The sequence below is a fragment of the Hemiscyllium ocellatum genome, chromosome 31 (genome assembly GCF_020745735.1).
Source record: "Hemiscyllium ocellatum isolate sHemOce1 chromosome 31, sHemOce1.pat.X.cur, whole genome shotgun sequence".
Classification (NCBI taxonomy): Eukaryota; Metazoa; Chordata; class Chondrichthyes; order Orectolobiformes; family Hemiscylliidae; genus Hemiscyllium; species Hemiscyllium ocellatum.
This window is the reverse complement of record NC_083431.1, coordinates 44,699,016-44,771,104: the sequence shown is the minus strand read 5'-3', so window position 1 is coordinate 44,771,104 and position 72,089 is coordinate 44,699,016. Positions and strand designations below refer to the sequence as shown.

The following is a 72,089-nucleotide window of genomic DNA, read 5'->3' as shown; positions in this document are numbered from 1 at the left end:
AACAACTTTATTTCTTAAAGTATAGCAGAGAATAATTAACTAACAACTATTTACAATTCCTTCCTCTAACCTATCTTTTACTTTCCCTTCTACAATAGATAAAACCCCCAATTAAGATTTACCAAAAATTCAAATTTCAAAACCAGCCAGTGGTCGAATCTTCTTTTTATATCTTCATCTGTAGATTTGCTCTCCAGGTCAGTGTTGATGTTTTTCCTCTGTGCAAACTCCTTCTCGAGACAGGTACCTTTCAGAGAGTTCAGACGAACAGCCCACATCTGTTAGTCTTTTGGTAGTTCTCTCCCAACTGTTCAATTTTTTTCCCGGTCTTACACCCCCAAAGCATCAAATTGTGTCTTTGGCTTTTAATATTGTCAATATACTAAATTCAAACTTGATTGTAGGCTGGTTTTTTGGGGGGGTTTAATTTAAACTGTTTGGCCAAATTTGAACTTGTTTTTGTCTCCAGGCAACCAATCACCCGAGCTGCTGGACCACATGTTACATTGTATCTTGTTCAGAACACTTGGTGTTGTCAGATTGTTCTGCTGCCTTTAACTCTCTTAAAGGTACAGTACACACATTTTCATAACAGTGCTCAATTATATGATGAACAGCTGGTCTTGAGTATGATCATTAGAGTAAAAAGTGAGGTCTGAAGATGCTGGAGATCAGAGCTGAAAATGTGTTGCTGGTAAAAGCATAGCAGGTTAGGCAGCATCCAAGGAACAGGAAATTCGACGTTTCGGGCCAGAGCCCTTCATCAGGAAGGGCTCTGGCCCGAAACGTCGAATTTCCTGTTCCTTGGATGCTGCCTAACCTGCTGTGCTTTTACCAGCAACACATTTTCAGCTATGATCATTAGACATTGCTTGAGTATTTCACACATGTGAAATAAACTATGCATATCAAGACCATATCTTGTGGGGTTTAACAATCATTAATCCACCAATGTTTAGAGAAAGTTTGTTAGAGGAACTTCATCAAGAGCACACAAGGTTAGTCCCAAGTAGCCAGAAACTATTTTGCTATCGAAGAATGCATAGAGATATTGAGGAGCTGTTAAAAAAGTGTCATTCTCAGAACTGGAAACAATCCAACTAAGGTTCACTCCATTGACAAGGATTAGGTTTATTGTTACACGTATATAGAATTTCAGTGAAAGTGTTTTTCATGTGTTAAACGTAAAGTGTCACCATGCTCTGGCGCCACCTTGAAACACTGAATATAGTGCACAATTTTACAGCAGTGGAGTTCATATTTCTCTCTTCTCTTTGGTCCTCCTCTGCTAGTCCTCCAGATGCTGCTTGACATCGGCCAGGATCTCTGTAAAATACTCCGAGGCCTCGGTTATGGGCCTGCCTCCACCATCACAACCATCGTATCCGCGAGCTGGGGCCATGGGCCTGTTCTCAAACCCCTGTTCCCTAACTAATGCTCCCCCAGACACTGTCGCTGGCAATTGGTCACCGGTGTTCTGCCTCTGGGCTCCTCCACCACTGATGCTGCAGACTACAACCAGCCATAGTCCTGGGGCTCCGCAGGACCTTGCCTCAACATGGCTGAGCTAGTGACTGGGCCCAAGAGTCGCTGAGCCAACAGAAAACCCACAGGTTTGAGTGATCAAACGCAAGTAAATTGTGGGAATGAATACTTGTCAATTCTTTAAAGTGGAGATCTAAGACTACCTTAGCTACAGCAAGTGGATAGTTGAGGTTTTAAGAAGCTGGTTTGAAGGCAGGCAGATTGGTACTCAGAAAAGCCCCAGAGTGTATCTCACTCAAGAACAGTTTTCTGTGCTGGTAAATGATGACAATGACAGTTCCTCTAGGGAGTGCAGCCAAAGCCCAGCTGCTCAATAGGAGAGCAGAAAAAGGGAGAACAATGTCAATAGGATATGACTCCAGGATGGTGTGTTGCCTTCCTGGGGCAACAATCAGATGTCACTGCAGGGCTATAGGGCATCTTGAAGGGGCATCACTATCAGAGATTGGGATTCACAATGGGACAAACAACATAGGTAGAAAGAATAATGATGTCCTGTATCAAGAATTTGAGGAGCTAGGTAGCAGATTAAAAAGCAGAACCTAGGAGGTTGTAATCCTGGCGCAATGTGCTAGTGAGTATAGGCATAGGCAATTAGAACTAGATGAATGTGCAGCTACAGAGGTTGTAGAATCATTGGATCCCTACAGTGTGGAAACAGGCCATTCGGCCCAACAAGTCCACCCGACCCTCTGAACTGCAACCCACCCAGACCCATTCCCATACCCTATTATTCTACATTTATCCTTGACTAACGCACCTAACCTAAACGTCCTTGAACACTATGGGCAATTTAGCATGGCCAGTTCACCTAACCAGCACATCTTTGGATTGTGGGAGGAAATGTGCAAACTCCAGACAGTCACCCAAGGCTGGAATCGAACCTAGGTCCCTGGCGCTGTGAGGCAGCAGTGCTAACCACTGAGCCACTGTGCCACCCTTAGTTGGTGCAAGAGGAAGGGGCTAAGATTCATGGATTACTGCTTCTTTATTTAGGGCGGGATGTTCAAATTTGACAGTTTACACCTGCGGGGAGGTTTGCTAGCGTCATTAGTAGGGGTTTAAGCCAAATGGGATGGCATGCAAATGGAGGTATACAGAAGTACGGGATGATGCACAGACAAGTATTGAAGAACCAAGTCAATCATGAAGTCAATGAAAATATAATTAAGACACAAGGAACTGTAGTAAGATTGGTATTTATTTTAATGGAAAGGATCTTGTGAATAAGGCAGATGAGTTAAAAGTACTGATTGACACATAGGGATATGGCATCCGTGCTGTCATGGAGACATGGTTTGTGTGGGGAGACAGGATTGGCAGCTCAATGTTCTGGGGAAAAGAATCTTCAGGCAAGATAGGAGGAGATGCAAAAGTGTTGAAATATTAGTCAAAGAGTCAATTACTGCAGTAAGAAGCAACAATATCTTAAACAGTCATATGGGTAGTACTTAAAAGGGAGGCAATCATTTTGTTGGGAGTGAACTGTAGACCTCCAGTCAGGGAGAGATAAAAGTGCAGATACTTAAGTTTCAAATAAATTAAAAAATAATAGAGTAATAATAGTAGGGATTTCAACCTCCCCAGTTTTAACTGGGATGGATAAAGTTTGAAAGGCTTAGATGGGCTAGGATTCTTAAAGTTATCCAGAAGATTTTTTTAAGCAGTACTAAGGAAGCCCTACAATAAACGGGGTGATGCTAGACATAATTTTAGGGAACAAAGCTGGGCAAGTGGTAGAATGTCATTTGACGGGATAGCATTTTTTATGATAGTGACATTAATACAGGAAGATTTAAGGTAATAATGGCAAAGGACAAAGATGAACAGGAAATAAAGCTTTTGAATTTAGGCAGGGTGATTTTAATAAGACAAGATCTGGCTAAAGGGGACTGGGAGTAGCTATTTTCAGGGAAATCCACATCACAGTAATGGTGAGTCATTTGAAATGGTAATAGTGAGTGAAGGGCGAGCATGTCAAAGGTGAAGGGTGGGGTCAACAACTTCAGAGAACCCTGGATGTCAAGGGACATACAGGATTGGATAAAGAAAAAGTTTCACTCAGAAGCTGAGATATCACAACAGCCGATGCCCAGGAGGTGGATAGAAAGTGCAAAAGGGGTTACATAACAAATTAGGAAATTAAAGAAGGGTCATGAAAAAACACTGACAGATAACAAATCCAAAGGGGTTTTGTAAGTATATTAGAATCAGGATAATAAGCAGGGAAATATCGGCTCATTACGAACAAAGTAGCAATGTGTATAGAGCCTGAGGACACAGATGATATTTTAAAGGAAAATTTTGCATCTGTATTTACTATAGAGAAGGATTATGTATACATTGAAATCAGGGAGGGGAACTGTAATACACTTAAGCAAATTATATTGAGATGGAAGAGGTATTAGCAGTTTTAGTCAGTTTGAATGTGGTTAAGTCTCCAGGCTCAGATGAGATATATCCAGAGCTGTTGTGGGAGGCAACTTATGAGATTGGAGGGCTATGTAAGTATATTCAAGGCTGAGATAGACAAACTTTTGATCAGCAAGGGAATCAAGAGTTACTGAGAAAGACTGGGAAATGAAGTTGAAGATTATTAAATCAGTCATGATCCCAATGAATGGTGGAAATTCAATAGGGTGTATGACCTCCTTCTGCTCCTTCATCATTAACCATTTCCCTCTTCACGGATACTGCCTGACTGCTAGGTAATCACTGCAATTTCTGTCACTACTTTGTAATTTGCATCTGAGATTTGTTTTCTCTTTTACACCTTTTATGTATGGTATGATAGATTACTGGGACATTCAAAAATGCCTTTGATAAAACTTATAGAAAATTGCTCAGTAGAAAATCAACAGAATTGAAGATAATACCTAGGCACCAACAAAATGAAAAGGAAGACATAGCAGGTATTCATTAAAACAGTCACATCAGGATGGGAGTGGGAGTAAGGTTTACAGTTCTCCTTGTAGAAACAAAATAAAATTAAAGTAAATGGCGCACGTCCGTGATTAACACTGATATGATTTTTTAATTAAATAGCTAACATATTATGATCATTCCAATATTGACTGTTTTGTTTCTAGCGAGTAAAACTATAGAGTAAAAATCACCAAGCTACAAAGTTAAAATCAATACCAGAAGAACAGTATCTGTATTCTTTCACATACCAGTATTTTTTGCAATTCATAGTCAATTTTGCATGACCGCTCATGGTGACCAGGTTTATATTCTTTTAAGAGATCGTGTCTCATTTGAACCACATCTGCTAAGTAAAGCCTCAGGTCAGACTTTGTATTGTTCAGTGAAGGAAATATAGACTGAATGCACTTGTAATTTTAGTTTGCAGGCCACTTTTTAATCAATGTGTTCACAGATGTGTGGAGTTTGCACGTTCTCCCCGTGTCTGCGTGGGTTTCCTCCGGGTGCTCCAGTTTCCTCCCACAGTCCAAAGATGTGCGGGTCAGGTGAATTGGCCATGCTAAATTGCCCGTAGTGTTAGGTAAGGGGTAAATGTAGGGGTATGGGTGGGTTGCGCTTCGGCGGGTCGGTGTGGACTTGTTGGGCCGAAGGGCCTGTTTCCGCACTGTAAGTAATCTAATCTAAAGATGTTAATACACACCTCTGGAACAGGTGAGACTTGAACCTGATCTCTTGGCCCGAGGCAGGGACACTACCATTGCATCCATCATATTTCATATCATGCATGGAAATATGTGTGGTTAAAAAAGTATGTTCAAAAGAAATAAAGCCAATAATTTCTCACACAAATAAAATATTTTCCGCCCCAGGGAAGTAGTTTTTAACTGGTTTTAAAAAATCAGTGTTGGGGAGGCTATGATGGAGTTTAAAAATTTCAAGTCAGAGTCTGATTCGGAATTAACTTGAGGAACAGCTAGAGTATAACTAACACGAAGGGGCAGTAATTATCATTTGTTGGCCTTAAAGCAACTACAGATAACATATCAGCAATGGCGGACCCCAATTTACAAACATCTGACTTATGAATGCTTCTACTTACAATGGGCTCACACAAGATACTAGTAATTTTAAGGATCCAACATGTGAAGATTTGTTCATACTTCCCACTGGAGAAAAGGAGAGACAACGTTAGTCCAGATGTACACGACGTAGGTTAACTGTACACTACTGTATATAACTTTTCAAAGTGTTGCTATTTGTTACAATACAGTAGTTATCAAACAATGTACATGATACCTGTGCTGATAGTACAAAGAAATGCAAAACCATCACAAAGGAGAGGAGAGTTGACATACTCAAGTGATCTGAAAAAGGAGAGACACTGCCGAACATTGGGAAAGAATTAGACCATACTCATTCGGCAGTTGGAACTATTTTAAAAAGACAGTGTGTTCATTCTGGAACGTGTGAAGGGCTCTGTGCTGAAGGAGGTTACAATAAAGCAATGGAGTAGATTAATTATAGAAATGGAAAAACAGTTGTTTGGCTTGAGGATCATTGTTGAAAAGTGTTGTGTCGAAAAAGCACAGCCTGCTCCTGGTCCATGGATGCTGCCTGACCTGCAGCGCTTTTCCAACTCTGACCTCCAGCATCTGCACATCTCACTTTCTCCTTGAGGATCACTGTTGTATACTGGTTAGCCTGCAGCTCACTTAAGAGAGCCAAAAATCTGCATGCAGACCTAAAGTCTGAGCATGGTAGTGAAAATGAAGATTTAATCACAAGGCAAGGTTGGTTAAATGGATTTAAAAGGGCAAATTTACAAAACATAAGTCACTAGTTCTGATCATGATGCAGTGAGTGAATTTCTGGATGTGATGGCTGAAATAATTAGAGGGGCATGGGTATAGTGCTGAACAGATTTCAACATTGATGAGACGGAGCTGTTTTGGAAGATTACGTTCTAATGTACATTGGAAAAGAGAAGTCTATGCCAGAGCATAAAGCTGAAAAGTTAGCTTGACCCCTTTGCTTGGTGGTGATTGCAAGCTCTAGCCCGTGCTATGCTGAAAATCCTATGGTTTTCAAGGGAACCTAGAAGACAGGGTAATTCAAGATGGAGGATGGGGAAAAAATTATGGCTGTAAGAGCTGCTCTTTTTTTTGAGGTGTTTTAAGTGTTGGAAGTCATTTCTTTGAATTCCAGGAGCAGTAATTACTGTTTCATAAGCTGTTGCATTTTTTTTTTACCCCAAAGTTCTAAAACAATCAAAACAACAGCATTTTAAAAAAAAGAGGAAGAGAACAAAGGTAGAGACCACATGGTCAGTGACAGAGAAAGAAACCTACACTACTGTCTGACACAGCAGTGAATCTAAACAGCTATTGCCTTTGCTGTTTTGAGTTCAAGTACTTCTGGACATTGGGGTGCATCTAAGAAAAATTAACAAACAACAAGATTCACAGCTGACCTTAAAGGAACCTGTGTGGGAGAGTTCACAGCACAGGAACAGAAAGGTGCATAATTTTTAAGTGTAACCTTGCTTTTTTTAAAAAATAGTGAGTAGAGTAGGTTCTTTTTGGTTATATATTTCATTGAGAGCTGACTCTTGATTAAAATATAAAACATAGGTACTAATTTAGCCAGGAGCAGTGATTTTTAGAGCAGTAAGACTATGCTATTTTCTGAAGATTGTTAACGTACAAGGATGGTCTTTAGCAGAGTGATGTGCTCTTCATGTTGGATGTGGGGGATTATGGAGTTTCCATGTTACTGATGATTATGGCTGGAGTAAGTGTGTTTGGGTGTGAGTCCTATTAGATCACATGAATCGGTTGGAATGGCAGTTAGAGGCAATGAGGAATTTCCAGGAGCTGGAGGGTGTGATGGATGGCAGTTATAGAAGAGAAAAACCACAGATACAGTCAGGTAGATGGGTTACCGCCAGGAAAAATAGGAGCGGGAGGCGGGCAGTGCAGGACTCACCTGTGGCTATCTCCATCTCAAACAAGCATGCAGTTTTGGAAAACGTATGGTGTGATGAACTCTCAGGGAAATGCAACATGAATAGCCAAGTTTCTGGTACAGAGACTGGCTCTAATGTAACAAAAGGTTTGTCAGGTTCCAATTGATTAACTGTGATAGGGGACTCTATATTCTGAGGCAGAGTCAGATGTTTCTGCAGCTGACAGCGAGAAATTAGAATGGTGTGTTCCACCCTCATGGTGGGATCAAGGATATCTCAGAGAGAGTGCAGAATATTCTCAAAGGGGAGTGAGCAGGAGGTCGTTGTATACATTGGAACAAATGACATATGAAGGAAAAAGGATAAGATTCTGAAGAGAGAATATAGGAAGCTAGGCAGGAATTTAAAAAGGAGGTTCTTGAAGATGGTGATATCTGGATTACTCCCAGTATGATGAGCTAGTGAGGGTTAAGAATAGGACGCTAGAGCAGATGAATGAGTGGCTGAGGAGCTGGTGCGGGGGAAAAGGGTTCACATTTTTGGAGATTTGGAATCTCTTCTGGGGTAGAAATGACCTGTGTAAGAAGGATGGATTACACCCAAATTAGAATGAGACTGATATATTGGCAGGGAAATTTGCTAGAGCTGCTTGGGAGAATTTAAACTAGTGAGTGTATGGGCACAGGGGTTGGTAGTTGGACCTGGGGAGATAGTGAGGAAACAGATCAGTCTGAGACTGGTACAGTTGGGAAAGGGAGCACGTCAAACAGTCAGGAACAAAAACTGAGGTAAATTCAACTTAATTTATTTCAATGCAAGAGGCCTAACAGGGTAAGCAGATGAACTCAGGGCATGGTTAGGAGAATGGGCCTGGGATATCAAAGCAATTACAGAGATATGGCTCAGGGATGGTCAGCACTCACAGCTTAATGTTCTAGCATACAAATGCTATAAAGGATAGAAAGCGGAGCAAGGGAGGAGGGAAGTGGCATTTTCGATAAGGGATAACATTACATCTGTACTTTGGGAGAATATTCCTGAGAATACATCCATGCAAGTCACTTTGATGGAGTTGAGAAATAAAAAAGTGATGATTACCATATTGGGATTGTACTGTAGACACCCCAATAGTGGAAATTGAGAAACAAATTTATAAGATTTCAGTTATATCTAAGAATAGGGTAGTAATCATAGAAGCTCTTCAGCCATGTTCTCTCTTCCTCCCTCTACAAGGATTTCAGTGACTCCCTCTCTCACTGCACACCCCAGGTCATCTCCTCTGCCCAAAAGCTCTTCAGCCACGTCAACTGGGACACCTGGACCAACCATCCTAACCACCCCGTGGCTCAACACCAACTCCCCCTCCCACTCCACCAAGGACATGCAGGTCCTTGGACTCTTCCATCGCCAGACCATAGCAACACGACGGCTGGAGGAAGAGCACCTCATCTTCCGCCTAGGAACCCTCCATCCACAAGGGATGAACTCAGATTTCTCCAGTCTCCTCATTTTCCCTCCCCCCCACCTTGTCTCAGTCCCAACCCTCGAATTCAGCACCACCTTCAATCTTCTTCCTGACCTCTCCACCCCCATCTCCACCGTGGCCTATCACCCTCACCTTAACATCCTTCCACCTATCGTATTTCCAATGCCCCTCTCCCAAGTCCCTCCTCCCTACCTTTTATCTTAGCCTGCTTGGCACACTTTCCTCATTCCTGAAGGGCTCATGCCCGAAACATCAATTCTCCTGCTTTTTGGATGCTGCCTGACCTGCTGCGCTTTTCCAGCAACACATTTTCAGCTAGTAATCATAGAATCCCTATAGTGTGGAAACAGGACCATTTGGCCCAACAAGTCCATACTGACCCTCTGAAGAGTATCCCACCCAGACCCATTCCCCTGCCTTTATTGCTCTACATTTCCTCTGACTAATGCATCTAGCCTACACATCCCTGAACACTATGGGCAATCTAGTATGGCCAATTTATCTAACCTGCACATCGTTGGACTATTAGAGGAAACTGGAGCACCTGGCGGAAACCCATGCAATCACTGGGAGAATGTGCAAACTCTACACAGTCACCCAAGGCTGGAATTGAACCAGTGTCCCTAGGATATAGCAGTGCTAACCACTGAGCCACTGTAATGATAGGGGATTTTAACTTTCCAAAGTCTGGGACTGCCATAGTGTTTCAGGTTTAGATGGAGAGGAATTTGCTAAGTGTGTACAAGAAAGTTGTCAGTATGTGGATGTACCTACTAGAGTAGGTGCAAAGCTTGACCTACTCCTGGGAAATAAGGCTGGACAAGTGGGGCACTTTGGGGCTAGCAACCATAGTTCTACTTGTTTTAAAATAATGATGGAAAAGTATAGACTGGATCTAAAGGTTGAAGTTCTAAATTGGAGGAAGGCTAATTTTGACAGTAATATGCAAGAACTTTCAAAAGTTAATTGGTTGTGAATATTTGCAGGTAAAACGACAGCTGGAAAATGACAACCTTTCAGAAATGAGATAATGAGAGTCCAGAGACAGTATGTTCCTGTTGGAGTGAAAGGCAAGACCAGTAGGTGTAGGAAATGCTGGATGATTAGAGAAATGGAGGTTTTGGTTAAGAAAAGAAGGAAGTATATGTCAGGTAAAGACAGCAGACATTGACTGAATGTTTAGTGTGTGAATGCAGTAGGAATATACTTGAAAGAGAAATCAGGAAGGCAGAAAGGGGTGAGAGAATTTTGGCAAATACGGTTAAGGAGGACCCAAAAGGATTTTATAAATACATTAAAGATAAAAGTGTAACTAGAAAGAGAATAAGACCTCGCAAAGAGCAGCAAGGCAGACTATGTGTGGAACTGCAGATAATGGAGGAACTTATTAAACAAATATTTTGCATCAGTGTTTACTGGGGAGAAGGACATGAAAGATACAGAATGTGGTGACATCTTGAAATCTGTCCATATTACAGAGGTGGTGGTGGTGCTGAATGTCTCGGAACACACAAAAGTGGATAATTCCCAGGACCTGACGAGGTGCATCCTAGAACTTTGTGGGAAACTAAGGTGGTGATTTCTGGGCCCCTTGCTGAGATATTTGTATCAATTGTCACAGGTGATTACTTTTTCAAAAAACTCAATGAAGAGGATTGACGAAGGCAGAGCGGTTGATGTGATCAATACGTGCTTCAGAAAGGCCTTCGACAAGGCTCCTCATGGTAGACTGGCTAGCAAGGTTAGATCTCATAGAATATAGGAAGAACTAACCATCTGAATACAGAACTGGCTTGAACATAGAAAACAGAGGGTGATGGTAGAAGGTTGCTTTTCAGGCTGGAGGCCTGTGATCAGAGGTGTGCCACAAGGATCTGTGCTGGGTCCACTGCTTTTTGTCAGTTATATAAATGATTTGAATGTGAAGAGTTAGTGAGTTTGCAGATGACACTAAAATTGGATGTGTAGTGGACAGTGAAGTTACCGAAGAGTACAACTGGATCTTGATCAGATGGGCGAAAGGATTGTGGGGGGGGGGGGGGGGGGGGGGGGGGTAGATGGAGTTTTAAATAAATAGGAGGTGCTGTATTTTGTAAAGGTAAATCAGGGCAGGACTTCTACACTTAATGGTAAGGTCCTGAGGAGTGTTGCTGAACAAAGAGACCTTGGAATGCAGGTGCACAGTTCCTTGAAAGTGGAGTCTCAGGTAGATAGGATAGTGAAGATGGTGTTTGGTATGCTTGCCTTTTTTGGTCAGAGTATTGAGTATAGGAATTGGGTGGTAAAAACAATGACTGCAGATACTGGAAACTATATTCTAGATTAGAGTGGTGCTGGAAAAGCACAGCAGTTCAGGCAGCATTCGCGGAGCAGGAAAATCGACGTTTCGGGCAAAAGCCCTTCATCAGGAATAGAGGTCCTGATGAACTGCTTTTGCCTGAACGTCAATTTTCCTGGTCCGCAGATGCTGCCTGAACTGCTGTGCTTTTCCAGCACCACTCTAATCTAGAATATAGGAATTGGGAAGTCATCCTGTGGCTGTACTGGACAGTATTTAGGCCACATTTGGAATATTGTGTGCAATTCTGGAAGGATGCTGTGAAAATTGAAAGGGTTCAGAAAAGATTTACAAGGACGTTGCCAGTTGGAGGATTTGAGCTATAGGGAGAGGCTGAATCAGTTGGAGCTGTTGTCCCTGGAGTGTTGGAGGCTGAGGGCTGACCTTGCAGAGATTTATAAAATTATAAGGGGCATGGATAGGGTAAATAGACAAGGTCTTTTTTCTGGGGTGGGCGAGAACTAGAGGGCATTCATTTAGGTTGAAGGGAGAAAGATTTAAAAGGAACCTTTTTCCCCCCAACAGAAAGGGAGTGAGTGTATGGAATGAGCTGCCAGAGGAAGTGGTGGGGGTGGATAGGCACATGAATAGAAAGGATTGAAGGATATAGGCCAAGAGCTGGCAAATGGAAGAGATTAATTTAGAGTATCTGGTCAGCATGGATGAGTTGGACCGAAAGGTCTGTTTCCATACTGTACATCTCTTTGATTCTATATAGAAACTCAATAAAAATGACATGGAGCCTCTCGAGGTCTGGTTCTGGCTCTGGCATCATTTTGTACCTAAGGTAACCAGATACTGTGTCTCTAAGAAACTGCCAAGATTTTACTAATCCTAAGTAATGCTCCTAGACATTCTGCATTTCTGGTCATTTTCATCCCAACATTAAGATTGTGTACTTGCCACCCAGAACAATATCCATACTTCAACCTATGGATTAGGGTGTCAGTGTGTCCTTTAAAGTCTACCACCACCATTGGACATTTTTCCAAGTCATTATGGCAACAAAGGAGATTAAAACAAATGAAACAAATTGTTAGAAGTCTTATATTTACCATGATTTGGAGATGCCAGTGTTTGTACACCCCAGTCCAAGTTAAAAATCACAACACCAGGTTATATTCCAACAGGTTTAGGGAAGCACACTAGCTTTCTGAGCGACAATCCTTCATCAGGTGATTGTCGAGCCCTCCACAATCACCTGCTGAAGGAGCATCGCTCTGAAAGCTAGTGTACTTCCAATTAAACCTGTTGGACTATAATCTGGTGTTGTGTGATTTTTAACTTTATATTTACCAAGCAGTAAAGAACAATTCAGAGACAATGAGATGAAGGTAAGGCAAACCAATGGGAATGGTATCTGGAAAAAAACTTTGCCCTCAGTTTATTAATGGTTTTTGAAGATTTTTGAAGAAACTATTATGTGGATCTTAGGTAGACAAGCAGGAGGCTGGAAGAACACAGCAAGCCAGGCAGCATCAAGAGGTAGAAAAGTCAATGTTTCGGGTGTAACCCTTCTTCAGGGCTGGGGGTGAGTGAAAGGGGAGCTGTAGATAAAAGGGGTGGCGGTAGGGGAAGAGTTTGGGTGGGTAGAGGGGCAGGATGGTGAGGGAGGCATAGATGAACACAGGTAGAGGGTACGACCTGGTTGGTCGATGGGATGAATGAATCCAGTTGGTAGCTGCAAGGAAGGGTCGATTAGAGGAATGGAAGGGAGGGGAAAGGGCTGAAAAGAGAGTCAGGGGATGGGAAGGGAGGTTATTTGAAATTGGAGAACTCAACTTAAATCCTCCAGGTTGTAGGCTTCCCAGGTGGAAGATGTGCTCTTGCAGCCTCCTCCTGGTCTACTTCAGATTTCAACATCTGCAGTTTTTTTTGTCTCTAACTAAAGTGGTGGATCTTAGCAATCACCTTGAGTTCGATATTGTTGTTGATGATATTCAAGATTTGTTCAAATTCCAAGCACAAGAGGTGAATAAGTACTGAGGACCTGATGGAATTGGAACACTACATGATTGTAGATGAAGAGAGGAAGCAATTTCCTAACACTAATGATTCATAACCAAACAAACAATTAGCATACACTTGCAGGCTCATGGGAATCTTTCCTTGAAATATTTTTCAAGAAGTTTGAAAGGTAGCCAGACTGGTCCCTTCAACTTCAGCAACACCCTCACCAGCATCACCTTTTTCACAGTTGTTTCCCAAATTAGCTCTTCTCCACCTCTCTAGGGATAGCCTTTCTGGCATATGAGCCAGCATCAATGTTCAAAATAAATTTAAATAAAACCTTTTTAAAAAATAAGTTGTGTTGCGTGGTATGTGACATTAAATATTATGCACTAAGTCTTATGGGTACAGTAGTTTATACACATCTACAAAAGTAGAAAAATGTTGATCTGATATATTCTGACTCGCATACATTCAATTTATGATTCAGAAATGTAAACCATTTGTACATCAGTGACTGTATAATGTAACGAATTATACATTATATATTGTAAATACTTCTATGTCTATTACACAGTCTACTCTCTAACTTCACCATGAGCAGCATTGGAAGTATCTGGTTGGTATTTATTACATTGGCTCAATGACTCTTTGAACTTGTCCATCATCTTCAAAAGGCACATTTCTAATTCAGGAGCAATTCCGAATCTTGAGATAAAACATTATTTTGAGTAAAAGACTAGAGAGCTATTATAGCATCATTCAGTTGCAGTGAAAGTCAAGATAGCTGCAAATTTGGACTCTGGACATTCAGTTGTTTGCTTCCTTGCTGAAACTTTATGTTCTTTTCCAAATAACAACGATGTTTTTGTCTGTCACTGCTACAAGGTAATTACATTCTGGGTCCGTGGTTACATTATTTATCAATGTTCCTTCAATTGTTTCCCCTTGTGATTTCATGGCTGGCCACTTGAGAATCTGCATATACACAAGAATGTGAACCAAGTGAGCAAATCAACAAACTACCAAGGAGCATCAAGTAACGTTCCATTGCACATGGCAGATAAACATAGATGAACAGAAAAAGAATTTAAAACTGCTTAAAATCAGTTAGCTTTAAAGAAAAACACACAAATTAATTTTGCATTAATGTTATAGCAGTTATGCACTTTGGTAAGAAGAATAGAAGAGTAGATTATTTTCTAAATGGGGAAAGGCTTCAGAAATCTGAAGCACAAAAGGACTTGGGAGCCCTAGTTCAGGACTCTAAATAATATGCAGGTTCAGCAGGTAATTAGGAAGTCAACTACAATGTTAATATTCATTTCAAGAGGGCTGGAATACAAGAACACAGATGTACTACTGAGGCTGTATAAGGCTTTGGTCACACAGCATTTGGAATATTGAGAGCAGTTTTGGGCCTGTATTAAAGGAAGGATATGATGGAGTTGGAGGGATTCCAGAGAGTTTGCAACAATGATCCTGGAGATGATGAGTTTATCATATGAGAAGCGGTTGAGGACTCTGGGTCGGTACTGAATGGAGTTTGGAAGGATGAGGGGGAACTCATTGAAATTACAGAATACTGAAAAACCTGGATAGAGTGGACCTGGAGAAGATGTTTCCACTAGTAGGAGAGGCTAAGTTCTGAAGGCATAGATCAGTGAAGGGACATCCCTTTAGAACTGAGATGAGGAAGAATTCCTTCAGACAGACAGAGGGTTGTTAATCTATGGAACTCATTGTTGCAGAGGACTGTGGAGGCCAAGTCACTGAATGCATTGAAGACAGATATAGATAGATTCTTGATTAATAAGGGGATCAAGGATTATGGGGAAAAGGCAGGAGAATAGGATTGAGAAACATATCAGCCACGATTGAATGACAGAGCAGACTCTATGGACCAAATGGGTGAATACTACTCCTATATCTTATGATCTACCTGTGTTGGTGGAGTCTTCTTGCCAGAAGTCATTTCTTCATCAGTGATCCCATCAAGATCATACATCCAAATGTCTCCTTTCTCATCTCCACATAGGAGATAGTTTTCAACTGTGCAAAGAATACACTGTTTCATTACTGCAATGCTCCTCCTTCTGTACATATGTATTACACCATACATTGGTTAAAGAATCAATCAGGTTTAATATTTGTCAGACGTATTTGGCATTTCATAACTGACTAGACAATGAAAATAAAATTGAATTAAAAAACAGTGCACCATAAGATTACAATAAGTAAAACTGCAACTTAAACTCCATTTATTATCATAGCATAGATACTATTAGAGAACACAAGATACAACATTCATAGAGTCACATTCATACAGCACAGAGACAGACCCTTTGGTCCAACTCATCCATGCCAACCGAGTTTCCCAAACGAAATTAGTCCCACTTGCCTGCTTTTGGCCCACATCCCTCTAAGGTTTTCCAAACCTTACCTATCCAAAGGACTTATAAATGTTGTAACTGTACCTGCAACTACCACGTCCTCTGGCAGTTCATTCCACATACAAATCAGCCTCGCTGAAAAGGCTACCCCACAGATTTCTTTTAAATCTTTCTCCTCTCATCTTAAAAACATCCCCCCCTAATTTTGAACTTCCCCATCATAGGGAAAGACCTTCGCTAATCACCTTATCTATGCCTCTCATGATTTAATAAACCTTGACAAAGTCACCCCACAACCTTCAAGTCCCAACGTATCCACTCTATCCTTCTGACTCAAATCCTCCAGTCCTGGCAACATCCTGATCAATCTTTTTTGAACCCTCTCCAATATCCTTCCTATACCAGAGTGACCAGAACTGGACACAGTACTCCAAAAGAGGCCTCACCAACGTTCTGTACAACCTCAAAAGATTGGACAAACTCATACACTCAATAGTGTCAGTAATGAAGGCAAGCCTTCTTAATACCAGTCTACCTGTGGTGGAACTTACAATGAACTATGCACCTGAACTCCTAGGTCTCTCTGTTGAGCAAAGCTGCCAGAGTCTTAACATTAACTCTAAGTCCTGTCCTTGTTTATCAAAATGCAATACCTCACATTTGTCTAAATTAAACTCCACCAGCCACCCCTTAGCCCACTGGCCCAATTAATCAAGACTCCTTTGTAATCGGAGATGACCTTCTTCAATGTTGACTACACTACCAATTTTGGTACCATCTGCAAACCTACTAACCATGCCTCCTACTTTCTCATCCAAAACATTTATATAAAATGACAAAACTAAAATGAACCCAGCAACAATCCCTGCAGATTCTGAGTAATTCTATATCTTCCATATCCTTTTTCACAGTAAATACGGATGCAAAATATTCATTTAGTATCTTCCCCCTTTTTCTGTGGCTCCACACAAAGGCCACCTCGCTGATCTTTCAGGGGCCCTATTCTCTCCCTTGTTACCCTTTTGTCCTTAATATATTTGTAAAAACCCTTTGGACTCTCCTTAATTCTATTTGTCAAAGTTATCTCATGTCTCCTTTTTGCCCTCCTGATTTCCCTCTTAAGTATACTCCTATTGTCTTTATACTCTAAGGATTTACTTGATCTATCCTGTCTATGCCTTACATATATTTCCTTCTTTTTCTTAACCAAACCCTCAATTTCTTGAATCATCCAGCATTCCCTTTATCTACCAGCCTTCCCTTTCACCCTGACAGGAATACACTTTCTCTGGATTCTTGTTATCTCATTTCTGAAGACTTCCCATTTTCCAGCTGTCCTTTTACCTGCGAACATCTGCCCCCAATCAACTTTTGAAAGTTCTTGCCTAATACCATCAAAATTGGGATTTCTCCAATTTAGAACTTCAACTTTTAGATCTGATCTATCCTTTTTCATCTTTATTTTAAATCTAATAGAATTATGGTCACTGGCCCCAAAGTGCACCCCCACTGACACCTCAGTCACCTGCCCTGCCTTATTTCCCAAGAGTAGATCAAGTGTTACATCTTCTCTAGGAGGTACATCCACATACTGAATCACAAAATTGTCTCGTGCAAACTTAAATTCCTCTCTATCTAAACATTTAACACTATGGCAGTCCCAGTCAATGTTTGGAAAGTTAAAATCTCCTACCATAGCCACCCTATTATTCTTACAGATAGCTGAGATCTCCTTACAAGTTTGTTTCTCAATTTCCCTTTGACTATTAGGGGGTCTATAATATGATCACCTTATTGAGATTGTGACTTTCTTATTTCTCAGTTCTACCCAAGCAACTTCCCTGGGTGTATTTCTGGGAATATCTTCCCTCAGTACAGCTGTAATGCTATCCTTCATCAAAAACACCACTCCCTCTCCTCTCTTGCCCCCCTTTCTATGCTTCCTGTAGCATTGTATCCTGGAACATTAAGCTGCCAGTCCTGCCCATCCCTGAGCCATGTTTCTGTAATTGCTATGATATCCCAGTCCCATGTTCCTAACCATGCCCTGAGTTCCCTGTTAGGCCCCTTGCATTGAATTAAATGCAGTTTAATTTATTAGTCCTACTATGTCCCTGCCTGCCCTGACTGCCTTTGCTGTTTGAATTCATGTATTGCTGGACATCGGAGTGCATCTGGGAAAATTAACAAACAGTGAAATTCACAACTGATCTTGGAAGGAACTGTTTGGGCGAAGTCACAGCACAGAAAAAGATAAGTGGCTTGTTTTAAGTACAGAAAGTCTGCAGTAATAAGTAGAGTGGATTCTTTCATCACCACATCTCCTACCATCAAGCCAATTTTGTATCCAGTTGGCATGGTTTTCCTGAATATCGTGTGATCTAACTTTATTAATTCGTCTACCATGTAGAACCTTGTCAAAGGCTTTACTAAAAGTCCATATAGATGTCTATCACTTTGTCCTCTATCTTTTTGAACATGTCCTCAAAAAAACTCAATCAGGTTTGCGTGACAATTTCCCACACACAAAACCAGACTAACTACCCCTAATCAGTCCTTGGCTTTCCAAATACATGACGATCCTATGCATCAAAATCCTCTCCAACACGGATGTCAGATTCACTTATGTATAGTTCAGGCTTTCTTAAATAACAACAACATTAACCACCAGTGGCTGTAGATGAAATAAATATCCATGCTGTGGGCCCTGCAATTTCTTCCTTAACTTCCTAAAGCATCCTGGGATATACTTGATCAGGTCCTGAAGATTTATTCACCTTTATATTTTTTAAAGCTTCCAGCACTTCCTCTTCTGTAATGTGGGTGGTTTTCAAATTTATTTCCCAGAGCTCGGTCATCTCCATTTGTTATTTATTTACTGCTGTATTTTACGATGGAGTGTTTGCTCTGGTTTCTTTGAGAGATTGGTGGTACAGCAGCTGAGCAGTCTATGTGAATAACTTGTGAGGCTTTGGGTTTTTAAAAAAAATGTTGGAACAACAGTAGCACCCTGAGTGGGATTGGCCAAGCTCTCTCAGATCAAGGATTTTCAGTTAGCTTTCAGCAATCACTGTTGTGGGCTTGAAATGGAATCTATTCTTCCCTCCCTCAATCAGAATTAAAAGCTGAGGGTTCTCTTCCTACACTGCTGGATTGAAGTGAGACAAAAAAATCGGTTTTCTGAATTTGCTCCTTTTGCCATAAGGACATGTTTGTGGGATGCTACTATATTGGAACATATAGGCATCTGGATGGGTATATGAATAGGAAGAGTTGAGAGGGGTATGGGCCAAGTGCTGGCAAATGGGACTGACTATTAATTTAGGATATCTGGTCAGCATGGATGAGTTGGACCAAAGGGTCTGTTTCCGTGCTATACATCGCTATGATTCTAATTAGTTATAGTTACTGTTTTTATTACTCTTCAGTTTTCCAGTAGAGTTGTTACTTGAAGATTTTCTTTTTGTTGTATTTTAACCATCGTGCTTGACCAGTCAAATTGCATCTGGAACACAGCACTTCACATTTGCCTTTAAATGTAAGAAAATGTTAGGGTCGAGGCTACCTTCTTAAAATATTTTGGAGGGTGCCTGGTCTTGTCCATAACAGGTTCCACACATAGATAACCTCATTGATCTTTAAGGGACTGTTTTGTTCCTAGTTGTTCTTTTGCTCTTAATGTACTTGTAGAATCTCTTTGGATTATCATTAGCCTTATCTGCCAAGGCCATCTTCTGATTTCCCATTTAAGAATGCCCCTACTGCCCTTCTGTTCTTCAAGAAATTCACTTGATCCCACTTATTTACACCAAATATGCGACTCCTTATGTTCTAAACACATTCTATTATGTCATTTAGTAGCAGTAGATTAAGCATGTACATCATTAGCCCTTGATATATCATCAGAAAACTAATTTTAAAAAAATAAGTCATCCACAAGGAAAGAATTAGGATTGGATTCATCTGCCTATTTTACATATTGCATAATTTTACTTTCATTCAATAGGAGGTCAAGACAGAGTATAAACTGGATTGTCAATCCTTAACAGCTTCCTGAAACAAAAACAGAAATTGCTGGAGAAACTCAGCAGGTCTGGAAGCATTCCTGGAGAGAAAGCACAGTCAACATTTTGAGTGCAATGACTCTTCTTCAGAACTGGGCCTGAAACGTTGCCAGACCTGCCGAGTTTCTCTAGCAATTTGTTTCTGTTTCAGATTTTCAGCATTCACAGTTCTTCATTTTTTGTTTAAAGTTTCCTGTCTGACACACAAAGTTAAAATGCCCACATCATACCTCTATTCCTTAATCCATAACAACATCTCAAAGTAGCTATATTTTGGGAATCAAAGGATAGATTTCTAAGCACCTCAATGCAGTACATGCAAACGATTTCTAAAATGGTTGCAAGATACTGTTGATTCATTTTTAATAATGAATAATCTTATCTGACATTTTTTGCAACAGACAATCTTTAAAAATAATTTTTCAATGATTCCTTTCCATCTTAAAAGAAAATTTTCCTATAGTCAAAGAATCAAGGCACAGAATCTGCTGACACTTTCTAAAAGAGTTAACCTTGGTTGAGTGATAGCAGATTGACCTTAAATTAAAGAGTCAAGAGTTCAATCGCTACTCCAGAGGTCTGTGCACACAATCTAATTTGGTACCAGTGTTGTATGAAGAACTATTCAAAGAAATATCTATGGTAGCAATGACGTGGAGGTGCTGGTGTTGGACTGGGGTAGACAAATTTAAAAATCACACAACACCAGGTTATAGTCCAACTGGTTTATTTGAAAGTATTAGCTTTCGGAGCACTGCTCCTTCACCAGGTAGCTGAGGAGTAGGATCACAAGACAGAACATATAGCAAAAGATCAGCGCCATGCAACTGAAACAATATATTGAACAAACCTAGATTGCTGTTAAGTATTTCATCTTAGCTCAGACAATGGTATGAGGTTACAGTCTGTCTGTATCTAAGCTTGAGTCAGACTGGTTCTGTTTCCAAAGTAGGAATTTATAAAACGTAACATGCATTGACTGCCACAGACTGTGCACTTTTTAAATGGAAATTTACCCCATAGACGTATGCATGAGAGAGGGAGGGGGAGAAAAAAAAAAGAGTGCGAGAGTGTGTCTGAGTTGATTTGTCACCTTTTTATAAAATCTTAAATCATTAGATTAGATTAGATCACTTAGTATGGAAACAGGCCCTTCGGCCCAACAAGTCCACACCGACCCGCCGAAGCGCAACCCACCCATACCCCTACATATACCCCTTACCGAACACTACGGGCAATTTAGCATGGCCAATTCACCTGACCCGCACATCTTTGGACTGTGGGAGGAAACCAGAACACCCGGAGGAAACCCACACAGACACGGGGAGAACGTGCAAACTCCACACAGTCAGTCGCCTGAGGTGGGAATTGAACCTGGATCTCTGGCGCTGTGAGACAGCAGTGCTAACCACTGTGCCACCCTATCTGGAGAATGTGACTTAAAAGTAGTTCTGGGATTTACATATTAGTGAACCAAAACCTATAACCCATCCTAAAAGGATGAAAGACTAAACAGCAATCTAGGTTTCTTCAATATATTGTATTAGTTGCACAACACTGCGATATTTTGCTATAAATTCTGCCTCATGATCCTGCTTTACAGCTACCTGATGAAGGAGCAGTGCTCCGAAAGCTAGTACTTCCAAAGAAACTTATTGGACTATAACCTGATGTTGAGATTTTTAACTTTATTCAAAGGTGAGCAGTGAAATTCCTGTGATGTTTTGACTGGACAATCATTTGCAAAAAGCTGATTACTGCTTACATATCTCATAAGATGATCTCTGCAATGTTTCTAGTACAAATCTCATTCACATATGTTATCAGTGGATCTGATTTGGTTTGACTGGATTGCATGCCTGCTGAGTCAGCAATCCAATTTCTACCTTTTGTCAGCATTACTCAGGTGATAGCATTTTCATTTTTGATTCACAAGATTACAGAGATGTAAAACTCTCCAAGGCTGGAGGACAAAATTTACGCTGAAACTCCAACTAAAACCAAGAACATGCTGAACTATCAGAGATGCTATCTTTTAGATGGGATATTAAACTACGGCCCGCATCTATTAATAATTTTAATCGTAGTCAAGGATTAATTATAAAGACATCTCAAGACGAGACTTCCAGAGTCTTTTTATAATGGCAATTAACAACTTGTATTCATCAGGAATTTATTCCTATACTGAATTGGAAGATCGCTCATTCTACTTGCAAAGGATAGTCTATTGAAGACCTTAACTACATCACATGGATTCAAGAACAGTGTTTTACTTCATGACTAGCATTCATTGTGATGAAACAGAAATTTCAAAAAGTAATGTTCTCAAGGTGTCTCTAACCAGTCATAGTAATAGCTAAAACACCAATAAAGTCTGATACTAATTAACTCATTTATAACTATAAATGTTGTCTGCACAATGCTCAGTGTACTTTGGGGGGGGGGGGGGGGGGGGGGGAAACATTTGTGAAGCATTTGATATATTGCAATGTGATTCCATATTATTGAGGTTTGTGTAATAATTGGGGGGGGGGGGGGGGATACAATTTCTCCTTGAAATAAAAACTTCAATATCCTTCAAAAACAGCATACTATTGATCACAAGATATTTTTGCATTGCCCTGGGAGAAGGAATAGAAGCACAAATATTTGTGATTTAGAAAAACAAGGATTTTATTAAAGTCTCCTTCCTCCAGAGACTTTGTGCACTAACCTGGAGAAACAGTGAGAGCGATATAAACTTCTTCTGTATTTGACCATTCCACCTCTCTCAGAATTACTGCATGAATCTTTGTTTGACGTTTATTCCATCTTTTTAAAGTTTGACTCCAGCTCCATAGGTATATAGAGCCTTGCTTGATACCTTTGGAAGCTGTGCAATGACAAAATATTTAAGTACAGCAGCTTCAATAATCTAAAAGATTTAACTATTGCTCAGCATAAACACCAGTTACAAGTTAAACAAAATATAAATAATTTAAATTGATATTTTAGGAATGAGTTTTAATAGTGGTAAGTTTTGCCATTAAAAAGTGCTTGAACACTTCAATCGGAGAAACACTTTTACCTTTGACTCAATTACAGGTTATGCAACAGCTTCATCAGTGGCATCGGAGGTTTGAAAAATAGCCATTTATTTATTTATGTAAATTTGGCTTCAAATGTAAGCTTCTAAAAACTGCACTGTCGAACAGTGTGTTTTAGGTTGATTATGCCATATAGTGACTATACGTAAGAAAATGTAACTTCATGCTGGAAACCTAAGCAAGGAGCTGGACAACCAACCAAAACTACCCAAATTCAATTTATTTAGGAAATAAATTTTGATCCCATTGTAATGTTGCATTGCTTATGAACTTTAGTCACAGATGCAACATGAACTTGGTAAACTAACTTAAATTTACTACATTAGACTAATTTAAATAAATGTAATCTCAGATTTAAGTGGCTTTCAGCATTCTTATAATTTCCATTAAATTATAGCATACTTACCTACAAGATCATCATTGCAGAATGCCAATGAATCAGGATTACCACTTTCTTTATTGCAGACTGGGAACAGAAATTCCATCTTAATATTTCTAATAGTATAGGAGAATAGCAATATGTTATTTTCATAATGAAGCACTCCATTCAGCAGCATATGAAAAATGCACTTCATTTCAATATCAGATCAATAATCTGCAATTTCTGGTCTTCTCATCAGCCACTCAATATTATCAGAGTAAAAATCAAATTAGTAACAAGGAAAATTAGCCTCAAGAAAATGTTATTTCTGGCTTCCAGCAATTTGCTTTCGTTATACAGAATTAATGTGGTTGTAAGCAAAGAAATTGGAGAGAATTTTAATTTGAAATGAAACTTTTGTTTGGTTTTCAAACTTTTGGATACATTACAGCTGTTGCAAAAGTTGCTTGACTTTGATCACTTGACAAATGTCTAGCATGGGTCACTAGAACAAGAGAAAACTTAAAAAGTAATATTTACATAAAATATTGCAAATTTGATACTTTCTTATTCATAGCCAACACTTTATTTTTTTTTTGGAAATTGCTATTGGTAATAAACATTTGATTGAAGATTGTAAACTAAAAGGAGCCAATTTTAGGGTTTTATGATCAGCTTGAATCTCACGTGCAAACCATATTCATTTCTCTACTACTCCATATAGAAAATGCAGGAAGGGGGTCTCTTTATCCTAACCACTGCATTCATGTTTCATATGATCAGTAGTGATAAGGTAATCAAAACCTTTTTTGCTTATTTGTACAATTATTCACAACTCCAGACAAACTCAAATGTGTTGAGGTTGGCATCATAGGAAGCTTCAAAGTAATGTGGCAATCAGGAAAATTTTACTGTGACAAGGTGGAAATGTCATTTCGAAGCTCAAAACATAAGTCTATAACAGTTGCCTTTGCCAAGTGAATTCATAGTTAGTCGGCCAAAATAATGAGAAAAAAACTTCAGAATCAGGTCTGATGGCAAATAATAGTGCAGTCAGAATGTGGATCCCTTTTAAAGGCTTCCAAAATTTGGATGGAACTGCATGAGCAATCTGTGTAAGGCCTCTGTTACTCTACAGCATCACCTCCATGTGTCAGCACTGGAAGTGGATGCAGTGAAGTGGCCACATGATCTTTAATATTCCTGTGAGTATACAAGAGGTTTGTGTTACAGGTGCCTTTACAACAGATACCACAGCTTGACATCCTTTGCTTTTCCTAACCTTAACCCTAACCATAGCCTCTGAAAACAAGAAGCCCCCATGGTCATTCTCAGTTATGTCTATTAGGTCCATTCAATTAAGCATCCACCTGTCATAGTACCACCAGGAATGCTGGTGCAACTTCCTTTGGTGAGACAAACTTCCATCAACATCTGTTGTTGCCTCTTTTTGCCTAATAGAGGGTTAAGTACCAGCAGGAGACAGGAGTGTACTTCGCCAGCAACCTCATCTTCATGTATCTCTCTGCAGCATCACCAATTACTCTGGAAGCTTCAAATTGGGCAAGAAACATTTACCTTTTTGTCCAACAATAAATAACAGCTTGTGAATAGCATTAGCTAGAATATTTTAATATTAGGGAAGTAGCCTTAGTCCCAGAGGCTGCTGTCACAGTAGGGACACACAACTGGTGATGAGCTTAATCTGAGGATCATTACAAATTGGGGTAAAGGGTGAGATTAAGAAGGCAGGGCCTCCAGTCTGATGTCAGTCAGTGTGGGAATAGAATTTGTGCTGCAGTACTGAGAAAAAGCAAGTAATGGCAATCTCAACAGTAAGTTTTTAAAATTACATTTACAATCACAACATAATAATTGAATTTGGAATTCAATTAAGAGCATAATTAGGAACATGAAATTTCCTTCAATATTAGCAAAAGAATTCCAAATTAATCACTTATGTTGAAGGAATGCACAACAATAAATCAATTACTTAAATTTACATTTGGCCCATCTTAAAGCGATTAATAGCAATTAGAACTCAACAGGTAAGTAATGGGTGAGTAGTTACAGGAGATAAACAAGTACAGAAACAAAACAGCCTTTCAGGAGGCACTTGAAGGTGAGACAGAAGTACCAAGGCTGAGTGGTTTCAGAAGAGATTTCCAAATTGCAGGTATGTGTGTTGGAGTGTGGAGATGGTGTGAGAGTAGTGGGTGTGTGAGGAGAGAGTGTGTGTATTCTCAGTGCAGACCCATTACACACAACATTGGAAAACCATTCTGGAAGATGCAGGGACAAAGATAGAAGAAACTGCAGAATTATTGGAGGCATCTGAATAAGGAGGATCACTGGCACCCACAAGATTACACTTAGTAAAGGCCAGAAGTTTCAGGAGAGATACTACATATTCATCAGAAATTCCATTAAATATTAAAAGACAAAATAAACTACCTCACCTTTTGCTGTCATAGTTAGTTAATGAGATATCCCAGGCAAAGCATCCACCTTCACAGGCAGCCACAAGGTATTGATCAGGGAAGGTTGGAACAAGACTCATCTTCAAAGGGGTTGAACAAACTTTCAAAACCAGCAACCGACTAGGAGCACAGAAAGATCACTGGAGTTAGTCACAGCAATTACAAGTCCCTCTGTTCCCAAAGAAAGAAAGGAAAAAGTCCTTAAAAATAAAACTCCTCTGGAACTTGGCACAGTTGCGAATCCATTAGTGCAGGGTTTCAAAAAACTGAGTTATGACACTCTGGAAGCTTTTGGGGTTGCAACCTGCAAAGCATCAATGGCAATCAGGGAGCTTGGTCTGTCTTGACAGTTGCAAAGCCCATTTACAGGTTTGGTTTCTTCCTATTGGTCAGCACAGTTTCATTGTCTGCTCTCGGTGGTTTAATCACTGCCACCACCACAGCCTTTAAAAAGGTGGATCTTCACCTTTCCTCAGGGTAAAACCAATAGTTTTATAGCACTGCGTAACAAAGCAGGACTCCTTCCAAACCCAACTCAAAAATTCCCTTTCCCCTCTCTGCACAATTTTCACTCCAGTGTCATATGCAATTTGAAACATCAAAATGGACCCACATCAGGAGGAAGTCCAGAAACACTATTTGTGATTCTGTGCGCTTCTATCAATGCTGTAGAATATGTGCTGATCATTCCTTTTCTAATTATATTACTCAGACTAGATAGTATGTTTAATATACGATATAATAATCCAATTGATGATATATGCAAAATAATTTTAAATTCATAATGAAGGAGCACATTTATATGGAATTAACATTTTATTTCAAAAACCTTTAAACAGACATGATTAAAGGTTTTACATGAAACTTTAAGCTGGCTTTAGTGCTGCCCATCATGGTGGGAGGTTCGCTACTTCAGACTCCTGATTAAGCAGGATGTCAGATGTAGCAGGGAAACATTGAATGAGCCAACTGGCATCCATTACCCTAGAGTCCACCATATAAAATGGTGACTCAGGGATTAAAATGGGAACCACATAGCTTTCTCACATCCCGAGGGGGCCCCGAGCAAATCAAACTGGGTACGACAGGGGGACTCCCGCTTGAGGGGCTCTTGTTATCAGAGAATCTGCTTCTAACAGAGGGGCCTGATAATTGTCAAAGTGCTAACCATTAAAAGCTAACATTTTCCCCATGATCCTCCTTTCAATTCTCCTAGAACCCTCCATCTTTGGTCTGTGGTCCCACAATGATCCAGGTTCAGGTCCAGGGCAAGGGCTGGTAGCAGCCATCAGTCCTGCTTTGTTGATGACACGAAGAGCTGCAGATCTTGGATTGGCCAGCACTTCTCAGCAGGGGAGACTTGCCAAACAAAGATCTTCAATCACAGGGAAGACCAATTGGTGACCACTCAATTGCCAAAAGGTTCAATCAGGTGTCCCTCCCTGTATTCTGATTTGTATTAGCATTTAACTAAAGCCCAAGTAATTCTGCCAGGATTTCCAACAGTGCTTCATAACTACTGAATACTCATCTCGTACACGATGCATGGTACTCAATTTTAAAAAGCGTCAGAAAAAAGTCTCTATTTAGCCTTAGGTTGTAGATGACAAATGTTTTGCATGTTACAGCTGACATGATGCTGTTACACAAGATTTGTGACACGTAATATCTGGTATTTTAGTGAGATTGAACATGGCAAAATATTGCATGAATTTGAATATTTAGCCATTGAATAGTCCATGGGACTTTGCAGTTCCCTCAGCTCCAAAGATGTACTTTGCCAGTTGAGTAGTGGACATGTTTTTTAAAAAAATTATTTTCAATTTTAACTTCATTTAGTTAAGTTTTTCTCTATTTCCTATTCCTGGTAATATTTTTCAATTTTTGGCTTAACTCCACATATGTCAGACCTCTTAAAACACTCTTAATTGTATTTTTCTTTCAGATATTTCAAATTTACTTATTCCAGTTCAATTTTTTAAATACAATATTTCTTCTCCTTTTTAATATCACTTGTTGCTCTCTTCGCCAGATAGATATGCTACAGCTAGTTGCACAGATCACAGATGCACAGTTGTTACTGCCTGACCCCAATCTGTTGTTGGCTGAGAAAGATTAGAGGGGGCACTGTTCAACACTCTGACAGCCTATCCCACCAATGGCACACAGGTGACCTCCCAGCAAGTTGCTTTCTACCTCAACTGCCTGGTCTGAAAGTTCACCTCATTGACTTGTTCCTTATTCTGTCAAGGGTTAATGAACTGCAGCCTGACAATGCCACAAATCCTCAGTGCAGCACAGTATCTGCAAACTTGCCTACAATTACAATTTTGATGCAACTGATTAATGAAAAATCCATGGGAAGGCCATTCAAGCACAACTCATCATCAAGCTACCTACTCGATTAAAACATAATTCTATGCCACCTTCAAGTCAAACGTTTGTAAAAGGTGATTTTTGTGGACTCAGTGCCCTTTGATACAGTAATGGATGAGCAAATGAAGTTGTTTAAAAATGCTGTTTCTATTCACTTAGTAAATCTGCACTGCATTTACCTCACACTGAAGTTATAGTCATTATCTGGAACACCAATATCCCATAAGATGATGGTTTTATCGTAGGATCCAGCTGGTTAAAGGAAATGAATTACAGCATTACAATCTAACAACATAAAGGCAGGTGAGGAAGGTACTCCTAAATCATATCTACTTGAACTGAACAGGTGACTTTTATGACCCTGTTGTTACAATTAACTAGTGAACAGTAACTGTATATTGTAGTGCGGACTGATCTGGTGCACTGTGATTCTAATATTAAGTTAAACTGAGTTGCAAGGGATTTTAAAAAATTATAAAATTCAACAAGTCAGTAAGTGCATGCCAAGAACTCACTAAAATGGAAACTGTTTATGAAGGAGTGTCTCAGGTTCCACTCAGTGAAGGTCAGTGTCAAAGAAGGGGCATTTCAATCAATTAGACATTCTTCACATCATTATTCAACTGGTATTGTTTTATAAACTACAACTGATAGTAATCATTCTTCTCCTTTCACCTAAAGTGAGTGCCTCTTTAGTAAACTGATAAGGACAAAAGGGAAAGATGAAAATTCCCAATTAAATAGATAGGATCTATTTCTAATCATGATCTCAACAAGTACCAATATTCCAGAAATGTTAATAGGGAGATCATCTACAACCTCTATTCCCCACACAAGTATTCAAGCAGGAGTCTTTGCACGAAAAATACTTGGTTAATGATCAGTTCAACTGCTATAAAATGAAAAGAAAGAAAGAAAGAAAGAAAGAATGTCCTTACATGGACAACAATATAAAAAGCTGAAGTGAACATTACGATGGGAATGCTGAGAGAGGGAGTGTGAACATTGTCAGAGAATTGTGAAGGAGGGAGTAGGAACATGGGGGGAATGGAGGAAATGTGAACATTGGTGTGAAAGTATGATATTGTTAGAATTGCAGTGGGATCAGAGTGAACACTATTGAGGAGCAAGGAAATAGGGAAGTTAAACATTGCTGGATGTGTGGAAGGTGCTAGAAATTGTAGGAGGGTGAGAGAAAAGAGATTGGAGTTGTGTTGGGGTAGGTGAACAGTGGAGAGGGAGGAAGAGTGTATACACAGTGTGTGTGATGGGGAAGGGAGAGTCAGCTGCGAGTGAGCTATTCCAGGTAAGGGACATGGGGGCCAAGATGACCTGTGCAAGCAGGAAGGGTGGGTGGGTGGGGTGGGGGAGTGGATGAGACTTTCAGGAGAGACAGCTCCTTTAAAAACTTTATAGGTCAATGAATGAAGACAAACCTTAAGAAGGTGCCTTCAGTTCATTTTGAGAATGGGAACATGGCTTTTTTTCCTGGTATGTTTTACCCCCAGGTCTGTGTGACTGCCCATTGCTGGATCAAAATGGGAGCCTTCATTGAAGGTTCATAGGTTCCAGTGTAAAAAGGCAGTGTAGAAGTTATTTAATATTTCTGTTAGCAATTGATGCTGCCACACTGCTGCTGACTATAAAGATCAAGTAGAGGATTAAGTCAATAATCCTGGTGGCAATATTTTTAAGAACATTATGCTTGGGAAGATGACAGAGGAAATGCCGTCTAGAATTAATTAGGAGTTCTCCCCAAATCCATATCTTCCTGATCTGACAGAGGATACCAATTTAAATGGTACTGGTTCTGGGAAATGAAGTAGAACAAAATAAACCAGTTAAAAATAAAAAAAAACAGATAATGAAGAGTCAAAGGTAAGAATATTGAACCTGAAAAGAAGAAAGTTCAGGGTAATGAGCAATTTGATGCAAACTAAAAGGATGTTAAGGAAAGCTGGTTTGGCCAATGAAACAGTGAAAAATATCCTACTGATAAGCAGCCTGCATTCTTTCAGCTTTTGGAACAACCTGCTTTTTGACAGGAAGAATTAGGATAGGCCCTTAATTGGCAGCCACTTGCCATGGACTTTCCTGCCCAGAACTTCATTCTATTTAATATTCATTGGTTATAGTACACCATAGATAAACCTTAGCATGAAAACATTATGAAGCAAGAAGGGATAAGGAGATTAAATTTCCACTGGAACAGAAGATCAAGAGGATTTTTTTTTAAAATTCTGAATGGTTAATAATAAGACCTAATCAGTTTCAAACTATTAGAATGAGTTTAAAAAACGGTCTTAAGTGTTGATGTGAATGGCTATGCTATAAATCTCTACAATCCAATATACATGAGCTTTAAGTATAACTTAGAGTAATTAACAAAATCTCCTAAACTAACTAAATATAACAGTACAATTAATGTTTTCTCTCCTTCAAATTATATTTTTTTAAAAAATAAACTTAACTCACTCTCCTTTGTCAGCCCAAGAAAGAGATGTTAAAGTACATCCCATAGAAAATTCAATACTTACTAAAGAGGAACGTTTCATGTTTTGGAGAAAAGTAGAGAATCGAGATCGCTTTTTTGTGAGCCTTTATCATCCCATAGCAGTAACTCACTTTTACATGCATCAGCTTTACAACACCCATCTTTCCACCTGCAGCTAACACGTTGAATTTTCTTTTCTGATTCTTATCAAACACAGTTAAGGTTGTCCAAGCAAGGGAAAAGAATTCCTGAGCAAAATAAAACAATTAGAATCTTATCACTGAAACTGTATTATTGCTACACTAATCCTAGTGGATGACCATTACCAGTCCCTGATTACAGATGAAAAAGAAAACTTTCTGGCACAGAAACAAACTTAGTGACTAGCAAAGTAGTGTTTCACATCTTAATGTTATACAATGTATTTTGTTTCATGCATATCATAATTATTGTCCAAAATCCCAGTCTGCACACTTATAAATATTTATACTAAATGCATATTTTGTATAAGAAACAAGTAAGAATCTTTTAATACCCCAAGTCATCGGTTTAAGTATTTTCCCTAAGTTTATAATATACATCATGTTTGCGTTTACTCTGATTTCCAATCGGTTAGATATTTATTACAAAGGAAAAACACACTTCACTGAGAAAGAGCTTTGCACAAAGTGCACAGGCAATAATCTATATTGCTGGGTGGACAAATGATACAACTGTACTCACCTCTCCAACTGATTTATACTTATGACGGACAATTCCAGTTTCACAGTCAATAATGCAAACGGAATCCCCTCCACATGTAGCAACAGATTGAGATGACACCAGCCCTACATTAGATAAATTAAGTTAAATACAAGGCATATGCAGTTCCTGAAGACATATTTTCCATGACATTTTTTTAAAAAAAGGTCAAAGAACTGTAAGTAAATGTCAAAGATTGTAAAGAAAAAGCCAGGAACTACAGAGCAGTGAGCTTTACGTCAGTGATGAGTAAGTTGTTGGAGGGAATTCTGAGGGACAGGATTTACATGCATTTGGAAAAGCAAGGACTGATTAGGGATAGTCAACATGTGTGGGAAATCATAATTTGATTGAGTCTTTTGAAGAAGTGACAATGAACGAAGGCAGAGCAGTAAATGTTGTCTATATAGATTTCAGCAAAGCATTCCACAAGGTTCCGCATGGTAGATTGGTTAGTAAGGTTAGATTGCATTGGATTTGGGGGAGCTAGCCAAATGGATACAAAATTGGCTGAAGGCAGGAGACAGAGGGTGGCGTTGGAGGGTTGCTTTTCAGACTGGAGGCCTGTGACCAGTGGTGCACTATGGTGCCGAGTCCACTGCTTTTCGTCAATTATCCAATCTGGATGTGAATATCAGAGGGATGGTTAGTAAGTTTGTAGGTGACACCAAAATTGAAGTTGTAACTGACACTGAAAAAGATTATCTCAGAATACAATGGGACCTTGATCAGATGGGCTATTGGACCCAGGAGTGGCAAATAGAGTTTAATTTAGGTAAATGAGAGGTGTTACATTTTGAGAGGGCAAACCAGAGCAGGACTTATACACTTAATGGTAGGGTCCTGGGGAGTGTTGCTGAACAATGAGACCAAGGAGAGCAGGTGCATAGTTCCTTGAAAGTGGAGTCGCAGGAAGACACGGTGATGAAGAAAGCATTTGGCATGCATGCCTTCATTGGTTAAAATACTGAGTGTAGGAGTTGGGACAGCATGTTATGGATGTACAGGACACTGGGGGTGCAGCCACTTTTAGAATGCTGCGTACAATTCTGGTCACTCTTCTACTGCCAGGGTTTTGTTAAACATGAGAGGTGCAGAAAAGATTTAAAAGGATGTGCCAGGACTGGTGGGTTTGAGTTATAGGAGGAAGCTGAATAGGCTGGGGCACTTTTCACTCTGTAGTGTTGGAAGCTGACTGCTGACCTTATAGAAATTTATAAAATCATGAGGGGGATGGATAGAGTGAATAGCCAAGGTTTTTTTCCTAGGTGAGGGAGTCCAAAACTGGAGGGAATAGATTTAAAAAGCGAGCGGAGAAAGATTGAAAAAGGACACATGGGGCAACTTATTTTTTGATAGAGTGCATGTGGTTAATGTACAAAATGACCTGCCAGAGGAATTGGTGGATGCAGGCAGAGTTATAATCTTTAAAAGACATTTAGGTAAGTACATTTGTAGGAAAGGTTTGGAGGGATACGGATTAAATACAGGCAGGTGGCACTAGTTTAGTTTGGGACCACGATCGATGTGGACAAATTGGACCAAAGGGTCTATTTCCACACTGTATGACCCTATGACTCTAAATGGAACAAGGTCAGATTGGGATGTCTGGTTAGCGCGAATGATTTGGACCGAAAGGTCTGTTTCCATGCTACATGATTCTAAACTACTTGACTATTCAGAGAAATCAGATTAATTGTTATTCTCCTTTAACTGAAATTTCTATTGTTTTAACTAATTTAAATTTACAGGCAGAAGATATATGCAGTCCTGCACAGCATCACCTTAAATAACCACTCAGAACAGTTTAAATTAGAACATCTGTTGCGCTATAATTCTTGTTTTAATATTTTTATTACATACATAAACTACACGCATCCTTATGCGAATACCACTTTAAAGCCCAATTAAGTTAACAAATATACCTCTTTCTGGTTCAGAAATGTTTCCATGTGTTTTTTTTTTAATAGCTTTGGATTTTTAAATGTAGAGCTCAGGATTGTGAAATGTTGCTTCCCAGTTTAAGTTACACTAACAAGGAGGAATGATATTTCTCACTTATCAGTTCTGTGCTCAAATGTCTGGAGCTGTGACAGCCAAAGTGGAATCAAAGGACGAGAGTTGTGGGGTACAAGTTGGGAACCCTGATTTATATACTTGATGACAAAGTAGATAACTTGTGCCTTAGCCTCACTGTTCCTTCCAACCAATCAGGAGTGTAATGTGAAGTTAGCACTAATGACACTGACTTTATTTTTTGTTTGTTGTGGGAACCTGAGCTGTCCAAGCATTTGACAGCCAGAATTAAAGCGCTGTGACTATGATCTACATTAACCTTTGATATAATGCCATAGAGAAGAGTAATGTCTCCTAACATCGCACATGATATCTGTTCATAATAAATGAAGACATAGGTATTAAGAATTCTTAAAGCAAGTTCAGTTTAGGGATGAGAGGGGTGAAAAAGAGTGAGAGCATCCAAATCCAAAAATACATTGTGAAAGAACAGCCATTTGCAATTAAACAGAGTGCAATGGCAGTTAAAGACCTCCCAACATTAGAATCGCTCAGAAAAGGGGAAATAATTTTTAGATTGCATCTAGATTCCTACTCAACGTTTTTTGTGAACTCATTTTTAGACTGTCCACCTGAGATTTCTGCACACTCAATGTTTTACAAGTGCTGCTCCATGTGTACATCAATTGTTAAAAAAATGATAGAATATGGTGACATGGTAGGAATGCCACCTCATCGCATTTGAATGACTAGTATTGCCTATTAGGTGCTTTCAGCATAATGTAATGGGGACAGAGATCCAATGTTGATTTCCCTTGGTGTAGTACCTGAGGAATTATTCCCAGGTGAAGGGAAGACGGACAGTTTTCTCTACCACTACAAACTGTTCCTCAGGCATTGCAAGTCAGAAAAGCAACATTTTAAAAGTTTCATTAGGAGAACAAAGATCCTTTTAGCATTATGGCTAGAATATTTTTAAAAAGTACAATACTATTCAGTCTCTAATGTGTGGCCAGTTTCCCCCCACACTCTGCCTTTCGCTCAGCGCATATTGCAATCAAATCTATCCACCAGTCATTTGTTTTCTAAAACACAACGAAAAGCTTTCTGGTTCATGGATTTGTGGTTCGGTCAGTCTTGATGTATTTGTTCCTAAAGCATCGAGTAGATTTGAACGATAGCTCGCTGATCCCTTCGCCAGAATAAACATAACCACAGAATGCATTGCTTCCAAATGCCTGAATTTCCTCTGTGCTATTGTGACCAGACTTCTGGACAACTCCAGGTGTAGTCAAAACAGTGGCATATGTAAACCCAATCACCTTTGTTCTGGTTTAAATAAGCAATTTTTCAGTACTTCTATTCTTCTGCTCTCTTGTCAAGAAGTATTCAATGGAATGTTAGATGTGGATAATGTGGGCTGTGTCAAGAAATGTGGGAAAATTTTGAGAGAAGTTAGACAAGGTTTTTCCTTAATGCCAGGAGCAATGCTTTGAATTTTAAAATGAAGATTTGAGTGTCAAGACAAGATTCTTGAGGAAGGAAGCTGAGAAGTGTCTCAAAGAGGATACTTGCTGTTAACGTCCTCATTAACAGATCTTGCCTCATTAATGTACAAATTCAATTACCCATTACAGGAAACTAGGTGTTGACAATTCCCCAACATGTATGTCAGAGTGGGTATGTTGGCATATTCGTGACGAATGAGACTCCAGGAATTCTTTCAAGATTGCAGCAGTGATCCCAATGAGGACACCAGTGAACCAGAACAGTCATCACAGGATTTACAGAGGAGCGACCAAAGAGGAGTCAACTTGGACCCCCATCTGAGGGCAGCTGCCCTGGGCTTGACATGTATGCTGAAACAGTCAGGAAACAAATGCCAGATTCATCAGCCACACACAAGGTACAGCAAAACATCACCTGATCACAATGCAATGCCATCCATGTTCTCAAAACCAATCGCAACATCGTCATCAAACCAGATAAAGGAGGAGCCATCGTCAGTCAAAATAAAACAGATTACTGCAAGGAAGCGTACTGACAACTGAACAACCAGGAACACTACAGGCAACTACCGGCCAACTCGACCAAACAGCACACCTGTGAACTAAAAACGTTGATCGAGACTTTTCATATAGTCCTTCAGAGTTCCCTGCATGCCCACATCCCACGTACTTCTTGCGTAGGCAACTGCTACTGCCTTCCGAAGATACACAAAACCAACAGGCCAGGATGCCCCATCGTATCAGGCAATGGGACCTTGTGTGAGAACCTCTCTGGCTATGTCGAAGGCACCTTGAAACCCATTGTCCAGGGGACACCCAACACAACAGATTTCTTACAGAAGCTCAGCACCCAAGGACCAGTCAATCCAGGAACATCCCTCGTCATAAGGATGTTTCAGCACTCCCAGCATCCCCCATAATGACGGCATCATGGCTACAGTCTCAGTACTTAATACCAACAACTGTCAATCTCCAAGCATTGTCCTACAACTCACCTGCTTCATCCTCGACTACAACGTTTATAGAACAGAACAATATAGTGCAGAACAGGCCCTTCTGGCCTCGATGTTGTGCCGACATATGAGATAATCTAAGTCCATCTCCCTACACTCTCCCATCATCATCCATGTGCTTACCCAAGGATTGTTTAAAGGTCCCTAATGTGACTGAGTTAACTACATTGGCACACAGGGCATTCCACACCTTTACCACTCTCTGAGTAAAGAACCTGCCTCTGACATCTTTCTTAAATCGATTACCCCTCAATTTGTAACTATGCCCCTTCATACTTTTGTCTACCATATCTAATTCTCTGATATTCTTATATATCTCTATCAAATCCCCTCTTAGTCTTCTTCTCTCCAATGAGAACAGATCCAAGTCTCTCAGCTTTTCCTCATAAGACCTCCCCTCCAGACCAGGCAACATCCTAGTAAATCTCCTCTGCAACTTTTACAATGTTTCCACATTCTTCCTGTAATGGGGTGACCAGAAGTGTACACAATATTCCAAGTGTGGCCGCATTAGAGTTTTGTATAGTTGCAACATGACATTACGGCTCGGGAACTCAATCCCTCGACCAACAAAACCTAACACACCATGTGCCTTCTTAACATCACTATCAACCTGGGTGGCAACTTTCAGGGATTTATGTACATGGACTCCAAGATTCCTTTGCATATCCACACTACTAAGAATCTTTCCATTGACCCAGTATTCTGCCTTCCTGTTATTCTTCCCAAAGTGAATCACCTCACATTTATCTGCATTGAACTCCATTTGTCACCTCTCAGCTCAATTTTGCAGTTTATCAAAATCCCCCTGCAATCTGCAACATTCTTCCACACTGTCTACTACTCCACCGACTTTAGTTTCATCTAACCCATCCACCTATGCCTGCGTCTAAGTCATTTATAAAAATGACAAACAGCAAGGGTACCAAAACAGATCCTTGTAGCACACCATTAAATCACCAGACTCCAGGCTGAATATTTTCCATCAACCACCACTTGCTGCCTACTTCCATAAGGCCAGTTTCTAATCCAAATGGCTAAAATCACCCTCAATCCCATACTTCTGCATTTTCTCCAACGGCCTACCACATGGAACCTTATTAAAGGCTTCACTGAAGTCCATATATACCATGTGAACTGCCCTATCCTCATTCACATACTTGGTCACCTTCTCAAAAATCTCAGTGAGGTTTGTGAGACATGACCTGCCCTCCCCTTGAGGAAACCATGTTGACTCTCCGCAATCAAATTGTTGCTTGCTAGATGATTATAAATCCAATCACCTTTGACACCCAGTTCTTCATCCTGACACACAGAACAGCCAAGGGGACTAAATTTGCACCCCAATATGCCAACATTTTCATGCATAGGTTCAAACGACAGTTCTTCTCTAGGTAGGATCTCCAACCAACACTATACACCAGATATATTGATGACATTTACTTCCACCGGACCATGTCACAGAAACAACTAAGCAGGGATATCAACGAGTTTCATCCCACCAAACTAAACATAGACTACTCTTTAGCATCATTCTTGGACACATGCATCTCCATCAAGGATGGGTACCCGAGCACCTCACTATACTGCAAACCCATGGATAACTTCATGATGTTATACTTTGAGCATCTACCCTAAACATTTTAAAAACAGCCATACTCTACAGACAAGCACTATGCATACACAGGATCTGTTCAGATGAAGAGAAACATGACAGACACTTGGAGGTATTCAAGGATGCCCTAAGAACAGGGTTCAATGCTCAACTCATCGACTGCCAGTTCCAATGTGCCACAGTGAGAAACTACAATGACCTCCTCAGGAAACAGACACAAGCTGCAACCGATAGGGCACCCTTTGTTGGCCAGTATTTTCTGGGAACCCAAAAAAAACTACATCATGTTCTTTGCAGCCTGCAACACATTAATCGAGGAAGATGAACACCTTGCCGAGATCTTCCCCACACCTCCACTTCTCGCCTTTAAACAACCACCAAACCTTAAACAGATCATCGTTTGCAGCAAATAGCCTGGCCCTCAGGACAACACCATATAACCCTGTCACAGCAGACGTTGCAAAACGTGTCAGAGCGTTGACACAGATACCACCTTTACATGTGGGGACACCACCCACCAAGTACGCGGCAGGTACTCATGGGACTTGGCTAACGTTGTCTATCTCATTAGCTGCAGACAAGCATGCCCTGAGGCATGGTACATTGATAACACAGAGGTTGCAGCAACAGATGAATGGACACCGCACAACAATCACCAGCAAGGACCATTTCCTCCCACTCAGGGAACACTTCAATTGTCTGGAACATTCAACCTCGGACCTTTGGGTGACCATCTTCCAGGGTGGACTTCGGGACAAGTGACCCCACTGCAACACACACAGACACACAAGTTTGTAGGGTGAATTTGGACTTGCAGAATCACATTTTATTTTGCTCAAAAACTGGATAAATCCAAGCAAGGATCTGTAAATCCCACTTTGGAAATATAATCAGTCTGATCTAATATTGGGACACTTTAGCTGCACATCTTCAATGTATTGTCTAAGCTGAGATGGCACCTATTGTTAAAATCTACTTTGAAAATGTAACCTTTAAAAATGTTCTGGGATTTTAAATATGAAGGATCCAAAACTAACATGATCATTCTAAAAGATGACAAAAAATTTAGCTTAAGTCTATTATTAATTTGCTGCACTTTGTAGCAAGAACATCCTTCTTAAGGTAAGGAGACCTAAATTGCACACAGCATATTCCATGACATTGTAATCCCACTGCTATAAATTCTGCGTCTTACGATTCTGCTCCACAACCATCTGATGAAGAAGCAGTGCTTCCTAAGCTGGTGCCTCCAAATAAACCTGGTGTTGTGTGCTTTTTAACTTTGTTTACCCCAGTCCAACACAGGTACTTCCAAATCTAAAACCAGGGAATTGATCAAGAGGGGGAAAATACAGTAGGAAGAGATTAAGCTTGCAGGGAATATAAGAATGGATTATAAACGTTTCTCTAGACATGTAAAGAACAAAAGACTGAAGACTAATGCTGATCCTTTAGTAAGGAATCGTAATTTATTAATGGAGAACAAAGAAATGGCTGATTAACTAAATTCATACTTCATTTCTGTCTTCACAAAGGAGAACATGAATAACATAACAGAAGCAATGGGAAACACAGGGTTTGGTGAAAGTGAGGCACTGAAACAGATCTGTAGGAGTAGAGAGATAATGTCGGGGAAATTGATAGGATTGAAGGCTAATGAATCCCCAATGCCCGATAATTAACATCTTGCAGTTCTTAAGGAAGTGGCCCTTGAAATAGTGGTTGCATTGGTGGTCATCTTCCAAGATACTTTGAACTCTGATAGTTTCTACATTTTGGAGGGTAGTTAAATACACTCTACTATTTAAAAATGGGGTGTAGAAAGAAAACAGATTTATAGACAGTGAGTCTGATGTCCATAGTGGGGAAGTTGCTAAAGTATATTATCAAGGAGATAAAAACAATGACTGCAGATGCTGGAAACCAGATTCTGGGTTAGTGGTGCCGGAAAAGCACAGCAGTTCAGGCAGCATCAGAGGAGCAGTAAAATCGATGTTTCAGGCAAAGCCCTTCATCAGGAATACAGGCAGAGTGCCTGAAGGGTGGAGAGCTAAATGAGAGGAGGGTGGGTGTGGGGAGAAAGTAGCGTAGAGCGAGTCTGTTTCAGGACATGGTTGAAGAGCTTCAGGGCAGAGGAAATGGAGTTGCAGTGGGAGAGGAACTCCCTGAGATTCTTGTGGTGGGGGGGGGGGGGGGGGGGGGGGGGGGAAGGGGGGGGGGGGGGGTGGGGGAGAAAAGAGAAAAACTTCTTCAAGGCAGGCATCCTTGCAAGAGGATTCGCAGCAGAGTTAAAATCAAAGGATTTTATAGCAGAGCACTTCAAAACGGGGGTAGAATTAGAAAGTCAGCATGGATTTAAAAAAAGGCATCAACAAATCTATTGAAATTTTTCAAGAAAGTAATTCAGAGTTGATCAAAGGAAGCCAGTAGATCTGTATTTTTTTTTAAACTTTCAGAAGGCTTTCAACAAAATCTCACATAGAGAGATTAATGTGCAAAATTAAAGTGCATTGGATTGCAGGTAGTGTATTGAGATGGACAGAAAACTGGTTAGCAGACAGGAAGCAAGAAGAGTAGGCAATGATTAGTGGGGTACCACAGAGATTGGTACTAGGACCCCAGCTATTCATAATATATGTTAATGATTTATAGGAGGGAACGCAATGCAAGACCTCTAAATCTGCAGGAGACACAAAGCGGAGTGGAAGAGTGAGCTGTGAGGACGATGAAGAGATGTTCAGCGAGGCGTGAAGGCAACAAACTGTATGTTGGCCATCATAGTAAGAGGATTCGAGACAGAAATGAAGTATGAATTTAGTTAATCAGCCATTTCTTTGTTCTCCATTAATAAATTACTAATCCTTACAGGATTCGATGTCTTGCCACAACTATACAGGGCATTGGGGAGGCTACATCTGCAAATGCTGTGTGCAATTTAGATCTCCTTAACTGAAGGAATATGTTCTTGCTACGGACAGAGTGCAGCAAATTAATTCCTGTGAGTGAGTGAGTGAGGTCGAATGGCCTTCTTCTGCGTCTACCTACGTTCTGTGTAGATGCAGGTTTATGTAGTCTGCTATACAAGGAACCCGATCAAGTGTGAAGCCTATAGTGTCATGGAATTATCTACCAGAAGGATACTTGGATGTTCAGGGACTCACCAAAACAAAGGCAGAGCCTGGAAATTACAATTCAAGGAGTGCTTACTTTCTATCATCCTACAATCCCATTGCATCAACATAATGGGAAAGAAAATGGCTGCAACAACACAATGTGCAGGTACATACTCTGACCAGTGATGGAGAACCCAAAATATAGCAGTATAAGGCTCTTCAAAAAAAAAAAGAGACCCATTTACTTTCCATGACACACGTGTAAGCACTCAATCACTGGCAACCTTTATCTATTGCCTCACTGAGTGCTATACAGCCCTAGGCCCCAAACATTACGATCATTTCATGCAAGAGCAACACCTTTGGCCACTGAGACCATATCGATGCCTGTACACCTCGTCAAAATGTGCCTAGTTTCAGCAGCTTCTCACGTCAGATATTCCTCTATGGAAGAACATGGAACATCAACTGATGTCTAAGCTCAGTCCCTACTGTAACTTACTACGCAGAGATTTAATGGCACTGAGCATTTTTTAAACAAATGTCAAACTTAAACTGCAATGCCACCAACGTGCCCCTCAAGACGTTTTCTTTCTTCACTCCCTCCCACATCTCTCACTACAGATTTTGCAGCCAAACAGGTGTCAGCTCTACACTGGACCTGGTTGGTCTTGAAAGTTTGATTGGATTACTCTAGGAACATCTGGGTTTAGAAAGCCCAGATGGGCTAAAAGCGTGTCCTCACCAGAGGCAAGTTCACCATCTTTGGATTCAACACAGATGTGAAGGTTGTAGGCAGATTGGAGAAGGAAGGCCCTGCCACGCTGGAGTGTCTTGAGAAGAAGGGCCTGTGTGCAGGTCCTCCTCCAGTGAAGTACTTACTGGCATGCCGAGTCACCTTGAGGACAGGCCTCCTGGTGTGATGTCAAGGTGGACCACCCTCTTGACACCATGCCATTGCCACCAACCAAAGTGGTTAGGACAATTGAGTGTAGTTCTGCACACTTATTCACAGATCTAGAGATTGCTAGATATGGATCTCCATGGCAGCTATCAGATGAACTCATGCTTGCTGCAGCTAGATCCGGCAGCCTCTAGGCTATGAGGGTCATCGTCTCCCACATACTTACTGCTTTTCCTGTGTCTGCTTGTGCATGTGCAGAAAGTCCCTGATTACCGAACTACAAAGTCCTCTCTCACATGGGGAGGAGTAGGTGCTTGGCCTCTAGCAGTCCCAAGTACCAGCAACCGGGGACATTTTTTTCTTTGATCAGTTCTGGAGATGTGACAGTGACATGCTCATCTGCTTATGCTTCTAAATGTAAATTAACTAATACAGCCACTGACATGGTGGGGTGGGTTGCAGGGGAACAGCCTTGCCAACACTTCCTCTGAACTCTCCTTGAGAGGTGATAGAGGGGCTTTCCTGTGGGGCAGCCTGCTTGGCCACCGAGATAATGGACATTCAACTTAAAACATGCAAAATACCAAAAGGAAGAAGGTTTTGCAGTCCTGTGAAATAAGTTATGCATATCATCTAGTCTATGGCGCACAAGCAGACAAAACAGCACTAGGGAGGTAATGCGGGAAGCAGTGGCGCTGTGGCTTAGAGGCTACAGTTGAGCACCTAATAGGTGCCACGGACCAATTGATGGCTGCCCTAGGGACCCACATCCAGCAATGTCAAGGTTAAGGTGAGTGAGGAGTTGATTTTTTTTTGGAATGAATAGTACTTATTCAATTGGTGAGATACAAAATGTCTTGGTCCCCCTGCAGGTACACAGTCCTAGTCTTTTCCTGCAATTTGCCAGGATTCTGTCCTAGTGAAGGGCGAGGGTCCTAATATTTTGCACTTCACTACCCACTCATGCTCCCTTTTCCTAGAATAAGTAAATAGAGGGATTAAGTGAGGTAAAAGTAGGTTGCTGTTCGCCCAAGTGCATGAGGGGTGTTCATGGTGAATGAAGTAGGCAGTGCAGAGGGCATGCAGTGTTTGTAGTGTGTGTGTATCTGTAGTATGCGACACTGATCGGGGTAGGGAGTTGTATCCAATTGAGAAAGTGGTATGATCATGAATCTTGGTGAGATGTGGGACAGCAGCAGGTGAGAGGGAAGATGGCGTGAAGCAAGTCATTGATCTTTTAACAGCACTGATGAGCATTCCTCCAGGCAGTTAGGATTGCAGTGACCCAGGTTGCTACCCTGAACCAGACTGACAGGGACTAATGGGATGGCGTGGTGGCTCAGTGGTGAGCACTGTTGCCTCACAATGACAGGGACCCAGGTCTGTGTGGAGTTTGCACGTTCTCCCAATATCTGCTTGGGTTTCCTCCGGGTGCTCTGGCTTCCTCCCACAGTCCAAGGATGGGTAGGACAGGTGAATTGGCTATGCTAAAGTGCCTATAGTGTAAATATAAGATAGGGGAATAGGTCTGGGTGGGTTACTCTGGACTTGTTGGGCCGAAGGGCCTGTTTCTATACTGTAGGGAATCTAATCTAATCTAATCTCATCTCTAAGTGCTGGGAAAAAGGGCATCCCTCTTCTGCACCACCCCATTGAAAAGGGCATCCATGCAAATTTTCCTTTGTATACTATTTCCAGGGATTTTCCCTTATTAGGGAATGTGCAGGAGAGCATCGGAATGCCAATCCTCACCCACATTTGTAATGATGGCATGGGCTCTAAGGGTGCAAGTACACTTCCGATTGTGGTTGATGGCAAGTTTTTCTGGTTAATGCAGGTGGTAGGACGGGGTTAACATCAGACCAGCGGGGTAGCATAGAGGTGAGTAGGTAGTGAATGAGACAAGTTTGGGACCACAGGGCAATAAATCTTGCCGAGCCCAAGGGAAACTCAATGAAAATGACAGCCAAAATATCATAATATTTAAATCTGTATTCCTACTAGAATTCTCATCTAGAGTCTCACTGCCTCCAAATTTGTCCACATTGAATACCATTTGCCATTCACCAGACCACTTTACCAACATACTCATATGAATTTGCATTTTGTTTGTTCCCTTTCTACTAGTTGAGATCTGGTGTAATTTGCAAATTTAGTTTTATTTTAACTCCAGTTTCAAATCATTTGAAAAAAGAAGAAACCATCAGAAATATTCAACAGACCCAGTGATCAAGACAATGACCTTGTTGCCTGTGGACAGAATTCAATTCACAACCATCCTCTGTTCGTAGTTCAACCTATTTTTAATCCATCTTCTAGGAGCTTGACTTTTATTCCATTAGAAGCTTGACTTTTATACTCAACTTTAGAACATTTTCCTGGTGTAACACATTGCCAAAGTATTGTTAAAATCAAAATACATGATGTACTGAGAATTTCCAATGACAAAAAAGGTGCAGTTAAATAAGTTTCAATGTTTGCAGGTACTGTGCACAGTTTCACTTAAAGGTGTTTAAGTAATTACATGTACTTTAAAAACAAATTCTCAAATTGCACTGTCAACATTATATATCGCTTATTTATTTTCCAATTATATTACATCACCTGGAATCTGAGAATTCTTTATTTCCGGTTCAAAAGCACAGTCCCAAAGCTGGGTACTCAAGTCCTCAGGATTATTATCCCTGCTGTGGCTCTGCAGAAAATGTAGAGGTTCTAGGACTAGAGTTTTCTGGTAAAGATTTAAAAGAAAACCTTAAGTACTGGTACAAGATGGAACCACAGACACTTGCAACACAAATGAAAGTAATCTGGCCCATAATATTTTTATAGGCTCTATACTTAAACAAAATACATTCCACTTTCTTCCCATGGCAGTTTCTTTAATGGTGTCTGCCTTATCAACTGTGAAACAAACATTCTTCAAATTTCTTTTCTGCATCCTCTTAATGAATTTAAACAATGGCCCCATTTCACGGACTCATCCACCCAGAGAAAGTAAGCTTTTCTTAATCACTCTGTCAAAAACCCTAAGAATTTTTAGGTGTCATGGTGAACAATCATACTCATTAGTAAGTGATTGCTGACAATTCAATGCCACTACAAAAAGCAAAGACTCCGATGTGCTTTTTAACATCTTTTTCCATTGTAACTATACATTTCTCTGTATCGCGTAAGTGTTTTAAATCAACTACTCTCCAGACACATGGCATTGAAAGATGATTAAAAATGGCAGCCAACGTCATTGCTGTCACGCTCAAGTTTCTTCCAATAGACCAAGGCACCTGCAATCAGCATCAAGTGAATTGTGTGCTGAACTCAATTAATTGCTCCAAATTCTTAGTTCAACAATCCTAGGGGTTGATATAAAATATTTATTATCTGATTCTTTCATGTCCTGCAAATAGATCCTGCCACTTCATCCATAACTGCTTTGCCCTCTAAATATTTATTCACTTGTGTTAATAAAATTAATATTTCACTTTAGCATCATTTGCCAGTAATTTCTCACATTCCCTTGGAATCCTCCTGATCTCCTTTATTTCCCCCCTACCACCACATTTTCTGCTTTCCTAATGATATTTTTCTAATATGCTCTTTGTTCATCTCAGGTATTTTTCCCATGTTTCAGTTTAACTTTAATTTCTGCCCACAGAACTCTTAGCTTATTTGCTTTACAGTATAGTTTATACTTTTTCACAATTGTGCTTGATAATTTTCCACTTTGATTAAAAATTGTTGCCTAATTGTGTGCCTTAACTTTTATTTCACTAAATTTTACATTTTTCAATCCAGCATTTTATAAGACCATAAGATATAGGAGCACAAGCAGGCCAATAAGTCCACCAAGTCAGCTCTCCCATTCAAAAGTATCATAGCTGATTTGATAATCCTCAAATTCTACTTTCCTATCTTTTCCCTTTAAGCCAAGATTCCCTTACTGACTAGAAATCTGTCTATATCAGCCTTCAAAATACATAACGACCCAATCTCTATTGCCCTCTGCCATAAAGAATTCCACCATCAATTATCTCCAAAGAAATTCCTCAATTGTTTTAAATGGCTGACCCCTTATTCTGAGGGCATCCCTCCTTGCATGAAGGCCTCCCAAAGGGGAAACTGCCTCTATCAACCTCTAAGAAACTTATACATTTCAATAAAGTTTCCTTCGATTTTTCAAAATTCCAATGTTTGCAGGCCCAACCGACTCAACTTTTTCTCTTAAGGAAATTCACCCCCCTCCCCACCCTGGGACCAGCCTAGTGAACGTTCTCTGGACTCTCTCCAATGTTAATATGACCCAAAAAGTTCACAGCAACCCAGGTGTGGTCTAACTAATGCCTTATACAGTAGGAGCAAGGTCTCCAATCTTTAAATACTCCAACCCTCGGGTTTTATGGGAGGGGAATTAAGGGTTACGGGGATAATGCAGGGAAGAGGAGCTAAGACAATGGCTGAGCCGGTTCAACGGGCCAAATGGTCTACTCCTGCTTCTCTTACTATGAAACTACAAAACTGTTTTTGCTGCCAAAGTCAATAACCTCACGTTTATCCACATTATATCTACCATGCATTCGCCCACACACAACTTCACCAAGTCACAAGGTTTCAATCTCAGTCCAGTTAACTAAAAAGGTCAGCAATACTTTGGGTAATTGGGAGAACATCAGGGTGAATTAGCATTGTGTAACTAAAGAGTCCACAATTAAGTGGTGAAACAATGGTGCTGGACATAGATGGCTTAAAGCTATATGAAAGAAGCAAACTATCTAATATTAGATAGATAAGATAAAAACACATTGACAAAAGATATACATGCCTCAAACTTTAATCTAGACAAAGTAAATACTTGCCACAATATGTCCTCTTCTATTTAAGGAGCCAAATTTCCACAACAAAACAATTGCTTCTTCATTAAATAGATGTTATAAGATCCAGTATGAAAGGGGGCCTGTAACAGAGCAACATCAGCCCCGGTTTTCCTTCATGAAATAACAGCTAATGGTCTATTAGCAATTAAGTTAGAACTAAGACTATTGACCCACCAGTAACCAAAAATCGCTAGGGTTTCAACCTTAAGGATGGCAGCTTTTTGCTCTGTGCACATCTCAATTTCTGTTGACATTTCATCGTCATACAGCATGGTAACAGACCCTTAATTCCAACTAGTTCACATCAACCATGTTCCCAAACTAAACCAGTCCCACCTGTCTGCATTTGGCCAAAACCTTTCCAAACCCTTCCTATTAAATTATTTATACAAAACGTCTGTTAAAATGTTCTAACTGCACCTGTATCTACCACTTCCTCTGGCAGTTTATTCCACACACTAATCACTCTGAAATAAGTTGCCCCTCAAGTCCTTTGTAAATTTTTATCCTCACCTTAAAAATGTGCCCTCTAGTAACGCCCCACTTCAGGAAAAAGACCCATTCATTCTATCAATGATACTTCATGATTTTACAAGCCTCTATAAAAAGGGTCACCCCCTCAACCTCCTACGCTCCAGTGAGAAAAGTCAATTTATTTTTATAACTCAAACCCTCCATTCCCAGCAACATCCTGGTAAATATCTTTTCTGAACCATCCCGTTTAACAATATCCTTCCGATAACAGGGCAACAAGAATTGTACATTGCACTACAGGAAAGGCCTCATCAACTTCCTGTACAACCTCCAAATGACATCCCAACTCCTATACTCAAAAGGTCTAAGCAACAAAGGCAAGCATGCTAAAAGTCTTCTTAACCACCCTGTCTACACATGACACAAGTTTCAAAGAACAGGGTTGCTCCTCAGATGCTACCTCACCTGTTGTGCTTTTCCAGCACCACTCTAATCCAGACTCTAGTTTCCAGCATCTGCAGTCCTTGTTTTACCCTCTACCATTAAATTGTATAAGTGCCGTCCTTGTTTGTTTTACCAAAGTACAATTTATCTTGCCTTTAACCGAAATTAAACTCCATCTGCCCTCCTCAGACAGTTGACCCAATTGATCAATAATCTCTTTTGTAATCTTGGATTACCTTCTTTACTGTCCACTGTGCCATCAATTTTGAGGTCTTTTTCCATCTGTTGTTCCCTAATCTTACCTGCCTTACTTTTTATTCTAACAGGAGCATAATGCGTCTGAACTCTTGTTATTGCATTTTTTTAAAGTCTTCAACGTCAGTTGCCACTTTCCTGTGATCAGTCTACTCCAATCAAAATTTAGAAAGTTCATGTCTCATACTATTAAAATTTGTCTTACTTCAATTAAGAACTAACCTTTTTGAAAGATTTATCCTCTTCCATAACTAATTTTGGACGTAATAGAATTATGATAACTAGTCCCAAAGCGTTCCCCTACAAACACTGCAGTCATTTGCCCCCTGCTTTAATTTCACAAGAGAAGGTCAAGTTTTGCTCTTTGTCTAGTAGGAACATTTATACATTGATAAAGAAACTTTTCACAAATACCTCACCATCCAATCCTTTAACACTATACCAATCTCCTTTTGTGCTCAAAAAAGGTAAAATTAATACAAACTTAGTTTTATTTGACATTCAATAAGAGGGGAAGCTAATACCACATGAATGGTTTTCTAACATGTCCAGGCTTTCTTTTAAAAATGATTCAGAAACATAATTTAGAAAAGTATCCCCAGCATTTAACAATTTTCTCCACAAACCCTATGAGCCTTTCAGGATGTCACATCAGCTACAGGTTGTTCTTTAACTTATGGTTGCATTCTTGCACAACCCCACGTCATAGAAAAATCGTGCTTTAGAAATAGCATTTAAAGTGCTGGTGATGTAATCGCTTTATAGCTAACACATTGTTTAAAAGTTCACACTTTAGAAATAACATCCTCAATTTGTCAATCACATTGCAGCAAATTTGTGTTGACAGAACACACATTATAGCAGAGTGACCTGTATTTCTATAGCTGCATTCCAATGACACCAGTGCAGATTTAGGAAATGCCTTCTCTCACTTTTCATTATTTGGGTTAACCAGTTCCTAATTTTTAGGTCTCCATACCAGTCAAATGGTAAAGGATCAAGCCATAAGTTGCCAGCCCTCTGTCAGGACCATTGCTCAAAACATAACTGTACAAAGTTAAAAATCACACAATACCAGATTATAGCCCAACATATTTAATTGGAAGCACTAGCTTTCGAAGCACCGCTTCTTTATCAGGTGGTTGCTAGTGCTTCTAGCAGGTACTACTATATAATGTGAAATAAACAGCAATATGACAAAATGGTTAGTGTTCGCTATGGTGCTCAACAGTTAGCTAATGCAAATAGTTGTCAAATATGATACAAGTCATCTGGCATAACACACGTTTTGTCAATGTGAATTGGTTAGAACTTGACTGACAAATTGTGGACGCTGTTTGGATAATGCAAACTTTCTATTAAATGGGTATAACAATTTTCTATAGCGACTTTCTAGACAATCTTTTATAGCGGTTTTCTGTGATGTGATTTTCTATAGCACCAAGTTGCAGAGGAACTCAACTTATCATATTATAGGAGAACAATGTGTAGTTTGTTATAAATGCAAAACCTTCAAGTGTGAAACTAGTCCTGGTAGGACCTGCAGTAAACTCCTACTTCCAGGCTTTTTGCTGCATTACCAGACCATGGAGAGGTTGATTGCCCTATTTGATGCCAGCAATTGTCAAGAATCTGTTTCATTCAACAGCTGATTGTGTCATTGCTGTGTAATTCAGCTTTGTGTTTCCAGGTTCCTGATCAAGGACAGGTAAAGTGGGATGAGGCACCAAATTTACTGCAGAAAGAATTTCTGGTTCAAGGGAATCCAGTAAGCACCAATATAGTCTATTCCATTTGATTCAGCATTCATAGGAATGAATGGGGACCTGGACTGACTAATCCTAGATTTTGGGCTTGGATCTAGCACAGAATCTGAGAAACAGAAGTGGGATGGTATATGCAAAAGAGCTGGAAGAGTAGCCTAGTCTCTTACACCAAGCAGGATGGGTGGAAAATGTGTTGCCTTTAAAATGGCTATAGCGCCCCAAGAAGTCAAGAGAGGAAATTGCAGTACCATTGGCAATGATCTTTTCGTCTTCACTGTCAATGGGGGTGGTACCAGGGGGCTGGAGAGAAGCGAATGTTGTGCCCCTGTTCAAAAAAGGCAACAGGGATAACCCCGGGAATTACAGGCCAGTTAGTCTTACTTCTGTGGTAGGCAAAGTAATGGAAAGAGTACTGAGGGATAGGATTTATGAGTATCTGGAAAGACACTGCTTGATTAGGGACAGCCAGCACGGATTTGTGAAGGGTAGGTCTTGCCTTACAAGTCTTATTGAATTCTTTGAGGAGGTGACCAAGCATGTGGATGAGGGTAGAGCAGTGGATGCAATGTACATGGATTTTAGTAAGACATTTGATAAGGTTCCCCATGGTAGGCTTATGCGGAAAGTCAGGAGGCATAGGATAGAGGGAAACTTGGCCAATTGGATAGAAAACTGGCTAACCGGTCGAAGTCAGAGTGGTGGTAGATGGTAAATATTCAGCCTGGAGCCCAGTTACAAGTGGAGTTCCGCAGGGATCAGTTCTGGGTCCTCTGCTGTTTGTAATTTTTATTAATGACTTGGATGAGGGAGTCGAAGGGTGGGTCAGTAAATTTGCAGATGATACAAAGATTGGTGGAGTTGTGGACAGTGAGGAGGGCTGTTGTCGGCTGCAAAGGGACTTAGATATGATGCAGAGCTGGGCTGAGGAGTGGCAGATGGAGTTCAGCCCTGCCAAGTGTGAGGTTGTCCATTTTGGAAGAACAAATAAGAATGCGGAATACAGGGTTAACGGTAGGGTTCTTAGCCAGGTGGAGGAACAGAGAGATCTTGGGGTCTATGTACATAGATCTTTGAAAGTTGCCACTCAGGTGGATAGAGCTTGTAAGAAGGCCTATGGTGTATTAGCGTTCATTAGCAGAGGGATTGAATTCAAGAGTCGTGAAGTGATGTTGCAGCTGTACAGGACTTTGGTTAGGCCACATTTGGAGTACTGTGTGCAGTTCTGGTCGCCTCACTTTAGGAAAGATGTGGAAGCTTTGGAGAGGGCGCAGAGAAGATTTACCAGGATGTTGCCTGGAATGGAGAATAGGTCGTACGAGGATAGGTTGAGAGTTCTTGGCCTTTTCTCGTTGGAACGGCGAAGGATGAGGGGTGACTTGATAGAGGTTTATAAGATGATCAGAGGAATAGATAGAGTAGACAGTCAGAAACTTTTTCCCCGGGTACAACAGAGTGTTACAAGGGGACATAAATTTAAGGTGAAGGGTGGAAGGTATAGGGGAGATGTCAGGGGTGGGTTCTTTACCAAGAGAGTGGTGGGGGCATGGAATGCGCTGCCCGTGGGAGTGGTAGAGTCAGAATCATTGGCGACCTTTAAGCAGCAATTGGATAGGTACATGGATGGGTGCTTAATCTAGGATAGATGTTCGGCACAACATCGTGGGCCGAAGGGCCTGTTCTGTGCTGTATTGTTTTATGTTCTATGTTCTAAGTCCAAGGACCTTCACAACCCATTCAGTCTTCAATATCCACATTCTGCCTTTCCCAGCTTTCTTTTGCTTAACACTTGCTCATTCTTCACAACAGCTCGGTTCATTCTTTTCTCTCCAGGCATCTCCTCGTATTCCCATCTGAATAGTAAATAGTAACATGCCTTACCATGCCTCACAATTATACTTTCAATCCATCCACACTAACATTTTGCTGCTGTGGCTTCTGCTATCCACTTTATTCCTTGGAGGACCAAAAGAGATAATAGTGAAGTGTGAACTGCAGATCAGGGTGAGTGAAGTGGAAGACAAGTAAACAGACTTCCAATTGTTGGAAATCATGTGTCAAGCAGTGACAGCACACTCTCAGAAAAGACACTGGGAGCGTTAGCTTCACATCTAGGCAGTGCTAATTTTCCTCAGTTTACTTTTGAGCACTTCCTGGCCTTAGTTTCATTACAGAAGCATTCCCCATTGTGCTCAGGAACTCCACAGGAATTTCCTGCAAGTTGCAAACCTGCCTGGGCTAAACCTGATTGATAACTCTTTGCCACTTTGTAGGACTCCTGCCCTGCACTCACCTCCCCATGGCAATCAAAACTCTGCCCTTTGTCTCTGTTCACATATGAAGAACAATCAAAACAAGGGACTGGAAAACAGTTAGCAGCCATAGAAATTTGCCCAACGGATAGAAATGCTTTTGCTAGGAATGCTGTGGAGAAAAAAAATGTTCAGAAAAGCAGAAAGGTGCTGAATACAAAAAAAAAAGTGTTTAAAAAACTTTCATACTTAACTTGTAGAAAGAAGAAGTGGTAGAAAATAAAGAACTTTCACATTAAATTATTTGTAAAAAGTGTAAATATTTCTTTAAGCAAACACTTTATCCAGACATTAAATTTTTCAAAATTGATAATATAGCTGTTTTTGTTCATTAATCCAATATAGTGAGCAATCTGCAAAAGTGTGGGGAAATTGTATCCCTCGCCATGTTGGGACACTTGCCACATTATAGATCCAACTTCTATACCAAGGCACTTAGACTAGTTATGGGAGTATAGAAACATAAGAATTTAGGATAAATCTGAACAAAGGAACCATTCCAGATTTGATACACTATTTATATGGTTTAGGTAAAACGCTAAGCTCCTCATAAAATGATTTAAACAATCCAAATATAGGTCAAGTTGAAATTTCAAGCCAATTACCTTGTATTTTGGTCTCTTTCTCGGAATAGTCTCTTCACTGACAACTGGTGTAGCTGAATGATCCCTCTTCATAGTACTCGGCTCTGTTTTCACGTCAACTCTACTGGCTTTGTTGGGATACTTAGCCATCTGAGCAGATTGTCTTTCTTTTCCAAGCTGAATTTTCATACTTCTTCTGGAAATGTCTTCAGTGTCTTTTTTGGAAACTTCAGAAATGACTTGCTTTCTGCTCTTAGTGGTATCACGTGCAGTAAAAAGCCTGGCGCTTCTGGTTGAAGATATTGTAACGGAGGACTGCTTAAGGACCCAAATACAAAACGAGAATGTGTGAAACAGCAGCATTTAAAAGGAAAAGCAATGTAACACTGCCACTATCACGCCGTACTGGAACTGCACTATCCCTTACATATTGGGTTCTCTCGTGTAGGAAGCGCAAGCACTCAGCTGTTCAACACACAGGAACCTAATGAAACTGGACGAAAGACGATACTAAATATAGGTACAAGATCCTTTATCCAAACATCCAAAAACTGAAAAGCTCCGCAATCTGACGGTTTTTTGTGAATTTTTTTTCTCGTCCACAAGATTGTTGGACGAGCAAACAATTAACCCAAGTCAATACCCATTCGATGTGCGTCACTCAGGTGTGACATTGAAGGCGTGGCCAAGCACCGACAGGCCTGAGGTCTGTGAACTCCCCCAAGTTGACACCGACTTGATGTGGGTCACCAGATACAACTTTTGTTTTTGGGGGTGGGGTGGGGTGGGGTGGGCCGGGGTGGGCCCGGCCCTGGCCAATCACGTTCTTGGTTAGAAGTCTGCTTCTCCAGTAAGATGATGTTTATAAATTTCACCATTAAACTGGCACATTCTGAAAACCGAAAAATTCCGAATTCCAAAACAAAACTGGTCCCGGGCATTTTAGATAAAAGATCTTGTATCTGAACAATGATCAGATGCAATCTGTAATACATTTCCTCAGACTGGCTCCTGGGAAGTGCAGTTGATTAGGAGAAATCATTCAATATATAGGGGTGATGATCCTTGCTTTCTTTCTTCAGAGCTATTTTGGCATGAGGGAGTCAAATCTCCAAGGTGAACCGTGATTAATATTAGAGACGAACATTGGCTTCTCTCTTGATAGAACCTCACTTGTAAATTTCAATCAAAATGTAATCTTTATTTTCCCTTCCCGAGATTGCAAATGGACTTTTTTTCCCCATTGTAAGAAAATTATTGACATGCATCAACATCAAAATAACGAGCTGAGTTGACTTGAAGATGGTAGAAAGGAGTGTTAAAACAGCTTGAAAAGGATAAGTGACCAGACAATAGTTTTGGGAAGAACTTGGTAGAGAGTATAAAGTGGGAAAATGTGTAAATATCTATTCAGTTTGGTAGGAAGAATTGCAAAACAGAATATTTTTGAGAAATGAGAATATGGAGATTCAGAAGATTTGGGTAGCCTTTCACAAATCAAAGCAAGTTAATATGCTGGTACATCAAGCAATTAAGGCGGCTATGATATGACAGCTTTTATTGAAAGGGGACTGCAGTGTAAAAGCAAATATGTTTTTCTGCAATTATAGAGGACATCTGTAAAACTTCATCTTGGCATACCAAATACAGTTTTGAGTCTCCTTACCAAAGAAAGGATATATTCGCCTTAAAGGATTTGTAACACATGTTCACTAGATTGATTCCTGGGAATGAGTGGGCTATTCAAAAGCCAAGATTGAATAGAATAGGAGGAGGCCTAATTAAATTTAGAAAATTCTTAAAGGGGGCTTAACAGAGTAGATGCTGAAAAAATATCTTTCTTAACTAGGGAGCCCAGAACTGGGAAATCAGTAGTGTTCCTCAGTGCTGAATCCACTGTTGTTCATCACTTATACGAACGATTTGAATGAGAATGTAGGAGAAATGGTTCCTAAGTTCGCGGATGACAGCAAAAGTGATGGTATAGTGAACAACGAAGGTTATAGAGTCATAGAGAAGTACAACACAGAAACAGACCCTTTGGTCCAACTTGTCCATGCTGACCAGATATGCTAACCTAATCCAGTCCCGTTTGCCAGCATTTGGTCCATATCCCTCTAAACCCTTCCTGTTCAGATACAGGATTTAAAAGGCATCTGGATGGGTAATTGTACCAGCCTCCACCACTTCCTCTGGCAGCTCATTCCATACACACACACCCCTCCGAGTGAAAAGGTTGCCCCCGGGTCCCTTTTACATCTTATAACTTCTCACACTAAACCTATGCACACTCCCCAGTCCAGAGAAAAGATATTGTTTATTTACCCTATCCATGCTCCTCATGATTTAATAAGCCTCCATAAAAATCACTCCTTAGCCGTCGACGCTCCAGGGAAAACAGCCCCAGTCTGTTCAGCCTCTCCCGACAGCTCAAATCCTCCAACCCTGGCAACATCCTTATAAGTCTTTTCTGAACCCTTTCAAGTTTCACAACATCCTGTTACGGCATAGGGTAAACTCTCCTGCTTAATTTAAAACCAGCAACACAAGATTTATCCAGTGCAGTAAATCTATAAAAATTTGAGTGGCCAAGAACTATTTAAAGTAAAAATTAACAACTTCATACTTTAAGAAATAACAGAGAATAATTAACTAACTATTTACACTTTATTCCTCTAACCTACCTTTTATCTTCTCTTCTATAATACTAGTCTGATAAACACCCAATAAAGATTTACGAAACCACACTTCTCTCAAAACCAGGCAGCTTTCTGTGGCACAGGTTACTGATCAAAAAGGTATTTCTAAGAGAGCTATTCTTCCAAGTAGTCTGCTTACAAGCTGGACTTGGCAGTTCTCCTCTCACCTGTTCAATTTTCCCATCTTATACCCCCAAAGCATCAGATTGTGGCTTTTAAGATTGCCAATATGCTCAATTCAAATTGGGTTGGAGTTTGATACATTTTTCGGGGTATAATTTAAACCGATTGGCTGAATTCAAATTTGTGTTTTTGTCTCATAGCAACTCAGCAAATGCTGTTTGTTCTGAATCAAATGTTACTTTGTAAATTCTCCAGCACTCTGTGTACTTGCCAAGTCTTCATTCCCTTAAAAAGGTACATCCACATTTTCATAACTATCCTTCCGATAGGAAGGAGACCAGAATTGCACACAATATTCCAAAAGTGGTCTAACCAACATGCTGTACAACCGCAACATGACCTCCCAATTCTTATACTCAATACTCTGACTAATAAAGGAAAGCATACCAAATGCTTTCTTCACAATCCTATCTACCTGTGACTCCTTTCAAGGAGCTATGAACCTGCACTCCAAGGTCTCTTTGTTCAGCAACACTCCCTAGGGTCTTACCATTAATGTATAAGTCCTGCTAAGATTTGCTTTCCCAAAATGCAGCACCTCACATTTATCTACATTAAACACCATCTGCCGCTCCTCAGTCCATTGGCCCATCGGATCAAGATTCCACTGTACTCTGAGGTAATCTTCTTCACTGTCCACTCGGGATCTTGATCAACCAGGCCACAGGGCCAAAGAATAACAGATGGAGTTTAATTCAGATAAATTTGAGGAGCTGTATTTTGATAAGACAAACACAGTTAATGGTGGTGCGCTAGAGAGTACGTCAAACAGAGACCTAGGGATGCAGGTACATAGTTCCTTGAAAGTGGCATCAGGAGGGTGAAAGAGGCATTTGGCATGTTTGCCTTCTTGAATACAGGAGCTAGGACATCATGTTACAGTTGTACAAGACACTGGTAATGCCACATTTGGAATACTTCATACAATTCTGCTCATCCTGCTATGGGAAGTATGTTATTAAAATGTCAGGGGTGCAAAAAAAAATTACATGGATGTTACCAAAACTGGAAGGTTTGAATTATAAAAGGAGAAGTTGGGGCTTTTTTTACTTGGAGCGTAGGAACTGAAGGGTGACCTCAGAAGCTTATAAAATCATGAGAGGCATAGAGAAGGCGAATTTCCCCAGAAAGGTGGGGGAGTCCAAAACTAGAGGGCATAGATTTAAGGTGTGAAAGGAAAGATATAAAAGTGACCCAAGGGGCAACGTTTTCCAGAGACGGTGGTATGTGTATGGAATAAGCTATCAAAGGAAGTGGTAGATGCCGGTGCAGAAACAACATTTAAAAGACATTTGGATAGGTACATGAATAGTAAAAGGTTTAGAGGGATAGGAGCCAAACGCAGGCAAATGTACCTAGTCGAGTTCCGGAAACCTGGTTGACAGGGACAAGTTGGGACAAAGGACCTCTTTCCATGTCATCTAATTATATTTACTCAGGATGTGGGGTTAGCCATTTAAAACAAAGATGAGGAGAAACTTCTTCACTTAAACAATTGTAAATCTTTAGAATTTTCTACCCAGAGAGCTGTGGATGCTCAGCCATTCAGCATAATTAAGTTTGAGGTCAATGAACTTCTGGGACTCGGGGAATCAAAGGATCTGGCAGTAGGATAGGAAAGTGAATGTGGAGGTTAAGTAACGATCTTATTGAATAGTGGAGAAGACTCAAGCAGCCCCATTACCTTCTTCTGTTCCTATTTCAATACTGATGGATGGGAGAATATCCTACTAAAAAAATCAAAGCTTTACTGTCAATGGAGGAGATAAAGAATAAATGACCATTCTGTTCGCAGTGTTTGTGCGCAGCATGCGATGGTGAGGATTGCTACTTCACAGAATACATCATTCTTGCCTGCTACATTGTACCAATAACTTTTCCTTCCATTTTGATTTCTCTCAAGACAAGTGGAAAATAAAGAAAAAGAAATCCTTAAAATTATACAAGAGAACAAATTAGTCCTTACATCAGTGAGATTTGCTTTCAATTCTTCCTCATCTTCATTTTCTTCTGCATCAGAGGATCTCTGCTGATCTTGCTGGAGTAAAGAGTTCACAAATTCTGTAGCTATCGTTTTCATCTAGGAAGGAAATTAAAGTATAAGTGGATGAAGGAAAACAGGCTCTGTCCACAGAGTTGTAGGTTATCAGAATATAGAAACAGAAACAGGTTCTTTTGCATCTCAGTCCTCTTGTGCTACTCAGATCACTGATCTGTGACCCAACTCCTGACCATTTGCCTTCATAGTTCAGCGAACAAAAAGAAAATCTGATTCAAACTTTACTATGGAGTTAGCATAAATTGCATTTGCAGAAGAAATGTTCTGTTATTAAGTAAGTGTACTATACCTTTAAGTGAGTTAAAAGCAACAGAACTACCTGACAGAACCAAGTGTTCTGAAAAGAAATATAATGTAACATTTGGTCGAGCAAACAACAAAACAGATTTAATTTAGGGCAATCAATTTAAATTATACCCCAAAAAATACCAAACTCCAATCCAGTTAGAATTTAGTATATTGATAATCTTAAAAGCCAATGACACAATCCAATGCTTTGAGGGTATAAGAATTGGGAAAAGTGAACAGTTGAGAGGATAACTGTCAAACCAACGACATCTGCATAGTGCCCAAAAAAAACCTCTCTTAAAAAAGGTACCTCTATGGATCAGCAACCTGTGAAGCAGAATCCCCAAGGAAGGAAGGAAGACTGGAATTTAAAGAAAACTGAAAGCTGCCTAGTTTTGAGATAAGAAGTGTTGTTTTGTAAATCTTAATTGGGAGTTTTAATCGGACAAGTATTATAGAAGGGAAGGTGAAAGATAGGTTAGAGGAAGGAATTGTAAATAGTTGTAAGTTAATTATTCTCTATTATACTTTAAGAAATAATGTTGTTAATTTTTATTTTAAATAGTTCTTGGCCTATCGAATTTCACAGATTACTGTATGGGATAAATCTTTTCTGGGTTGTTGGTTTTTAAATTAAGCAGGTGAGTTTACCCCAACAGTTCCAAACTTCTACCACATTGCGCAGTGTGTTTCTGTACTTAACTCCTAAAAAATGTGATATCAAATTTTAGACTTACTATTCAGATTTCCTACTCCGATTTCCCAACCAATAAGCTGTTTAAAATAATTAAAAATACAGTAAAAACTACAGTCACAACAGATTCAACAAGATAAGGATTATAAACATTTTGTTAGTTCAAAATATCAATTAAATTATTTGGCATTTTGAACATCCATACAACTCTACACTGTAATTACTGTGCCAAGTCCTAGGTAAATGGCAACTGACTGCGGTATCAAATTACTCAAATCTGCCAAAAATGTTCTCAGATCCAAGTGGCTTCAACATGCCCCATTTACCTTTCCCCATAGAGAACAGACATCAAATGGTCTTCAGGCAACTGACTAAGTGTGTGTTGTGATATGCCAGCTATCTTTACATTTAAAAGGCTATGCTAGAGACCAGGCACGTTCATTGTAAGCAGTTTAATTGGGGTCTGCATCATGCGACCTTCAGACTACCTCTCCCAGGATGCTAAGCAACAGATGAGTAGGCTGGAGCACCCCAACCCAGCAACTGCTTTTTAAATCTTTCTATTCACCTTTGGACAAAAATCTTCTCTACTAATTTAGGGATTAAGGATCATGAAATTAAAATATAATGAACATTTTTTACCTTAAACTTAGCTCGCACTTCATTTAATGAAGAAGGATGAGCAAGAACAAAACCAACCAGATTTGAAAGAATTATGTCCACATTAAAGTTTAAATTCATTTGTAAGTGATCACAGTAATGCTTTCAACAATTTAATAAACTCTACTTATCTCACTTACATGAACTGACTGAGAAATGAGGCTCTGAATGCAGGATGTCAAGAACCCACAGCTACAGGAGTCACAGTTACTAACGTTCTAAATGATAAGCCTTCCAGTGATTCAGAAAGAATTCTTATTTTGAAAGTTAATCATCCTTAACTCAACTGGAACAACTATCTACTTTAAAATATTTCTAAAACAATACGCCTCGTAAATTAGCAAATTGTTGTTTGTAAAATTCCAAGTTGTTATTTCAAATATTAAGTATAAAAGTTAAGAAGGTTGAAAAATAAAAAGTAAAATTGTTACATTTAGTGTGTAGACATAGCATACAAAGATATTTATTCCATAACAATGAATATATGAAACAACTAAGCAATTGTTTAGCAGTGAAGCATAGCACTAGACAATCCCAATATACGGATGTGTAGAGTAACGAGAGGTTGGTTTGCTCGATTGTTCCACTGAATGTCCAATGCCTATGGTCATAATGGGAAACACTAAGACCACTCTGAAGCAGAAGAAGAGAGATTGATTTCAATGTTATCGTGAATAATTCAAAACAGATTAATGAACCCTGTGGGGCACTGCCTTTAATGTCATAACAACCAAACCAATTCCTTCACCTACTTAACACAAACAAATTGCGAGGATCACAGACTACATACATGGAACGAATGCGGAAAACTTACTCTCCACTTTGTGAATTCTTTCAGAGAATTTGGACCATACTTTATTTCAGCAACTGCAGATTTCACAAAGTCTTTTTTAATAGCACTGATCTCAGCAGCTGTTGGGAGGAGTTCAGAGAACTGGATCTTACAATATTTCTCCCAAAAATTAGTTACCTGTAGAAAATCAAAACAAAGAACTGATACTCTAAGAAAATGTGCATTGGCACATCCTTTCAAAAGTATTAAGGCTTACTTAGGAACATTCCAATGAGTGACTGGGAAAGCAAAACAAGAATTGTTCGTGGAAAATCAGTTAAAATAGCCAATTTAAAAGATTTTATACTTAAACATCTCATAACTATACAAAATAATTAAAAAGGTCTAATAGATACTTAATGATAATGCTGTTAACTTCTGATGTGTTGAGGATTTGTCATAAATTAGTTAACTAGAGTCTAACAGTGCTAAATCTTAAACCTAATTTAAAGCAAGCCCTAGTTTCACTAAGAAAAAAAAACTGTTACTTTAATATCACGCACTCACTTGAGACATTAGCTTCTGGCTGTTGACGAACTTCAGATTATTTGCTGTGGATGTTATATCTTTGCCATCGAGTTGTCGAAGATTAGGCAACAGGTACATTACCTTGTAGATGTCAGAGATCTGGAAAGAAATAGAGTTACATGTAATAATGTTACAAAATCATGAGACACTGATTTACAGAATTCTTCCTTTAATGCTTTCTTCCAGTTTTTGCTGCATTAGATTCTTGAGGTCTTGAGGAATTAAGGGCTACGGGGAGAATGCGAGTAAGTGGAGTTAAAATGCCCATCAGCCATGATTGAATGGCGGAGTGGGCTCGATGGGTCGAATGGCCTTACTTCCACTCCTATGTCTTATGGTCTTATTATCAAGAATTAGTTATCTTTAGAACTCTCACTTTCCTTTTTCCCTCATGGAAGATAATATTGGGCACAACAAAAATGGTAAAAGCAAACAAAATACAAGTTATAATCATCCCATTTCCATTGGGGCATCATTACACAAGCAAGACAATGAGAAAGACAGTGGAAATGCATTTTCTGTTTCTGCAAAAGACCTATGCTTGCCTCCAAAAACTAAAGCAATATTTCACCCTCTTGACATTTCACACTTTGAAAAAAAATATAAATACTTACTCAATGGGTTGGCTGATGGCAGTGCTAAGATCTATCCACCCCACTCCATTGCCCAAAGAATCCAACCTCAGCTGCAAAAGTTAAGCACTACAGGTTTGGGACACTAAGAGTGCGTGGAAAATATCAAAAATAAACCTGGCTCAGAATTACTGCCATGTCTCATTGCAATGACTTAGAACAGCACTGACATAGGTTTGGAGGCATGAGCTTCAAAATGTTTTACAACATGTTCTATTAAGTGACAATACTGACAAATCTGCTGCATACTTTCAACAGTTTTTTTTAAAGTTTCATTACTTTACAGAGCTTAACTGCTGCTATCCTTATCTGGTATGATCTACATGAGACTTCAGACCCAAAACAATATAGCTGACTCGCAACATGCTCCCTGAAATGGCCTAACTGACCTATCAGTTCAACAGGCAATTACAGATGGCCAATGAATGCTGGCTTGGCCAGTGATGCATACATCCAGTTAGTTAAAGAATATAGGAAAATAATTACACAAACTATACCTCAAGATTACCAATTTTTAATCTGGGCACATATAACATACATAAAGGACACAAACTTCAAATCACAGAAAATTCTGACTTTAGATGTTCACCAATTACCATAAACACAAATTAAGATGTTGACAAAGCATGAAAAATCGAAGAGCAAGTGTCTTTTCTTGTTTACGTAGTTGGGCATTATTTCTTTATTGGAAGTCATTACTCTTTCCTTCCTAAAGGCAGATCCAAGAAATAGTGAGATGGTGCAGGACTTTGCCTAACTAATTGAAGTAGGCAAATATTATGTGCCATAAAGTGAGGGAGAAAGAGAAGCAAACCTGAAATTTATGTAACCATTTACAATGGGAAGTTATGCAAATTTTAATCATTTAAATTATGCCAAAGGTTTATCACAATCATATCGTTCTTCAACTCAAACGTGTTCAAATCACTTACTGTTAAGTACAAGTTATCTTCACAATTGAGATCCTCAAGATTCCTAAACTGGTTCAGTGTTGTAATTTGTTCCAATTCATTATTGGCACAGTTGAGAAGCCTCAGGTTGCTAAGGCCCAGATTGTTTGGAAATTCTGTCAGTCGATTTCCAGACACATCAAGTTCCTCCAACGTTCGTAGCTGGGAAAATAACTTTCGATCGAAATCACTTGTTTTCAAATTCAAATTGGAAAGGCTGAAGAGAAACAGGGAGAAAAATATTGACTGATTAAATCTGAACAACTGAGTTATCAATACCACTACAATTTGCTCAAGTTCTACACAAGCAGTTCTTGTGTTCCATGTCAACTGATACATGAGATGCAAATTACTTTGTGAATGTTTTATGAGAAAACTGTAATATTACATCAATTGTTCTTACTTTATTTTCTTGATTTGGCCCAAATTGGAGCATTTTGGAGTTCCTTTTTCAAGCAACAGTTTTTTTGTGATCTTCCTCATTCTTGAATTTGTTTTCTAGATACTAGAAATATTATCCCCTCACTCACAGGAAGTCTAAACAACAAAAAGCAAACATATTGCATTGGAAGATCTGTACAGCAATGTCTAGCCAAAATTATTAGACAAAACTAAATTCTCCCAGTCTAGAAATCAATAAACTTTAAACATTAATTAAGTGATTTAGTTGAAGGACTAAAATTCCCGACGTCTTTGCAGTGAATATTAGTGCCGAGTTTGCAATAATTAAGTCGAAAGATTTTGCTACAGCAGGGAGCAATATGGGAACAATAGGTTTGTGCCTCACTACATATTAAATTAAAAAGTCATGCTGGTATTAAAGATATGAGATGCACTGATTTTAATCAAGTGGCGTAATGGCATAAATCAAGATTTTGGGAAACATCACAATCATGTTACCTTTTAATGTGCTGTAAATTACTGGTTATACAGAAAATTGAGCATAAAATTCTATTTGACACTACAGCTCAGTATGGAGGGATGTAGGACTTTGGAATTCATGGATTGGAATTTTTCAATTCATCAAACAACACAGGATTTCCTGAGTAACAGAAATTTTGGGGGTTTTTTTGCATATAGTTTCCCACAGACTTTGTGAATTTTTCAAGAATTATGGAGTCAGTGTCATATTGTCATTCAGAACGAAAACAAACCCTTCAATCCAATTCGTTCATGTTGACCAAGTTTCCCAAACTAAACTAGTCCCACTTGCCTGCATTTGGCCAGTATCTCTCTAAATCCTTCCTATTCAGATACTTGTCCATATGTGTTCTAAATGTTGTGACAGTGTCTGCATCTATCACTTCCTCTGGCAGTTAAGGGATATTTAAGCGACTCTTGGATAGGCACATACAGGATAGTAAAATGAAGGGTATGTAGGTTGTTTGATCTTAGTGTCGGAAAAACGGTCAGCACAACATTGAAGGCCAAAGGGCCTGTAATGTGCTGGACTATTCTACTTTCTATATGAATCACCCTCTGTGTGAAAAAGTTGCCTCTCAGGTCCTTTCGAATTTTACACTCTCTGCAAGTAAACAGTGAGGAAGTTATTCAATTCAAATGGAAATAAATTGGCTCATACAACTTGGATTAAGATGACCATAAACAAATGATCATAATCTGCAATGTCAATTTTACTTGTTGGAATGAGACTTCAACTCAAAAGTTAGTTGTCAGAGCCAGAGGTTGTTTAGTAGGAAGAGTGACTTAATAGCACTGAAAACATGCTTACCCCTAACTGAACCAGGCTTGAGATCTTTCCATCAGATCTTCAGTAATTAACCTAAAATTTACATCTTAACAGTGATGTCTGTGCAGGTTTCAACTGTGAAGAGCACAACAGCATTTCTTATGGCAATAAAGAGCTTCACTGACAACATATTTCACTACTTAACTACAAGTGTTGTGCCACAGAGGCCTTTTGGCCCATCATGGCTGTACCATCTCATTAAATGAGCATCATTACCTAGTGCTAATCTCCTGCTTTTTTTTGTATACCCTTAAAAATTATGCAAATATGCAACACCCTCTTCAATGTATCAACTGTACTTGCCTCCACCACACTTCCAAGCAATGAATTCCACACCCTAGCTACTAACAGAGTAAAAACATTTTTCCTCACATTATCCTTGCTTCTTTGACAGATCTCTAAATCTTGTTCCTTTTACAAGTGGAAAGTTTCTCCTGTCTACTCTATCCAACCTACTAATGTGTTTGAGAGTCTTATCAAATCTCCTCAACCTTCTTCTCTCTGAGAACAGTCCCAACTTCTTCAATCCATCCTCAGAATTGAAGTTCCTCATTCCTAGAATCCTTCCTATATTGTACATACCTGAACTGTACATAATACTCCAGCAAGTGTCTTCTCCAAATTGAAGATGTCCTCGCTCTTGTATTCTACGTCCCTATGAATAAAGGCGAGAATATCTTCCTTGCTGCTTTCTCTACCTGTCCTACCACTTACAATGATCTGTGATCATGTACACTCAGCTCCCTTTACCTCTCTTAAACTGGCACTGTCTTTCAAAGTTCTTCCTAAGTCACACTTCCACATTGAGACTCGGCCGGCACCTAAATATCCACTCATTAGCTGGTCAGAAGTTGTTTCGGTTTTATCTAGCATTAACGGGGAGTTTTGATAGAGTGGTCGCAAATCTGGGCCCATTAAACTGTCCTCCTTGCTTTCACGTGTGAGTTGCACCTTTTAAAAAAAGGTTATTATCACGTTGCTGTCTTTGGGCTCATGCTCGGCGAAGCTTTTCTCGGCAGCGTTTACGCCCCAGAGGTAATATGTGCGAACGGCGCTATACAAATGTAAGTTTGATTTCTTCACCGCCGTTACCACGATTCTGTAATCCTCAGGCCCAGAGCCCGCCCACCCATTCCCTTGTTAAATCCACAAATCGGGCTCTGCACAAAGTTTACAGTCAGCACATTTCACAACGCTTAGCCCAAGCAGGCAGCATTAAATACCAACTCTTTCCCGTCGCTGGTTCCAGGTTCCAGGGTTTCCCGCGAAATTTAAGCCGGGCGCGCTCACAACAAACGCTCGCGCCACCACAGTTGGCGGTTGGCATCCGCGCATGCGCGTTTTGAGGGAGTAGGGGATAGTCCATGAGCGGCCCTTGGGGGCATGCGCATTTTGAGGGAGTGTCAGGGGATAGTCCACGAGCGGCCCTTGGAGCATGCGCATTTTGAGGGAGAGCTACAGGGGCGGGTCCATGACCCGGCGGTTGGCATCTGCGCATGGGAAGTTTGAGGGAGCGTGTCAGGGGAGAGTCCGTGACCGGCGGTTGGCGCTCGCGCGTGCGCATTTTGAGGGGGGTGGGAGAAGGGAGTGTTCATCACCGGTCGTGGGGTGTCTGTCTACGATCCCGTGTGAAGGCTGTTGCTCTGTCGGTGCAGGCCTCTGGCCTTGAGCCCAGCGGCAGGCGTGAGCATGTCCATGCAGAGCAACGGCCCGCCTGGCTGCGGTTGCAAAGGGATCCGTTCGTGCCTGGTCTGTGAGCGGGGTGGGATTGAAGCGGTCACGAAGTGCCAGCTGGTAAGAGTTCACCTCCACTCCGGGAACAGCCTGGATCCGAGCGCTGATAACCGATTGATTAACAGAGATACTTCAACATCCACGGCTATAAACCCCCAAACATTAACTCCTCCTTCCCTCCAAAGTGATGTCGGAGCCTGCTGAGCATATCCATCTCCAAGATTGTAGATTTCCAGCGTAATTTTGGTTTTGTGTGTTATTGGGTATCCTGCAATATTCGAAATCCGATTAGAAAATTTAAAAACAAATCTTTCCAGCAGTCAGCCAGCACCTGCAAAATGACGAGGTTGTATTTATCCCTTTACCTAGACGGGTACAAATCCTCTGGTAAAAAGTGAGGTCTGCAGATGCTGGAGATCAGAGCTGAAAATGTGTTGCTGGTTAAAGCACAGCAGGTCAGGCAGCATCCAAGGAACAGGAAATTCGATGTTTCGGGCATAAGCCCTTCATATATGCCCGAAACGTCGAATTTCCTGTTCCTTGGATGCTGCCTGACCTGCTGTGCTTTAACCAGCAACACATTTTCAACTACAAATCCTCTCCCAATCCAAATTTGACTCTTACCCCTAATTCGTGTGTTCTTCTGTCTGTGCCACTGTAACAAATGCTATTATGGGCAATTGTGGGAAGCTGCTTTGAACAAGTCCTTTCGTGCACAGAAGTTTCTAAGGATTGATGGTTATCACTAAGAAGTTCAAGATGTGATTTTACAGGAGTATCAAGTTTTGATGGAAGGAACAGGGAAGATTTAAAAGGGGCCTGGAGGGATTCAACAATAGATATGAGGATCTTGAAATTGACAAATCCGATGGAGGCTGCTGACTGGAGGATGAATGGATGTTAATAATGGTGGGGTAGAAAATGGAATCTTAGTATTGTTGCAATGCAGAAAGAGAGCATTCTGCCCGATGTATGTACAAACATGCAGTTGATGCAGAAGTAGGTTAGATTAGACTATTTATATTGTGGAAACAGGCCCAACAAAACCACACCAACCCTCCGAAGAACAACCCACCCAGACCCGTTCCCCTACATTTACCCCTTCACCTAACACCACAGGCAATTTAGCATGGCCAGTTCACCTGACTTGCATATCTATGGCCTGTGGGAGGAAATCCACGCAGACACGGGGAGAACGTGCAAACTCCACCCAGACAGTTGCCTGAGGTGGGAATTGAACCCAGGTCTCTCGCGCTATGAGGCAGCAGTGCTAGTCACTGTGCCGGTGTTTAGCCCTTCATGCCTGTGCAGCATTCAATAAGGTGCCAGATAGTCTGTTTATGTTTTGAATTTCATATTTCTACCTACCTTTGATTCCCCTGCCTAATTAAAAATATATCTACTACTACCTTAAAAAGATTCACTGACTTGCCTTCTGAGAATTCCAAAACTACACAACCCATCTGAAAGAGAAAAAATCCTAATCTCTACCCCAGATGGGCAATACTGGTTTGGAGGATTTTCTTCCTCTTTGGAGGAAACATTGAATAGATACTTTTCTGTACTTTTTTCAAATTTAGGAGAATGAGAAGCAATCTTATTGAAACAAAATAGGCTTGACAGTGTAGTTGCCAAAAGGTGTTCCCTCCTGTGGGAGAGTAGGACCAGTGTATACTTAGAGTAAAGGGTTGCCCATTCAAGATTGATAGGAGGAATTTTTTCACTGAGGGTATTGAATTAGTTAATTTTTTTTTAAGTGGAGGACTGTATAGACTGGATTGTTAAAAATATTCAAGACTTAAACGTAGGAACATGGACCATAAAGATTGTCGGATCAGCTGTGATCCTATCAAATAGTGGAGCAGGTTCAAACCTAATTATGTTCCTAATTTGTACGACCTTGTGGATCAAATGGCAAACATTTATTCTGATGAAGTCATAGTACTACTTTAAAATAGGTCATTGGCCGTGAAATAAAAATGTTACTAATTCAATTCTATTGAGCAAAGAAACATGCCACTCCTTTAAGGGCCTTAGATATTCTACACAATATTTTCTACAATTTATTTATAAATTGCTATTTTCCCAGTAGACCACAACTACCAGCATTCGCTCCCTGCCAAGCAACTCTAGGAAACAAAGCAGCTGACAGAGAGACAATATTTGGACCATTTTGCTCCCTTCCTATCCCCTGACTCCCTTTCACCAACCGGATTCATTCCTCCCATTGACCAACCAGGTCGTATCCTCTACCTGTCTTCACTTATCCCCACTACAGCACCCCGCCCCCGCCACCCCCTTTATCTGTAGCTCTCACTATACCCACCCTCCAGTACTGAAGAAGGGTTACACACGAAGTGTTGACTTCTCCACGTCCTGGTGCTGCCTGGCTTGCTATGTTCTTCTAGCCTTCTGCTTGTCTTGTCTCATTATGTCAACTTTAAAATTTTGGGGTTTTTTTCCTTTTGTGCTAAAACTTTCAAAGTCTTTCCTCTTCTATTGTCTTGCATGTTTATGAAATAACTCCTTTACCTGCCATGCTTGCGTGTTAAATAATTAATATTCTAAGGAATTGAATCAAATGGTTATCAAATTCTCTTTCCCCAGAGGAAGTACCATTTTACTTATCATCCTACATTGGGCTTAGCAATTGGCAATGATGACTCTAGTTTAAGTGGCTGGACTTTTCCGTTTCCTGGAGTATTTTTATTAGATGATTTTGTAAATGAAGAGGAGGAAACCAAGCTGGTGGACCTGATGGATAATGATGAATGGAAGCCTTCACAATCTGGACGCAAGAAACAGGTAGGTTTTCCTGGTGCATTAAAAAAAGTGCTATGTATGGGTCAGCGTTAGAACGTTGTTTATATATTCAGCTTGACAGCATTTTTTTGCATGAATCTCAATATGATGTATTAACTTATGACAGATTCAGCATAGTTCAGACCAGCCTGTGCAATACCTCCCATTACACTAAGAACTAATAGGGGAGTCCCAAATACCTGAATGGCAATATACTCTTGCATTTCAAACTGATCACTTATACAAATCAAACTTTGGATTAAGGTATTCTGCTACCATCTCAAAGAAAATAGGCACTTGTATTTAGACTGATCTTTCCACGTTTCCTGGTTTGGAATTTTTTTCCTGTGTTCTGTAATTTCTTCAATCTCATGGGATGTGAGTTTTCACTTTTCTGTTTAGTGAATATTTTTGTATGAACAGTTAAGAGTTGAGGGAGTTCCTGAGATTGACAACAATAAGCAAATGCCACTAAGATGCACAACCTTCATCAAATTCCAGTTATTTCAAATGTCATCTATATCCTTCAGTGTTACTGTTTAACATTATAGGTAATTTCACTCCGGAATCCATTTGTGACAAGTCATATTTGACTTCCTTATCAGTGCAAACCCAAAGTAATCTTTCATGGGCAATTTTTTGTTTGAGAAACAGGGTTTAATGAATAATTCATTGTGTGGTCTAATGAACATTAGTGTGGAAGACTAACTAATTAATCTGGAAAGTGAAGCAATCTGCAGTTAGTTTAGCAATGTCGCATTTCTGATATCATCACGATTGCCATAAACTGAAATATTTTGCAATTCCTTTGTAACATTTGCATCATCAGGCCTTTCCAAAGTACTGCTCAATTACCTTTGAAGTGTTGCTACTGTTGTAATTTAGGGAAGGGGAAAGCCAAAAAAAAATTAATAATCACAATAGGCAGTTTCCTTTTTGAGAGGCTGATTGAGGGTTAAATGGCAAAACTGGCAGAACTCTTCTACTATCCAAAAGATAAGAACGCTGGTACTTTCACAACCACCTGAGAGAACAAATAGTAGTTTTCTGTCTCAACCGAAAGATTGCAGCACACCCTCTACATCCAATTATTTACTCTACAATACTTTGTATATCCCCAAGTGGAAGATACAGTGCCTTATCTCAGAAAATTAAGTAAACCTGCTTTGTATTGTTTCCTGTGATATTAAAACTTTCAAAATTGGCTTTGCTATTTTCTTTGCTCTTTCAAAACATTTTCTGAAAAAAAGTTTTCACATTTAGAAATACTTGGTAATTGCTAACAATGCGTAGATAATTTTCTTAGGTCTTGGTGTATTATTACTTATTTTTTTTCTTTGTCAATATGCAGGACTATGGTCCAAAGGTGAATTTTAAAAAGCACAAGTTGAAAGTGGGAAGCTTCAGTGGCCTACCATGCTTCAGCCATTTCCTCCTAAACCGAATGATACAGTATCCTGTGTTGAAAAGCTTTCTGCCTGTGGAGCAATGTAACCTGGATTATAGACCGGAACGTGGCTCTTCCATTGACTCACACTTTGATGACTGGTGGTTATGGGGTGAGCGTTTGGTCAGCCTGAACCTGTTGTCTGAGACTATATTATCAATGTCTTGTGACTCAAAGGATCTCATCCAACTACATCATAATATGGTGTGCAATGCACAGTCCTGTGATCCAGTAACTGATCATTCAAAGAGCCTTTGTAATTTCCATGATGATAATACTCAAGTTCTTTGCCCGGATAACTGTAGTGTGAAAATCACTGACACCTGTCAAAGGCATGTCCCTTACAAAGATGTAGAGGTAGCCATACATTTGCCAAGGAGATCTTTAATTGCTTTATATGGAGAAGCACGATATACATGGAAACATGGCATAAACAGGCAAGATATTAAATCAAGGCGGATCTGCAGTACCTTCAGAGAGCTATCCGAAGAGTTCAGCCGTGGAGGGAATCAAGAGACATTGGGAAGAGAACTCCTGGACCTCGCACTGAGCTTTCAAGGTGTTCCTGTATGAAATTACTGTTATAAAACATCAAGTACAAGTATTCTTCATTACAAACTCAGCTTTGGGATAGCTACAAAACAAAAAAAGTCCCACCTTCCTAATGCTGTGGTCTGGATCATGTGTCCGAACCTTTGCAGCATTATAAAGGTTTCATTAGGGTTATACAAGAGTAAAGAGATTTTGCATCGGATTTCTTTTTTTCTGCTATACCATTGAAAAACAGCTATCCACTACTGATCTTGTCCCTTTTTAAACAAACAGCCTTTTGTCAGAAATTATGGCATCAGAGTCATGCTTTGGCACAGTTGTTTTGGCACATTAGTGCACAATGTACTGTGCACACTAGCCAAAACCAGGCTTTTATTTGTGAGGGAGATAATACATGAAACATATGTAGAGAATCTATAATCTATTCAATCCAAATTTAGTGGAAATAGGTGATGGTTTGAGTGTTGACATGTTATGAAATGACTATCTATTTTTAATTAATGAACTAGGTATGCAGTTCAAATTATGCCAACCTGTCAAATATTTCCTCAGAAACCACTGATTGTGGCTTTCCCAAATCAGGGAGGTAGTGATCAATTTTACATTCAAATGTTTAGATTTTAATTTGAATAAATGCTAATATTGTAAATTAATTTTGTGCTCTAATTTAACTTTGTCCTTAGTGTAATTAAAGTTAATATTTTAGAATTCTGTCCAACAAGCTTACATTTTAAGTAATTTTGAATTGAGAATTAGTCTGTTGATTATCTAATCACAGTTTCTAAAATATCAGTTCTTTTAGAATGGTTCAATCCTCTGTCACTTACATTTTTGGGGTTAACACTTTACCTAGCTAGCAAAGATCAGCATCGCCTTTGATTACCTACCCCTTCTGGTGTCTCTTTGTGTGACTGGGCCACTCTTTCTACTCTTGCCATTAGCACAAATGCCACCCTTTCCCAGCTATCTTCAATTCGGACTCAAAATGTTAACTGTTTTTTTCCCTCTGCTGAGTTTCTCCAACATCAGTTTTGTTTAAGCTTCACCTGCCTCCCTGATGTTAACCTCTAGTCTCCCACATATACATTTTCAATATTGATTCAGTTCTGTCCACTGAGATACACTATTGCATATAGCAAGTAAGATACATCTTAGTTAGGGGACTAGGTGACACTCCATTAACTATGAGTAACTATGACTCTTCAGGATGGGTCTCTCATGGAAGCCTCACCTCACCGATTACCTCTGTGGTAGTTTCGTTGTGATTTTGTCTACCACAATGACAGTCATGCATCCCCACTGGCATTGCCAGAAACAGCAGTGAAACTAGCTGACCAAGAGTCCTTGAAAAATCACGAGGCAATTGTGTGCATGTGGAGGAGGACACCAAGCAGTGTGAGTTGTCACTCTCAGAAAGCACAGCATATGGAGGGTTTGAATAGCCCACGCATCTTGGTGGGATGTATCTCTGATTTTAAATAACCTTCCCATGGGTGTGAATGTGGTAGTGTGGTGTGAAAAATGCTGATACCACACAAGTTCCAACAAGACTCAGTGCTGGCAAGAGGTCTGTCTCTACACAGACAGAAGAAATGGAAATGAGACCCATAAGACTGTGGTGCATTCCTATGCAGGCCTGATCCGGGAGTCAGGTCATGAAGATCAGGAGTTCCAGTAGATACAGCCAAACACATGATGGTAAAATATGTTTAGACGGCCTACAACAGAGATTAACAACACCATCAAAACACACATCTTCTCTTACAAGGAATTGGGAAGGGTAACTTCAATTGAAGGGGTTGGCAATATTCTCAGCAATGAAACAGCCAATATGACCGCCTACATGGAGCCAGTCATTGAACTGACATGTGAAAAAACTGCTATTAATAAAGCTAAGATACACTACACCACTGATGGATTATTTTGAACACTAACTCTGTGCTTTTTGACATTTGGCACTTCTCATGTCCATATGGATGAAAAACATCAGCTAAAGAACATTCAACAAAGTGCTCCAAGTTATAGGGTCTAATCCCATTTGCCAATATTTAGTCCATATCGTTGTCAATCCTTCCTATTGATATACGACTCCAGATGCCTTTTATATATCATAATTGTACCAGCCTCCATCACTTCCTGTAGTAACTAATACCATACATGAACTGAATGAAAAGTCCCTTGTAGATCTTTTCCCCTCTTGGGT

The 72,089-nt window shown here is 40.0% G+C and overlaps 2 protein-coding genes across 5 annotated transcripts; one reads left to right on the top strand and one right to left on the bottom strand.

The window, feature by feature from the left end:
• Positions 1-13,623: 13,623 nt before the first annotated feature.
• lrwd1 (leucine-rich repeats and WD repeat domain containing 1) lies at positions 13,624-65,022 on the bottom strand. Of its 4 annotated transcripts, none has more exons than XM_060848146.1 (16): positions 64,950-65,022; positions 62,005-62,138; positions 61,584-61,818; positions 59,999-60,118; positions 59,474-59,629; positions 56,925-57,038; positions 52,098-52,394; positions 43,978-44,104; positions 31,187-31,290; positions 30,507-30,711; positions 28,149-28,221; positions 25,573-25,713; positions 23,159-23,247; positions 22,380-22,538; positions 15,152-15,261; positions 13,624-14,187 (listed from the first exon to the last, which is right to left on the bottom strand). In XM_060848146.1, the coding sequence occupies exons 2-16, from the start codon at positions 62,082-62,084 to the stop codon at positions 14,047-14,049; spliced, it is 2,151 nt and encodes a 716-aa protein (XP_060704129.1). In that variant the 5' UTR covers positions 62,085-62,138; positions 64,950-65,022; the 3' UTR covers positions 13,624-14,046. The 4 variants fall into 4 exon arrangements, with proteins under 4 accessions (XP_060704129.1, XP_060704128.1, XP_060704127.1 ...); XM_060848145.1 differs by lacking the exon at positions 64,950-65,022 and adding an exon at positions 64,575-64,671; XM_060848144.1 differs by lacking the exon at positions 64,950-65,022 and adding an exon at positions 64,579-64,671.
• On the top strand, positions 64,937-71,778 carry alkbh4 (alkB homolog 4, lysine demthylase). The gene is made up of 3 exons (XM_060848148.1): positions 64,937-65,145; positions 67,693-67,890; positions 69,239-71,778. The coding sequence occupies exons 1-3, from the start codon at positions 65,041-65,043 to the stop codon at positions 69,905-69,907; spliced, it is 972 nt and encodes a 323-aa protein (XP_060704131.1). The 5' UTR covers positions 64,937-65,040; the 3' UTR covers positions 69,908-71,778.
• The last annotated feature ends 311 nt before the right edge of the window (positions 71,779-72,089 follow it).

What these genes read in the sequence shown, in the direction of transcription:
- lrwd1 (XM_060848146.1), bottom strand. Translation starts at nt 62,084, where the DNA reads ATGAGGAAGATCACAAAAAAACTGTTGCTTGAAAAAGGAACTCCAAAA. An exon ending in GGCCAAATCAAGAAAATAAA is followed by an intron (nt 61,819 to 62,004) that starts GTAAGAACAATT and finishes GTTTCTCTTCAG; the next exon opens with CCTTTCCAATTTGAATTTGA. An exon ending in ACTAACTATGACAGCAAAAG is followed by an intron (nt 23,248 to 25,572) that starts GTGAGGTAGTTT and finishes CTATACTATTAG; the next exon opens with AAATATTAAGATGGAATTTC.
- alkbh4 (XM_060848148.1), top strand. Translation starts at nt 65,041, where the DNA reads ATGTCCATGCAGAGCAACGGCCCGCCTGGCTGCGGTTGCAAAGGGATC. An exon ending in CGGTCACGAAGTGCCAGCTG is followed by an intron (nt 65,146 to 67,692) that starts GTAAGAGTTCAC and finishes CTCTTTCCCCAG; the next exon opens with AGGAAGTACCATTTTACTTA. An exon ending in AATCTGGACGCAAGAAACAG is followed by an intron (nt 67,891 to 69,238) that starts GTAGGTTTTCCT and finishes GTCAATATGCAG; the next exon opens with GACTATGGTCCAAAGGTGAA.